The sequence below is a fragment of the Chelonoidis abingdonii genome, chromosome 15, assembly GCF_003597395.2.
Source record: "Chelonoidis abingdonii isolate Lonesome George chromosome 15, CheloAbing_2.0, whole genome shotgun sequence".
Lineage (NCBI taxonomy): Eukaryota > Metazoa > Chordata > Testudines > Testudinidae > Chelonoidis > Chelonoidis abingdonii.
The window spans coordinates 49,222,065-49,294,153 of record NC_133783.1 but is presented as its reverse complement, the minus strand read 5'-3'; the positions used below and the strand labels follow the sequence as shown (position 1 = coordinate 49,294,153).

General features: G+C 44.5%; 1 protein-coding gene across 1 annotated transcript; it reads left to right on the top strand.

The window, feature by feature from the left end:
* The first annotated feature begins 35,696 nt into the window (after positions 1-35,696).
* BAG3 (BAG cochaperone 3) lies at positions 35,697-60,347 on the top strand. Its single transcript, XM_032775593.2, has 4 exons — positions 35,697-35,973; positions 52,359-52,715; positions 54,643-55,029; positions 59,057-60,347. Exons 1-4 carry the CDS (start codon positions 35,797-35,799, stop codon positions 59,813-59,815), a joined length of 1,680 nt encoding a protein of 559 aa, XP_032631484.1. The 5' UTR covers positions 35,697-35,796; the 3' UTR covers positions 59,816-60,347.
* The last annotated feature ends 11,742 nt before the right edge of the window (positions 60,348-72,089 follow it).

Below are 72,089 nucleotides of genomic sequence, written 5' to 3'. Positions count from 1 at the left end.
GCATCCAGGTTGTTGGAAAACAGCAGTCTGTATAGATAGCAGCACCCCTCTGATCTCAAGCATGCTGTGGCCAGGATCAGCTGAAAAAAAAAAAATCCCAGGAAAAAAAGGGAACGACCTCCAGGGGGGAACCACTCTTTTGTCCCAGGGAATGATAGATCCCTAAAGGTCATTCTCTTTGCCCCTCCAGTGTCCACCCACGCCAGCCTCCACATTTCCCCGTCATAGATGGTTCATCATGTCACATGGGTACACCAACAGTTGGAGTCCCCGGTTTGACAGCTCCACCACATACTAGTTTCCTCATTCAGCTTGCTTGAATAACCTTGAAGGGCTCCCAGGCAGCCTGGAGTTTGTTTTTTCCTCACGGGGATGAGAACCATCACCTGATCCCTGGTTGGCCAAGCCCGGCCCGGGCCTTGCGGTCATACCAGGACCTTCTGCTTCCTCTGGGCTTAGGGCAGATTCTCCCTGGCCAGGCCCATGCAGCTTGGGCAGTCTTTCCCAGAAGGCAGGACATACTCACACTGACTGTCTCCCTCGGAGTGGGCTTTCCCCTCCCATTTCATCTCTATCAGGTCCCAGAGGACCCCTTATTTCTCGCCCTTCATACCAACAGTTTGGAAGGCAAAAACCGGTCAATTCCTTGGTACCTTCTGTACTGTGAAACCAGCAGGTTGAGGTAAGTACTGTCCCACATCCGCGGTGCTCGGTTCATAAATGTTTTTAGCATCATCTTCAGTCGTCCGTTGAACCTTTCCACCAGCCCGTTGGACTGGGGTTGATACGCTGAGGCCCAGTTGTGCTGGACCCACCATTTCTGCAATAAGGACCGGAGCAGGGCGACATGAAGTTGGATCCCTTGATCCGTTAAGACCTCCCTTTGGGGAACCCACCCGGCTGAATTGTCAGCAGCGCATTGCACTGTGTCTGCTTCGATAGAGGAAAGGCCCCGCCCGGATGCGAGTGGCAAAATCCACACCCCAGGATGTATTTCTTCCCTGACAGGTTGTCTTTGGCTGAGAGTGTCCACTATGTCCCTGGCCCTTCTGGAAGGTCTTCTTATGATGGGTAGAGGCCTCAAGCCGCTTTCCCCCTTGTCCTGGCCTTCCCCACCCCTCTGCAGGAGGTCACAGGATTGGCAGTACGCTGTCGGACATGGGTAAAGACCCCAGGCCAGTAAAAGTTCTGTAGCAGCTCTGCCTGGCGCGCTTCGGATTCCGTGGTGTCCCTCGATGAGCGGATGTCATGGCAGGGTAACAGCAGCTTGTGGCGAAACTTTCTGGGAACACCAGCTGCCTCCTGAATCCCCCATGGACTACTATCCCCTGCGGGGAAGCCATCTCATACAGAGGAACCCCTCTCCCACAGGAACCTCTCCTTGCAACCTCTCCTCTATGGTTCTGGTATCGCCTAAGGTCAAGCCCGTCCCTGGGCTTCCGCCAGGAGGATCTTCTGCCATACTCGGCTGGAACTCAGCAGCTTGGGGACATGGGATGGGAGACCGGTTTCTCCTCTTGCTTGGCTTGTTCTGAGGGCTGCCGCCTCTTCTGAGCCGTGCCTCTGGGCGTTCCCCCCCCCAGGTTAGGTCCTGCACCTCGGGGCCGAGTACCTTCCCAGTTTGTCGGGGTGGCAAGTGCCCTTTGACGACTCTGACTAACGAGTCACGACCAGGCACTCTGAGTGCCTACTAGGCCAGTCTTCAAAGGTCCCCTCCCCATTAAGCACGTCTGTGGGCAAATGTGGGTTGTATCGCCCACGTTTATTGGGGCCCTTGGCGCTCCCACTTTCCAGATGTACTCTCGCCACAGCGCACCTGAATGCGGTCCTCGCCCACGCCATCAGGGTCTGGTAGGTTGTCGGGGGCACCATCCAATCCTGATGAAGGCCACCACCTCGGGCCGGGCAAGCGTCCACCTCTGCCGCCCGTGTCCCAGTTACCAGTGACCTCCCTCCCATCTACCTCCAGGGCGAAACAAGGCACTCTTCGGAGGGCCAGCCCCGCGCCCCTGGTACAACAAAACCCGAGGCTGGAGCATCCAGCCCCCAGAGGAGCTGACTTGGGGATCTCCTCCCTCCTTCACAGGTGGTATGTTGCCGAAGCCCCCTTCCCCGGAATGTAGCCCTTCTTCCGATTGGTTTTTACCCAGTCCCCTCTGACAGGTTGGGTCTGCTTGGTCTATCCTGAGCTTGGGCACTGTGGCCCGATGTGGCCTCGTTGGCCACATGATAGCAGCCCCAATGTCCTCGGGGTCCCTTGAGTGGGTCGGAGGGACCTGACGCTGGATGGTTCCCCTTTTGGGGGGGTTCTCCATTCAGGCCCGCTGGCGGGTCCCATGATGATCTCTCTCCTGGCGTTGCAGCAGCCTGCTCGCCTTCGAGACTCCTCCTGCCCATCCCTGCCCGCTGTCCACAAATTGGTCGGCAGTTGGCCTGCGTGCTGCTGGGTTCTCCGCTTCTGATCCCTAACCACAGTCCTCAGGGTCAGACGGGCACTGCCTCCACAGGTGTCCAGTATGAATAGGTCAAGCAGGTCTCTTTAGTTTGGGCCCCGCGTCCACTTGGCGGCATACCCCTGCCCCGCCTGGTTGACCAGTTCGTAGAGTATGTGACCTCACGGGTTTTACGCTGACTCCCGAACATTTTCGGTACATCTGAGGATCAAGCCAAAATCGCCGCAGCGGGCCTGTTTTGAACAGTTCGGTAAGTAGCCACCCTTCCCCCCTTTCCGTCCGGCTGTACACACTCCATGGCTGTGGAGTCCAGTAAGGCGCGGTGAGAAATGAGATCCTGTCTGCAGGGCCCAACCCCGTGCAGCTCACAGCATTCCTCAAGGCCGTCAGGAAGGTACTTTGTCCTCCCCCTCCTACGCCGGGGCAGCCAAGTGCCTTATCGAGCTCTTGTCGTAGGCTTGATCCCCCCTCACTCAGCGCAGCCAGGGGCCTCATGGCTTTCTCAGCTTGGGCCAGCCTCCAGCTCATGTTACGCTGTTTCTCCTTTCCTCCAGCTCACGCTGGCGCTGGTTTCTCCCTCGATGTGTTTACGCTGTTTCTCCGTTCTCCTCTCCAACTTCTACCGGCGCTGGTCTCCTCAGTTACGTTGGTTCTCCTTCTTCCTCCCCGCTCATGTTTTACGCCCTGTTTTGCCTTTCTTCTCCAGCTCTTGCGCCTCTTTAACTCGAGCTCTCCCATCTCAGGCTCCCATATTCCAGCTGCCTCCACTCCATGTTATGCCGAGCCGTCGCGGGAGATCCCCTGCTGAGGGGTGAGAGTTCGCTGGCAGGATCCCCTGCTTGGCCGGGGGGTCACGGTGCCCTCGGTTATCGCTGGGCTCTCCTCCCTTCCCCTAGGCTAGGAAGGGGGGGTCTCGGGAAAGCCTCGCCGCGACTGACCACTACCCGAGCGTGTGGACAGAACGGGTGCCTGTGCTTGCTCATGCCCAGGCTGTTTCCCTCAGAGCCAGGGCTCTGTTCATTCATTGGTCTTCCCTGCTCTAGGTGGTCAATCAGCTGGTCCTTGGTCAGTCTCCCCGTGTGCAGCCCCCTCTGCTTGCACACTCAGCAGGTCACACTTGCGCCGTTGTCCGTTTGGCATACATTCTTCCTGCCTGGTCACTCACAGGTCGGGTGTTCGCCGCTCCCCCACGGTTTCCAGGGGGACCCTTAGTGCACCAGCCCATCTTAAAGGTCACCACCTCTCTGCCAGGGTTGAGCTGCAGACTCCTTCCGCCCCTGGGAGCTCACTCCAAGTCCCCCGGGACCCTGTTTACTGCCAAAGTCTTCTTCACTGGCACACACTACCAGGCGGTTACACCCTTCGTTTTTTATGCTCCCCAGTCACTTATGCAGGAAGAAAAAAAAAACGCCGTCCACGGGTGGATCTCTGTGCAGTATCTCCCTCCGCTGCACCAGTTGTCACGGGAGTCTGCGGAGTCCGGCCCTGCATCCTCTGTTGGACCCCACAGTGACTTTTATCCGCCAGTAACCAGAAGGTTTTTATTGGACACACAGGAACCCACGGTTACAGCAGAGCTTGCGGCACAGTTCAGCAACTCCTCATCCAGTCCTTCTGGGCTTTCAGGGTGCTTGGATCTAGCTAGGAGGGGGGGTACCCTGAATTCTGCCCCACACAGCCCCAAAACCCAAACTGACCTGCCCTCCTTCCGCCGGCCGAGGTCCTTTTCTCCCGCTCCCTGGGCCACAGTCCTGACCCCCCTCCCTGCTGCCTGGCTTTCATTTACAGCTTAAAGGATTCCTGTCCCTCACTAAAGACACCCCTGCTCTTCCCCAATTCCCCACACGAACAGCCCTACTCCACCAAAACATCATTGTACAGCCATTAAAGAAAAATGGCTTCAGTTTTTTTAGAGATTTTGAATACTCTTCAAATTGCCAGGCCAAAGATGGCTTTAATCAGTTGCCTTTGCAGCCATATAGAAGGCTGGGAGGGAGGGGGAAGACGATGGAGGCGGCATGCTTGGGGACGGGAAGAGGTTGGGGGTGGGGGAGGAGAAGGGGACAGGAAGATGGCGGGCAGGGGTGGGACCTTGGAGGAAGGGGTGGAGTGGGGGCAGGTCTTGGGCAGAGCTGGGGGTCAAGCTACCCCCGGAACATTGGAAAGTCAGCACTTGTGCCCCTAACCACAGAGGCGGCTCTAGGTATTTTGCCGCCCCAAGCACGGCAGGGAGGCTGCCTTTGGTGGCTTGCCTGCAGGAAGTCCCCGGTCCCGCGGATTCAGCAGCATGCCTGCGGGAGGTCCGCCAAAGCCGTGGGACCAGCGGACCCTCCACAGGCATGCCGCCAAAGGCAACCTGCCTGCTGCCCTTGCAACAACCGGCAGAGCGCCCCCCGTGGCTTGCTGCCCCAGGCACGCGCTTGGCGTTCTGGTGCCTGGAGCTGCCCCTGCCTAACCGACAAAAGTTTCACCAACAAAAGCACAGTGTGACAGTGCTATGCCACTCACCGAGCTGGTTTTATGATGTCGATGGGAGAGCTGGCATAATGGGGCTACATGAGCGCTTTTATAGTGCCACAGCTGTGTCAGTACAGCTGTAAGCTTGTAATTGTAGACATGGACTGGGAAAACTTCCTTTATTTTCACTGAAACATTAGACTTGGGATTTGAGCCAGATGATAGTATCAAATAAGAATAACAGCAGCTTTAGGGGTTGTGAGGATCAGGAGAGAAGATCTCCAATCAGCATTGGTAGGCCTGAATTTAGATGGTATAGCAGTGAATATGAGCTATTCAAAGGGTGTGCAGGCCGTGTTTAGGCAAGATACACTTGAGCATGCTATACAGTATCTCAAAAATGTGACCCCTGTCTTAAATAGTTATACTTCATTAAGTTTTAACACTGAAGAGTGATAAAAATGTTATAATTCAGCTGTTGCCCATTTGAACATAACACAGAAACTCAGTCAGGGCTGTCACAGCCCAAGTTAGGGGCATTCTATTCAGTCAAGACAGGGAAATTTGTGGGGGAAATTGTATTTCATTATGACTGAAGCCTCTTTTATTTTTCAAGGAGAGCATCTCTCGTGTGTGAAGATTCATGATTTTGGCACTTACAACAAGGAAAGACATCCTGGCCCCTTCCTCTGCAAACTTATTCTTGCAGATAGTAAATTTGAAGAGATAAATCTTTCTGGGCCTCTAGAGTATGTCTATGCTGCAATAAAAGACCCGCAGCAGTGAATCTCAGAGCCCAAGTCAACTGTCTTGGGCTGGCAAGGCTTGGGCTGCAGGCCTAAAAATAATACCACGTGGAGTGGAGGGGGGTCTTTTGGAGATAAAACTTCAGGAAAAAAAACAAAACCAGAAGCTGACTTTAAACATATGGGTGTCAGACTTACCAGGATCTAGTAACCACCATTCATCTGATTTCTTTGTGCTGCTGGAGCAGTGCAAACTGGACAGCCCAGGGACCAGGAAATGGCTTGAGGTCACCTTCAGCACTGCACACTGAGCATTTTCACAACTGCATGTCACTATTTAAATTAATTGCATAACACGTAGCATTTTATGGCTTCAAAACACTATTCACTCATTAATAGTGAATTAATAACAAGACTCCTTCCAATTAGGTAAATAAGTAAAATTAACTCTGTTTTACAGATAGGGAAACATACAAAAGGCTTAAGTGAATTACCTGAGCTCATGCAGCAAATCAGTGCCAGAGATGAGACTAGAACACAGAATGTATTCAGCTGTTCTATTTAAATGATTATCAGTTTGTATGGTGTGGTTTCTTTCTTCATTCTCCCCTTTTAGCTGGAACAAGGCTACTGAAAATCAAATGCACAGAATCTTCTGTGTGATTGAGATCCTTATTCAGCAATGTCTCTAATCTCCTAATTAAATGGTGACATCTGTGAGAAAGACTTCTTCCATGGTGGATGTATCATCAATGTATCATGCTGAACCTTCAGCAGCAGAAGGCAAGCTTAGTTTCTAGGATGCTCAGTTGGTGGTCAGCAGACCAGTGCTTCAGCGAATCAGTTACTCTGACTAATCCATGTCAGTTAGTTCTGTTTCTGGGACTAAATAAGTAGTTAACATAGTCTTGGAAATGTATCAGTCATCCAGTCCTACATGCATTGGGCCACACTGTAATATCAGTTGTCCAGCATCATTCCACACTGATTCCAATGGAAAGCTGATAGTTGAGAGTACTGCAGATCCAAAGATATCCCTGTGTGCAGATGTGGTTGTATTGTTTACCATCTTTGCGGATTGGATTCATATCCAAATGTTTGTATCTGTGCAAGGCTCTAACGGTGATATAGAAAGGGTGCTGATGCACATACATATAAAAGGTGGAGTGAGGATCACGGGTCAGACAGAAGTTAATTATTGTGGATGTGGATCCAAATTATTGTATCCAGCAGGGCTCTTCAGATAGTACAATAAGCCCCACTTGGGGGTACCTTCACTGGCTGACTCTACTGGCGGAATCTTATGAAGTAACTTCTTGATTTCTCTCTTTATATGTGCAGTTTAGATTATAAAACTTGTTTGGCTTATACGCCCTCATTTTTAATTATATCCTTACCTATGACAGGCCTGGAAGCTACTTTGCAATTGTGAAACTTTGGGATGAGATGATTTCCCAGCTCTGATATCTTCTTAGTTTTCACCTCATCTCTAAAAGTGAAATGTTTGTTGATGAAACAGACACATTTCTGGTTTATGGAGGAAACTGACCCACTGCGAGGAGTTAATGTCTTGATCAAGACCTCGGGCTGGAGGCTGCCACCCTGACATTGTCCAGTTTTCACTGCTGAGTCAAAGGGGACAGAGAGATGCTCCAAGAGAGAAACCTGGAATTCCCTTTATGTCAGGGGCAGGGGTGAAAGTAACTTAAAGGACTTACCAGTACGCTGGAATCTGGATCGGAAGTGTGGCCTCAACCAGAAGAGGCATGGCCTCAACTGGAAGAGGCAGGGCTGTTCAAGATTTAAAGGCTCTGGGGCTCCAGCTTCAAATTACCCCAGAGCTACCAGCTGCAGAGGCGGCTGGGAGCCCTGGGGCTCAGGGGCAAATTAAAGGGCCCGGGGCTCCAGCCACTGTGGAGCTCCGGGCCCTTTAAATCACTATGGGAGCTGGCTACCGGAGCTCCTGTGGCGCTTTAAAGGGCCTGTGGCTTCCCACAGCGGCTGGAGCTCTGGGCCTTTTAAATCCCCGCCCAAGCCCGGCTACCGGAGCTCCAGTGGCACGTTAAAGGGTCCGTGGCTTCCCGCAGGGCTGGAGCCCTGGGCCCTTTAAATCACCTCTGCAGAATCTGGTCCAGGCCAGCACAGTGTATTGGCTCTTGCTGGTATGCCGTACCAGACCGTACCGGCTTACTTTCTCCTCTGATCAGGGGAATCCTCAGGTGGCGCAAAGCCTCTACACCATCCGCTTCCCCTCAGGCATATTGAGTGAGCTGCAGGTAACGGAGTGGAGTTAGAGTGTAGTGCACTTTTGTGATTCCCAGTCAGGGAAGTGGTCTGTAAGGGTCCGCTCTAGCAGGCATAGTAGTGGAACTACTCTGAGACAAACTGGGGACTAATTCAACACCAGGTTAGTCCAAGAATCCCCTTTCCTTCCACCCCAACCTAAGTCCTGTACCAACTGAAACTAGGCTGGACCTGGGGATCTGGCCCTTTTTCTTAAACCTAATTACTTATGTAGATATTCCCTTCCCAACTGAACTATCCTCTCAAAAGACACCACTTGCAATGAGATATAATAAATCTCTTATAAGCAGCAAAGAGTCCTGTGGCACCTTATAGACTAACAGACATATTGGAGCATGAGCTTTTGTGGGTGAATATCCACTTCGTCGGATGTATTCACCCACGAAAGCTCATGCTCCAATATGTCTGTTAGTCTATAAGGTGCCACAGGACTCTTTGCTGCTTTTACAGATCCATACTAACACGGCTACCCCTCTAAAGCTCTTATAGTCTGTGAGATCTCACAGTAATAAAAAAAAATCTAGTGCCTGAAGTCCTTACATTGGTTTTACTTAGTCCTTATTCACACACACTTCTATGGAAGCTAATGGGATTTTACCAGAGTAACTACGGAGTAACAACAGAAAGGAACTTGGACTTGACCCCTAATTAGGAATTAAACTCTGTACACACTTCCTCTTCCTCCTCTACTGCATACAAAATTATCTCTTTTTCTTGATCACACTAAGAAGTCGGAATGCTTGATTTAAATCAAATATCTTCTGAGATCAAATTTATGCTATATGTCATTCCAGTTAAAGGCTGACATTTCTCTGAAGAGTTGGGGCCGGTAGCCTGTGATATTTCATTTTTGCAGTATGCGCGCAGATACACACACTTTTTCTGAACTAATTGCTTTCCTAAACGCAAGTAGGTAAGAAGTCACAGCTGGGTCAGAACATGGAACTGAATATTCTGAGCTGATTAGCATTAGTGCACAAGAGAGGGGGAAATTAATTTGCAACTGTTTGAAGATTAAAAAATTTAAAAACACAAGAAGGGTCCAAACTGCTGCCTGCAGACACTGTTTTCCTTTTGCCACCAATTACCTTTTGCTTTGAGGAAGAAACTCGTCTATAGAGCAAGGCCAAAACAAGAAGAATCATAACTCTTCTAAGTCATCTGGCCATGATGACAGATAGCAATGAAAGCTGCAACGTGGACAACGATAATTACTTTTGGATCTTATGGTTTAGGTTCATGTTCCTCCAGATGTCCCACAATACATACCAGGAGTCTGTGGAGAAGACACAGGATCTTTGTCTCCTGGTTATATCTTACATCTTGATTTTAGTAAAGCTTATGACACAGTCCCACATGACATTCTTATAAGAAAACGAGGGGGAGTGTGGTCTAGCTAAAATTACTCTAAAGCATGTGCAAAACTGGTTGAAAGACTATAATCAAAGAGTAGTTATCAATGGTTCTCTGTCTATGTCCTGAGTCTGGTACTATTCAATATTTTCATTAACGATTTGGATAAAATGGAGTGGAGCGTATACTTACAAAATCTGTGGATGGCACCAAGCTGGGACGGGTTGCTAGCACTCTTTGAGGACAGGATTAGAATCCAAAACAATCTTGATAAATTGGAAAACTGGTCTAAAATCAACAAGATGAAGTTCAATAAAGACAAATTCAAAGTACTACACTTAGGAAGGAAAAAATTAAATGCACAACTACAAACTGGGGAATAACTGGCTAGGTGGTAGAACTGAAAAGGATCTGGGGGCTTTAGTAGATCACAAATTGACTATTAGTCAATAATGCAATCCAGTTGCAAAAAAGGCTAAAGTTGTTCAAGGGTATATGAAGGCGAGTGTTGTGTATAAGACATGGGTGGTAATTGTCCCACTCTACTTGGCACTGGTGAAGTTTCAGCTGGAGCAGTGTGTCCAGTTCTGATTGCCATGCTTTAGGAAAGATGTGTACAAACTTGGGGAGAGTCCAGAGGAGAGCAACAAAAATTATAAGAGGCTTAGGCCTGGTCTACACTACGCGTTTAAACCAAATTTAGCAGTGTTAAACCGATTTAACCCTGCACCCGTCCACACAATGAGGCCCTTTATATTGATATAAAGGGATCTTTAAACCAATTTCTGTACTCCTCCCCGACGAGAGGAGTAGCACTGAAATCGGTATTGTCATGCTGGATTAGGGTTAGTGTGGCCACAAATCGATGGTATTGGCCTCTGGGCGGTATCCCACAGTGCACCATTGTGACTGCTCTGGAAAGCAATCTGAACTCGGATGCACTGGCCAGGTAGACGGAAAAAGCCCGCAAACTTTTTGGAATTTCATTTCCTGTTTGCCCAGCGTGGAGATCTGATCAGCACGGGTGGTGGAGCAGTCCCAACTCCAAAAAGAGCTCCAGCTGGGAACTGTAACAGGAGGTACTGGAACTGATCGCTATATGGGCAGACAAATCTGTTCTCCGTTACAGAAGAGCGAAATGACAAGCTTTGAAAAAATCTCCAGGCTACGTACAGGGCAAGCACAGTGTGCTGTGACACAGTAGAAGCCAAGAATCACGATGGACGCTCATGGAGGGAGGGGGGGCACTGAGGACTGCCAGCTACCACATGTCCCTTAAGTCTCCGCAGAAAGGTATTGGTTGGCTGAGTCTCCAATCTGCGCTGAAGGGTCAAAATTGATATCCTGGCGCGTTTCAGGGTATTGTCATCATATCTCACCTTCCTTCCCCAAAAAGGAGAGGAAAAATCACATGTTCTCGCCTTATTTTCAAATGTCAACCCGTAGTGTGGTCTTACTGCATGGCTACTGTTAGATGCGGGTAGCGCAGCTGAAGGCCGACGCTCCTACCTCCCGAGGTGGCAATGGTGCTCTTATGATGCATCCTCCTTTGTCTTACATCAGCCATGAGTCTGCTGGCTGGCCTGTGGTGAGAGGGTGCGGAACGGAAGAAGGCACCTGTGATAAAATGGGAATGTCTCCGCAGTCGGCATTCGCGGCAGGATGGCTACGACGGCTGGTAACTGTCTCTTACAATAACAACTTGAAGGCTGAGCTTCATCTAGGCCCCACCGCTTTCCATGTCTAAAGAAAAAATTTGTACACCAGGACTATCATAGCAGCGGGAGGCTGGGCTCCTCTCCCCCTCACCCTTTAATGTCCTGCCTGGACTATCATAGCAGCTGGTGGCTTCCTCTCCCTCATTTTATCTCACTAAAAAGTCAGTGTTTCTTATTCCTGCATTCTTTATTACTTCATCACACGAATGCAACAGTAGCCCAGGAGGGTTGGGGGAGGAGGGAAGCAACGCGTGGGGTTGTTGCAGGGGCACCCCCTAGAATGGCATGCAGCTCAACATTTCTGCGGGAACTCTGGGGCTCTGACATGGAGCGGCTGTGCTCTCTGATTCTCTAGTACACTAGCCCCATATTCTAGGCAGGACTGACTCTATTTTTAGACAAAACATAAAGAAGGGAATGACCCGGGGAGTCATTCCCATTTTTGTCCATCCGCCCCCGGCTGACCTCAGCGAGACCAGCCAGGAGCTCCCATGACAGCAGCAGATGATACAGAACGACTGGTAACCATCATCTCATCGCCAATTTACAATGGCATGGCAGACGGTGCAATAGGGTTGGTAACCGTCTCTGCTACCTTGCAAAGGCAAATGAATGCTGCTGTGTAGCACTGCAGTACCGTGTCTGTCAGCAGCATCCAGTACACATACGATGACAGTGACAAAAGGCAAAATGAGCTCCATAGTTGCCATGCTATGGCATCTGCCAGGGCAATCCAGGGAAAAAGGGCGCGAAATGATTGTCTGCCGTTGCTTTCATGGAGGAAGGATTGAGTGATGACATTTACCCAGAATCACCCGCAACACTGTTTTTGCATTGGGATCTCAACCCAGAATTCCAATGGGCAGGGGAGACTTTGGGAACTATGGGATAGCTACGGGATAGCTACCCACAGTGCAACGCTCCGGAAATCGACGCTAGCCTCGGTACATGGACTCACACCGCTGAATTAATGTGCTTAGTGTGGCCACGTGCACTCGACTTTATACAATCTGTTTTACAAAATTGGTTTATGTAAAACTGGAATAATCCCTTAGTGTAGACATACCCTTAGAAAACCTGACTTATGAGGAAAGGTTAAAAAACTGGGCATGTTTAGTCTTGAGAAAAGAAGACTGATGGGGGATCTGACAGCAGTCTTCAAGTATGTTAAGGGCTGTTATAAAAAGATGGTGATCGATTATTCTCTTTGTCTAGAAGGTAGGACCTGACATAGTTGGCTTAAACTGCAGCAAGGGAGATTTAGATTAGATATTAGGGGGGAAATTCTAATTATAAGGATAGTTAAGTTCTGGAATAGGCTTCCAAGGGAGGTCGTAAGATCCCCATCACTGGGAGTTTTTAAGAACAGGTTAGAGAGACACCTGTCAGGGATGGTCTCGATTTACTTGGTCCTGCCTCATTGTCGGGCGCTGGACTAGGTGGCCTCTTGAGGTCCCTTTCAGCCCTACATTTCTATAATTCCATGACTGTTTCCAATACCAATTTCCTCATCACTGAAAGTGTTATTCAACAGGAAGTATAATTTAATAAGAAAACATCTTCTAGAGCCTTTATGCCTCTAAAGGTCATTCCACCAAAATAAACATCATGATTTTGACAGTGTAAATTAAAGTTGTCTGTGCTTTGGTATCTATTGCCTCCAATAACAATAACCCCTCTCCCCAAGACCCAGATCCCACAAATTACACAATACCTCTTGAGATGCAATGTTGTCTCCATTTGATCACAGCCTAGAATTTGGGAAAAAAATAACTTGGATGCAGAGTTAACAGGACCAAAATGTGATCTGCCAAAATCAGTGAGCTAAGTATATTAATAGACTGATGCACTTTTGCTCTCCTGAACATAAGAAAAAAAAATTGCAGGATCACGTGATAAGTTTCTGCCTTAACAGATTTCAGGCTCCTTCTGTAGCATTAGCCTAGTCTCAAATATTAGCAGGCTCACAGTACTTTAATTAATTGTTTTGTTAAACCCAACTAAAACAGTCTCACAGCACATGATCCCCTGAAAATCTTGGTTCTCAGCAGCACATATGCAGAAATATTACTACAGATCTATTTCCAACGAATGGAATATGGACCAGATCCAAAATAAAATCTCTTATTTCAGTGTACAGCTACTAAAATCCTAATGGAATGGGCCAATTCTAATATGCTCAGAGCTTAGATGTGGACTGCTGTAACCTCATGTTCTTGACTCTAGTTCCAAGTAATTCTTGCCACATGTACCAACATCTGGCATATTATTTCTCCAAGTCTGATCATAAAATGTACATCTGATATAACCCCAATCCCTTTGAAAATCTCCTGACACTTGATCTGGACATTGATCTTCTTAGCCCTTCTCTTCGAAATTTTCCCATATCTTTGGATATATCATTCTACTGATTTTTAAGAACTCCCCATTGAAGTCAATAGTATGATACGGCATTGTAATCAGATATGCTCTTATTTGATTTTATTACACTGTTCAGGACCATTCCCCAAACTCCCAGGTTTACACCAAGCTAAGTTTAAAAGGAGACTTGTATAATATGTAATATTTATCAAACAGATTTGTTTCTATCATGTGTATTTCATATTTGTTCTTGCCATTTTTGTTAGTTATGAGAAATGTTTGTAGCATCCAAAGTGCTGTACTCAGTTCAATTGCCTTAGTTATACTCCTTCCTGATTAATCCTGCAGTTAAAAAGTAACTGGTGATTCCATTATTCCCACAAGGGCAGGTACTGTAATATTGTAAATGCATCATATTGGGCCAGATCCTAAGATGGCATAAATCAGCCATGATTCCCCAAAATCATGCTGAGGTACTGGCCTTGTGATTTCAGTGCTGGATCAGGCAGAAAGAAAAGCTGGGTTGTGAGGGAAAAGGCTTTAAAACGTACACAACCCAATGGCTTACAAAATAGAAATGGGAGTTCAAAACGTTTCTGGTATTGTTCTGTGTACGCTATAAAAGCAGCTGTGTTAAGAAAGCATGCAGGTTTCATAGCTAAGCGTTCGAAAGTCAAGGAAAGCCACAACTTCTAGTTATCCATATGTAGCATCTTTACTACTCCCTGAAGAGGCACGGGGATAAAGTTACACAGAACAGCTTATAGGATTGGGGCCTTAAAGTCTTGATATTGTTACCATTGAAGTCAATGGCAAAACTCTCATGGATTCAGTGGTGCAAAATCAGGGCCTTAATGCGTGGTTTTCAACAATGCAAGCCAATACTTCATTCAGTGCACACCTTTGGAAATGCACAGTTATAGAGCCCATCTTCTTTGAATACTTGTGTATTCAGCTAAATTAGTCACACACACAGAGCACCCTTTCCTTCCTAGTGCTCAGTGACCGTTACCAATATCACTGTCATAAAAAAATTACTGGGCATGCAATTTTCAAAGGCTCATAATTCAGTTGTATTACAACCTGTGTATACTTCACACTGGGTTATTTCTCTGCCAAACTTAATTTCTCTGCCATTTTGGTGCAAGATCTTTTTTTAAAAAAAATCATCGTTTTTATTTATTTATAACAAGGAAGATTATTTTGTAACTTCTTTTATAACAGCTGAATCTTTTTGGCTCCAACTTTAAATAAAAAAATTCACCTTCAGGCAGAGATAAAATTTGGTAAATTTCAATCTTCTGGTCAAAAGTTTTAGAAAATTATGAATGACTGAAAAGATACAATGGATGTATTTAGCAGCTTTAACTATAGCTGTTACTAGGGCTACAACTATAACAAATATTCTCTTTTCTCCCTTAAACTTGCCCTTTTGTGGTAGTTCCTCTTAAATATATTTTGGGTTCCTTTCCTTGTTATTGACTAAGGCCTTGTCTACACTGAAGGGAAAAGTCAATCTAAGCGATGCAATTTGAGTTACATGAATGGCGTATCTCAAATTGATGTAGCTTAGATCTATTACCGCAGCGTCCACACTATGCGACGTTGACGGGAGATGTCAACTCCCCTTACTCTTCTTGATCAGGTGGTGTATAGGAGTTGACAGGAGAACAATCAGTGGGTCTCCCACTAAATCGACCGCCGATGTAACGATCGCCGCAGTGTCAATCCTCCAGTAAGTATAGACAAGCCCCAAGAAACTGAAATTGGTGGGCCAAGTAATGTTTAATATATTCTAGGGCAAATCCTCGCCTGGTGGTAAATCAGTATACTGCCATTTTGTTCAATACAGCAAAGTTAATTTACTCCAACTCTATGAGGACTGGGTTCTCTGTCGGTGAGCTGTGCACTGCTGTACAGAGTTTTTAAACACATTTTTCTGAGAATGGAGCAATTCAAGAGGAGGATGAAACAGTGAAAAAAATGAATGAATGTTTGCATTAGTCAAAATGATCTTGACAAACTGAAGACATCAACTGAAATAAATAGGATGAAATTTCAGTACGGACAAATGAAAAGGATTACACTTAGGAAGAATAATCAATTGCACAATACAAAATGGGAAATAACTGCCTTGAAAAAACATTACTGCAGAAAAGGATCTGGGGGTTATTACTGGATTACAAACTAAATATTAATCAACAATGTAATACTGTTGCAAAAAAAAAAAGTGAAGCCATCGTTTACTGGGATGTATTTAGCCAGGCGCTGCTCCAGCAAGAGCCGGTGCAACCATTTAGGTGATCTTAGGCGGTCGCCTAGGGCGCTGGCATTTAGGGGGCACCATTTCTTCAGCAGCGACAACGGCGGCCCGGATCTTCGGCTGCCCGTTCGCCACAGGCATTTAGGTGGAGGGAGCTGGGGCAGGGGCGCGCGGGGAGGCCTGCCTGCAGCAAATAAGGGGGGAGTGACACACAGGGGAACTCCCCGCCCCAACTCACTCCTGCCCCACGTCCTCCCCGAGCACGTCGTGGCCACTTCATCTTCTCCCATCTCCCAGGCTTGCGGCGCCAATCAGCTTAGATGCTGCAAGCCGTCTGGGAAGGCGGAGAAGAGAAGCAGCCATGGTGTGCTCAGGGTGCCTCATGCATGAGCAGTGGTGAGCTGGGGCTGGGGGAGGTTGCCTCAGGGCGGAGGGTGGGAGGTGAGGAGTTGCCGGCAAGGGGGGTGCCTCAGGGCGAGTGGGAAAGCTGCCGTTGGGGGGGGGGCAACTTAGGGCAGGGGCGTGAGGGGGGGGAGGCACACAATGGTGGAAGTTTTGCTCAGGCGTGAAACATACTTGCGCATGGCCCTGGTCCAGGCACCAGCTTAGCAAGCAGGGCGCGGCCCTTCCAGAGAGGTCAGGTATTTGGGCTGGCAATTCAGCGGAGTTGTCCTCCCTTCCGCTGTGGAGCGAAGGACTCCCATTGAATTGCCACAGATCATGATCGCGGCTTTTTTTTCTTTTTGGCTGCTTGGAGTGGCAAAACTGAAGACATCAAACTGAAATAAAGGATGAAATCAGTCCGGACAAATGAATAAGGATTAACACTTAGGAAAGAATAATCAATTGCACAATACAAAAATGGTGAAATAACTGCCTTGAAAACAATTACTGGAGAAAAGGCATCTGGGGGTTATACTGGATTCAAAACTAAATATTAATCAACAATGATAATACTGTTTGCAAAAAAAAGTGAACCATCGGTTTTACTGGGATGTATTTACGCCAGGGCGGCTCCAGCCAAAGCCGGTGCAACCATTTAGGTTGATCTAGGCGGCCTAGGGCGTGTCATTTAGGGGGCACCATTTCTTCAGCAGCGACAACGGCGGCCCGGAATCTTCGGCTGCCCCGTTCGCCCACAAGGCATTTAGTGGAGGAGCTGGGGCAGGGGGCGCGGGGAGGCCTGCCTGCAGCAAATAAGGGGGGGAGTGACACACGGGGAACTGCGCCGCCCCAACTCACGCCCCACGTCCCCCCGAGCACGTCGTGGCCACTTCCACTTCTCCCAATCTCCCAGGCTTGCGGCGCCAATCAGCTTAGATGCTGCAAGCCCTGGGAGGCGGGAAAGAAGAGAAGCAGCCATGGGTGATGCTCAGGGTGCTCATGCATGGAGCAGTGGTGAGCTGGGCTGGGGAGGTGCCTCAGGGCGAGGTGGGAGGTGAGGAGTTGCCGCAAGGGGGGTGCTCAGGGCGAGTGGGAAAAAGCTGCTGGGGGGGGGGCCTTTAGGCATGGGGCGTGAGGGGCGGGGATGCACAAGGTGGAAGTTTTGCCCGCTCTGGGTCTTCGGCGGCAATTCTGTGGCGGGTCCTTCACTCACTCCGGGACCCGCCGCCAAAATGCCCGAAGACCGGGAGCGCGGAAGGACCCCCCGCCTAGGGAGCCAAAAACCCTGGTGCCGCTCCTGAGGAGAATCAACTCTTCCAATGGGCGCCTCCTGAAGACACCTCAGGCCATGTCTATATATACAGCACTGCAGTGACTCAGCTGTACCAATACAGCTGCACACTGCAGCACACGTGGTGAAGATGCTCTATGCCTACGGGAGAGAGCTTTTCTGTCAGCATAAAAAAATCTCCACCAGTGGCAGAAGCTATGTCAGTGGGAGAAGCTTCTGTGCCAATACAGTGCTGTGCATATGAGCTCTTATGCTGGTATAATTTATGTTGCTCAGGGGAGTTCTTTATTCACCCGAGTGACATAAATTATGCCGTCATAAACTGTAGAGTAGACGTAGCCTCAGAAAGCACAGAGAAAATGGATACTCCATGACTCAGCAAGGTATGCAAGACATGTGACCTATGATGCCATGTTTGAGCCAGTAGTTTTCTGGGACTATAAATTGGGGATGGTGTCATCACCTCCTTGCCTCATTCCTGCTCCACATTTCTGGACTGTGATTTCTAACAAAAGGGAGCTTTGAACAATGGACTGAGGATTCCAATATTTAGGCGGAACTTACTGCAAGTTAGCAAATTTAACATCACTGCTGTTACCCTGAAATCAACTGTAATGTTTATAACTCACTTTAACCTTTTAATAGCTCTCTTCTATGTTTTATATTAATAAACCTTTATTTTTTAGTTTACTAAAGGATTGGCTAACAGCATGGCTTTTGTGTGAGCCACTGAGGATGTGTGGCCAATGGAGCTGTGCCAACAGACTGTGGTAGGAAATAGCTCACGGGAACCAGACATTAGTCCAGCTGTGCTGCTAGGAAGTGAGTCAGTGGCCTTGGCTACACTGGCACTTTACAGCACTGCAACTTTCTCACTCAGGGGTGTGAAAAAACACATCCCTGACCGCAGCAAGTTACAGCGCTGCAAAGTGCCAGTGTAAACAGTGCCCCAGCACTGGGAGTGCGGCTCCCAGCGCTGCAAGCTAATCCCCATGGGGAGGTGGAGTACCTGCAGCGCTGGGAGAGCTGTCTCCCAGCGCTGGCGCCGTGACCACACTTGCACTTCAAAGCGCTGCCGCGGGAGTGCTCCTGCAGCAGCACTGTACGGCTGCAAGTGTAGCCATACCCAGTGTGTTTCGCCCGTCTGACCAGGGGATCTGACCTACTCACCCTAGACCAGAAGGCCTGTGCCTTGTTTGTGGCCTATCCCAGCCAGGAGGCTCTGGGCCCCTAGACTGTGATTGCTGTCTGCTGTAGCCCAAAGGCTGAATCTAAAGACTGCTTGCTGCTATGCTCCACATAGAGGTCAGAGCCCCAAACTATTACTTGCTGTCTGCCCCAGGAAGGAGGCTTTGGGCTGAATACTGTTTCTTGCTCTCCCCCGCCCAGGGGGCCAGAGCTATAGACTGTGTGTTGCTGTCTCCCCCTGCCAGGAGGCTTGGGCTAAAGACTGTGTATTGCTTGTCCCTGCCTAGAGGGCCAAAACCTCTAGACCATTTACTGGCTGTTTGCTTTCTGACACAGTAAGGCAGAGTGGCTGCCCTCCTAGCCTGATAGTGAGGGACCGGTGAAGTCAGTATAGGTGAACATAATTTATTTGGATTGTAAATAGCTGATAAATTCTATCATAACAGACTATTCAGAAAAATAATCACTGTGTAAGGAACAGTCTTGTTGGGGATTAAACGCCAGTTACGCGCTGAAAATAAAGAGAAATTGTACTGTGCACTGGATTGTAGAAAGGACTGGATCATGTTACCACCATTTATAATAACTGTAGCTCTGAAAGCTAAGATAAGGATAACCTACATGTTTAAGGATAACCTACATGTTTCATCGAGTAAGTTAATTACTAGGGTCAGAAAAGAATTCTTCCCCTATGTGCACTAGTGAACAATCAGCCAGGTGAATTAGCAAAGCTTTAGTCTGCCCCTGAAGCACCGGTTATTAGTCACTGCCAGAGATAGGGTATGGGCCTTGGTGGACCATATGCCTGATCCAGTATGGCATGTTATGTTCCATTGGCAAGTAAGTCTAGGGGCAACTGATTAAAGGGCAGGTAAGGAAGACCTTCCCTGGTCAGAGGGCCTTTTGCAAGTGTTAGGTTTGTAGTTCTGCTCAACCAACTTCCACAGCACATCCACTTTGGTTTCTAAAGATTCTGTAGATTGAGGTTTCTTGGGTGGATTCCTTAATTGCTAAAGGATCCTGATTACAAGTCACTGGTAATAATCACTTATTTATGAGCCTGAAAATCTGTTGTTTTTTTTTTTTTTACAGCCTGGTCTACATTTAAAATGTTGATTGACCTACCTGTCTACCAAATGTTCACCCCACAGAGTCAACATAAAGGGGCCAGAATCCGCTCTGGTAAGTTCAATGGGACTACTTATGAAAGTGTAATGTGATGTCCCTTGGTCATTTGTCACTAGTGGCAATTGAACCCTAGATTTGGATCTAAAAACATGCGCTTCTATTCCCTAAGCTTAAAGACCCAGCTCTGTCAGAAACAAGTCAGGAACTGACTCATTTGAACACTATTTCTATTTCCAAACCTCAGCCAAACAACCACCCCATGCCCAAGAAAACCACCATCCTACCTCAGCCAGAGCTTTGACCCTGAAAAGGGTCTCAGAGACTCCAACAAATCAACTAGAGACTTCACTATTGATTTTGTGTGAATGGCACTCACATACTATAGTGATGGGAAGTCGTACAGAACCCTGAGAGTCTTAGGCCACGTCTACACTACGGGATAATATCGAATTAGCTAAAATCGGTCTCATAAAATTGATATTATAAAGTAGAATGTGAGCGTCCACACTAGGCACGTTACTTCGATAGTGTGCGTCCATGGTCCATGGCTAGCGTCGATTTCTGGAGCGGTGCACTGTGGGTAGCCGTTCCGTAGCTATCCCATAGTTCCCAGTCTCCCCCGCCCCTTGGAATTCCGGGTTGAGAGCCCAGTGCCTGATGGGGCAGAAATCATTGTCGCGGGTGGTTCTGGGTACAGCCTCACCCCTCCCTTTCTGAAAGCAGCAGACAACCGTTTCGCGCCTTTTTCCCTGGGTGAACTGAGCAAACGCCATAGCACAGCAATCATGGACCCTGAGATCAGTAACGCTATCGTGACCGTTTGTCAACACCTCGCGCACTCTCGTGCTGTCTATGCTGAACCATGAACTGCAAAGGCAGGAGGAGAGTAGGAGGCAGCTATGGCAGAGCGGCGACGAGAGCGATGAGAGACATGGACGCTGAATTCTCCCTAACCGCGGGCCCCTGCGTTTTGGAGCTACTGCTGGTAATGGGGCAGCTTCTACCCATTGAACGCCGATTTTGGGCCGGGAAACAAGCACAGACTGGTGGGACCGCATTGTTTTGCAGGTGTGGGACGATTCGCAGTGGCTGCGAAACTTTCGCATGCGTAAGAGCACTTTCTTTGAACTTTGTGACTTGCTTTCCCCTGCCCTGAAACGCCATAATACAAACATGAGAGCAGCCCTCACAGTGGAGAAGCGAGTGGCTATAGCCCTCTGGAAGCTTGCAACGCCAGACAGCTACCGGTCAGTCGGGAATCAATTTGGAGTGGGCAAATCTACTGTGGGGCTGCTGTGATGCAAGTAGCCAAAGCAATCGTTAAGCTGCTGCTACGAAAGGTTGTGACTCTGGGAAACGTGCAGGTGATAGTGGATGGCTTTGCTGCAATGGGATTCCCTAACTGTGGGGGGGCCATAGATGGAACCCATATCCCTATCTTGGCCCCGGAGCACCAGGGCACCCAGTACGTAAACCGCAAGGGGTACTTTTCAATGGTGCTGCAAGCACTGGTGGATCACAAGGGACGTTTCACCAACATCCACGTGGGATGGCCAGGAAGGGTTCATGACGCTCGGGTCTTCAGAAGCACTACTCTGTTTAAACGGCTGCAGCAAGGGAATTACTTCCCAGACCAGAAAATAACCGTTGGGGATGTTGAAATGCCTGTAGTTATCCTGGGTGACCCAGCCTACCCCTTGATGCCATGGCTCATGAAGCCATACACAGGCAGCCTGGACAGTAGTCAGGAGCTGTTCAACTACAGGCTGAGCAAGTGCAGGATGGTGGTAGAATGTGCATTTGGGCGTTTAAAAGGGCGCTGGCGATCATTACTTACTCGCTCAGACCTCAGCCAAACCAATGTCCCGTTTGTTATTGCTGCTTGCTGTGTGCTCCACAATCTCTGTGAGAGTAAGGGGGAGACATTTTTGGCGGGGTGGGAGGCTGAGGCAAATCACCTGGCCGCTGAGTACGAGCAGCCAGAGACCAGGGCGATTAGAAGAGCACACCTGGAGGCGGTGCGCATCAGAGAAGCCTTGAAAACGAGTTTCAGCACGGGCCAGGGTACGGTGTGACTGCTGTGTTTGCTTCCCCTTAATGAACCCTCCCCCTTGATTGACTCATTCCCTGTAAGCAACCCACCCTTCCCTTTGATTACAGCTTGCTGAAGGAAATAAAGTCAGTATCGTTTAAAAATCATGTATTCTTTATTAAAAGTCATTCTGTATCATTTAAAAAATCATGTATTCTTTCTTAAAAGTCATTCCCTGTAAGCAACCCACCCTCCCCCTTTGGATGTATTCTTTATTAAAAAATATTATAAAAAGAGGCAGAGAATTATCAAGGTATCCCTGGCTGCTGTGCTTTTGGAAGGAGGGGGAAGGGAAAGGCCATTAAAGCACATTTCAACGTAATTACAGCCTTTTGCTTGCACTCTCCAGGGGGGTGGAGTAGGCGGGTGCAGAAAGCCTTCCCCCACGCGTTCTTACACGTCTGGGTGAGGGAGATATGGGACGTGGGGAGCTTTGAGGGTGGTTACCCAGGGGCTGCAGCGGCACTCTGTAACCCCGCTGCTCTTCCTGAAGATCCACCATGCGTCTGAGGATATCAGTTTGATCACGCAGCAGCTCCAGCGTTGCATCACGCCACCGCTGATCTTCCTGCCTACACCGCTGATCTTCCTGCCTACACCGCTGATCTTCTCCCGCCACCTCTCAGCTCGAGCGTCTCTCCTATCCTCCCGTTCACTGCCATCTTTCCTGTATTTTGCTAGCACATCCTTCCACTCATTCTGATGAGCTCTGTCACTGCGGGTTACTTCCATGATTTCTGAGAACATTTCATCTCGAGTTCTCTTCCTCCTCCGCCTTATCTGAGCTAGCCTTCGGGATGGCGTAGGATGCCGGACAACTGTGCAGCTGCATGGGGGAGTGAAAACAGGGAGAGAAGTATGTAAAAAGATACATTTTACAGAACAATGCTAGTAAGAGTGCCCTTTTAACAGTGACTTAAACTAGCACCTTACTAGCACAGTGACATTTCCTACAATGTCCTTTTGCATCGTTTAATATTGAGGCCTGTGGCTCATGGTGTTGCAGATCCAGACAGGTCCAGGCACCAACTTCCATGACGGCGATACTGGTAATGTATTTTAAAAGTTGACTTCTCCAGCGTTCATATACACGTGATCTAATGTGCCTTGTGCTGTTAGAGGAACCAGCACCCAACCCCCCTCTTCCCCTTCCTCCCCACCGCATGGCTCTATCATGTAAGATCGCTGCTATGATCACCCCCCCGCCCCCCGCACCGCAGTGGCTGGAGCTGGAAAATTCCTGCTCGGCAAACGCTGAAATCAGCGCTATCCTTCCTCCCCTATCCCCGTGCTCTGCCAAGTAGAAAATCGCCATGTCTGGCCCCCTAATATCCTGAATTTCAACCAGGTAACAATGGTGATATAATCTCCTGAGCACATACCACCGCAAGGAATGCGAACGTATGTTTCTGGAAGCAGCAGATCCCCGGCATACGCAGCACGTTCTTGATTAAAGCAATTAACTAAATTACTTGCTAAATGCATGCGTGGCCAAAGTGTCTACACTAGATTCACGAATAGGACTGCTTGCCCGAAAGTCTCTTAAGGCTTATCTTGGGTACCTCACAGAATCGAATCATGGAGATATTCTTTGGAAGATTTTACGCATCCAAATCCAGACCATTTACCACTTTCTGAACTTTAACTTTAACTGGCTGCGAAAATGCTCACCAAGCAACCTGAGGGCAAACTACAATCATAAACCGCTGTTTTAACCATGTTTTGATATTTACAAAGTATACACTCACCAGAGGTCCACTTCCATTCTTCCACTGTCTGGGCTCGTGGAGCTTGGAGGGCTGGAGACAGTAATTCTTGGATCACAAGCGTCCTGCTGTTGAGAGCACGGGCAGTCCTGCTGTCCTATCCAAGCCAAGCTCTTTCTCATCATCCCTCTTCCTCCTCATCTTCCCTCCGCAGAATCCTCAGCAGCACACGAGATATATTACAACCCCGACATCTGAATCACGGCCACCATGTGGGTACTGGAGCATTGCGCAGCCACCCAAATTGACATGCAGAAACTCCAGCAGAATTAGAGCGGCATTGTTTCCAGCCTGACCCAGACACTTCTGTCTTGCTCTCTCTGGTTTTATGTTGCCATCTCCTGATCCTTAACTTTTACTCTGCACGCACGAGTCCCTAGCTATGGCCTCTTCATACAACACGCGTATAGACTTTGAATATACTATTCAATGATGATGTTTACATTTCGTCTGTATCGAACGAGTTCTGTAACTGATCCTCTCCCATATCGCATCGATCGAGTACCGTCTTATGCAAACGTCAGGTAAGATAATTTTCATTCTCAGGGATGCATTTGTCTACTGTTTGGGGCTTATTTGATTAGAAGGCCCTCTGCGTGGTCACCTGTACGCTTGGCTAGCTCCACGGGCCAACAGGAAATGGAATTCAAAAGTTCGCGGGGCTTCGGGACTTTTCCTGTTACCTGCAGTGCCTCAGTTCTGATTGCTGTCCAGACGTCAGTGTGCACTGCTGGATACTCGGGGCCATAATAAGTCAATTTCTGTTCCACACTAACCTAATCCCGATATATTAATATCGCTTTAGCGCTACTCCTCCTTCGGGACGAGTGGAGTACAGAAATCGATTTAAAGAGCCCTTTATATCGATATAAAGGGCGTTGTAGTGTGGACGGGTACAGCGTTAAATCGATTTAACGCTCTTTAAATCGATTTAAACGCGTAGTGTAGACCAGGCCTTAGTGTAGTCAACATGCCTCTGGTGGCCGCCAGCTGAGGAGGTGCCCAGCACGCAACTTGTGGTAGGTAGTGACCCAGGGAAGGTAGTAGAAGCTTATGCCTGAACTGCTAACAGGGAGTTCCCTGACTTCATAGGGCCCTGGGTTGGAACCCAGTGGAGAGGGCTGGGTTGGGTTTCCCCTACCACCTCCACGGGCCACCAGGTGTGACTGCTGTCTGCTCTATGTCCCAGCTCTGAGGCATAGGGGCTATAGACTGTTTGTTTTGCCCTGCCCAGGGGCTACAGACTGAGTGCTGGTGTGTTCTGCCCCAAAAGGTCCAATTTCCCCAATTACTACTATCCACCCCACCCAGGAGGCTTAGGGGCTATAGACAGCTTGTTCATTTTGCCCTGTCCAGGGGCTACAGATGGATCATTGTTCTGCCCCATCCAAGTTGTGAGTGTCGGTCCCAGCCCAGAGGCTCAGGGGCCCTGGATTATTTGTTTACGCAGCCTCACAATGGGGCCAGAACCCACCTTGCTGTAACTCCCTGTAGTAGCAGGAATACCTGATGATAGTGTGTACCAACCCTGCACTGGGCCAACGGGGGTGGCCTGGCTTGGCACACAGAGCTCTTGTCACATGCTGGTCTGCATTTTTCTGGATCAGCCTTTCTAGAGGCACCAGTTTTTATCCATTCACAAAAAGAAGTCACTGTTTACAACTGTGCCAAAGTAGCAAAGCACAGGCCAGAGCAATAGCAGTGACACTGGCAGCTTCCAAAAAAAGATTTTTAAAATTTACTTCCGTAACAGGTAGATCAGGATTTTGAACTTGGTGGAAAAGTTGAGAGAAAGACACATACATTACTGTTGGGTCTTGTGCTTCTACATGTGGCCTCCTGCTGTCACTACTTTTAATGATGCTGAAAGAAACCTCTCACTTTCCCTTTTCAACTGGTTTTCATTATTGGACCTGCGTCTTTCTTAAGGCAGTGATATCACCACTATTGGGCATGTTGAGTTCCTACAATAGTTCTTTTGCTTTGGCTGGGACAATCCAAATGTGCAGTAGTCTCCTGGGATGGAAAAAACAATTCTGAATTATTTTACCCAGTTGCAGTATGAGTATAGAATATCAATCTATCCACTAGGTGGAGGCCTGTAACACTAACCTAATGCTGGGAATCTGCTACCTACATCTAATTTCTTATGAAAGATGGCAGATTTTCCTGATCTCTGTGTAGGCACAAATACCTCCTCCTAAGTCAATAGTTGACTGAGAGAGTGCAATGCAAATTATCCAGGATGAAAGGGACACAGTCAACCTAAAATTAATATATTGTAAACAAACACATTAATTGACCTCTGTTATTAACAACATCTTACATTAGTAAAATGAAAGAATTTCAAAAATCCAGAGTACTTTTCACTGCCAGTGCTGTTTGTTTACTTTTTCAATTTCTCTGAGTTTAAACTGTCAGTTTCACTTTGACTTCATAAATCAGTCAGTTTTACTTTGTTTGCAGGCTCACTTTCACTATCTGAGTGCTATAGTGAGTGGGCTGCAAATGCTGCAATACCATGTTTGTTTGTTTTTTAAATTGCAGTGGAAACAAACATAGGAAATATTTTGTATAGCTCTTGGGATATTTTCTACTGGAAAAGCTTGATTATACAAAAAAAATCTGAAATTTGGGGCTAAATTTGAGCTGTGTCCCTTGTGAATCCCCATACGCTTTTATTAGGGGAAGCTGTGTACATGCGCTGTGATTACAACATGCAGCCTGAACAGCTTTGTTCCTGTGCAGTATGTATACTTGGGTGTCTAGTCCCCCTTTAGTGTTTGTGCAGTTCCCATTAAAGTTAATAGGAGTTCTGTTCAGGCATTAATTCTTCACAGCTTTACTCTTGTGAACTGGGAGCATGATTAGAAGGAGTAGTATTTCAAATGAGGGGCACCATATACATGTTGCAACAGAACACTATGGTGACAACAGACCCCCTAAAGGTAGTGATCTGCATTCATAATTATTCAGCATTACAGTAGGTGTTTGTAAAAATAAACAGTGAAAGTCAAATTGTGCTGCTTTTAGGAACACTACTGAGAACAATGGGGTTACCTGGGGTGCAAATGGGGCAAAATGTGGCCTTTATTGTAGACCAGGAAGACATTTAGAACAGTTGTGCATCTTTTATGCTATTTAAAATGCAGGGACAAATCAGCTTGATGTCCCTTTAAAAAGAAATGTAAGAATAATCTTTATATTGTAGAGCTGGATTCTCCCTTAAAACCCCATAGAAGGAGATTAAAGGGGTTTGAAATCTCCAGGAAGACCCACGTGTTTCATTCTCAAATACTGTGTTGGAAAGTAGGGTTTTCCCCCATGGAATAAACCACAGAGCCAGCCCTTAAATCAGCAAGGACCAGGGCTGTTCATGCAAATGCCCCATCTTTCTGCACTGGCTTTGCACTACCGCACTCCCTGACAATGTGACTCTAATAGACCCATGTGTCTACAGTATCCCTTTGTCAATAGTTGCCACTTGGACCCTCTTAAAGTGACCATATGTCTTGATTTATCATATGTAGTTCCTAATGTCTAGGAACGTTTTTTCAGGACAGAATTTGTCATGTCTGTACAAGGAACAAGCTGTCCAGAAGAATGAGTGTTCAGTGTGATGAAAAGTGTTCGAAGTGATGGAGACTGCCCAGGGAACAGGTTACAAGAATTGAAGCAATACAGATTAGCAATGGAATAAAACTTTTTTGACCTTTTCTGCATATGTTTTATGAAGCTATTTTTAAAGAGATTTAATTTTCTCAGTGGCCTGCTTATAAGCCACACCAAGTAAAGTGTTATCTTTAGAACCCTATGTTTCAAATCGTGCTCCAAATGGGACTGATGGGGCACAGCCTTAAGTCTATTCTCTCCATGATGAGTGTGTAACTCTTACTAGCATTGATATATGGTATTCCTGGGGCTGGAAAATATGCCTAGATGTAGACAATGCAGCAGTATCCTGATTAGCTAATGATTTCAGGGGACAATCAAAACCATCAGATAACTGTGGTTCAGTTAATCCAGGAAGCCTACCTGGAGTTCCCCTCAGTTCCAGGAAGCACAACAACTCCTCTTTAGCTGTCCATCCTTGGGGCTAGGAGCACTGTCCCTTTTCCTCTTCAGCTGGCCAGCACAGTAAGCCTCTGGGGACATAACTGGATCATCAGACTGATACCAGATTCAGAACAATCTTTCAAACTTGATTCTAAGTTTTATTTAGTTAGCAAAGGACAAAACCCATCAATGTAGTGAATATGGCTTCATCTTCCCCTTCCATCTGTTCTGTTTTCTCTCTCTCTTTTCCTGTTCTCAATAGAGATTAGTAATGTAATAAAACTAGATGCCTGGATACATGTAGAAGCAGAAGGAAAGAAGGGGAAGCCAACACCATGTGATCTGGCCTGCCTACAATGAGCGACCAAAAGGCTTGGCATATTGACTTTACTCCTTCTTGAATCATCTTCCTGTGGCAGTATTGCCAAACCCAAGCATGGGGCCACATTTTACTTTCCGTTACACTAGCATAACAGCCTGGTTCTGCAAATACTTTAAAAGAAGATTATTTACTTTACAGTAAATGGAGTTTTTCCATATGCCTTAGCCCTCACAAATTCCACTGTATATGTGTGCACCTCACGAGAACAAGCTGGAAATCTTTTAGCCAATAGTGTCCACTGGGGCTACCCTCACAGAGACGGTATAAAAAGCATCTAGAAGAACTTGTTACTGTAAGGTGAGTAACCTATTTTTCTTCTTCAAGCTTTTGTCCACACGAACCCACTCTAGGTAAGTGGCTAGCAACTACCTTCCAAGAAGGTAGCTCATTGAATCCCTATTAAAATACTGACTATACAACAGCTCTGCAAAAGTGAGCATCTGATCTACAAGCTGTGACAATGGAGCAGTGACAGGAAAACATAGGTACCTAACTCCAGGAAGCTGCTCTACAGATTTCAGGAATAGTAACCTCTCTTAAACAAGCCACAGCTGTTGACTGGTACTTGTAGAATGAGCCCTAACTTGGAATAGGAAGTTTGTGCAGAAAGTAGGCAATCTTTAATGCAGTCTGTAATTCATTTAGAAAGTATTTTGAGAGGAAACAGCTTGCCCTTTAGACTTATTAGTAAAAGTCACAAAAAGTCTAGGTGATTTATGAAAATACTTCATCCTAGAAAGATAAAAGGACATAGCCATGTATACATCTGGTCTGTGGAGTTTAATCTCCTCAGGAGAATTGTGAGATTTAAAAGAAATCACTAGAAGGTATATAAACTGGTTCATGTGAAAGTCCAAGACTATTTTTGCCAAAAAGCACTGTTTATGGTTTGAGTGTGACTCTGCCTTTATGAAAGACAATATATGGTGGCCCTGCCATTAATGCTTGAATTTCTCCCACCCTGTGGGCCAATAGCTACTAGAAACACTGTCTTAACAGAAGGATGAAATAAAGAACATGTTGCCATTGTCTCAAAAGGAGGGTCCATCAATGATGTGAGTATTACATTCAATGATGAGTATTACATTCAATCATTGCCAATGGTGCAATGATTCTTTAATTGGTGGAAACACATGAATCAAACCTTTTATAAATCTAGATACTTCAGGATGAGAAAAAATTGAATGACTGTCTGCAAGTGGATGATATGCTGATATAACAGCTAAGTGGACCCAGCTGAAAATCTAAAGACAATAACACAAGAGAAAGTTTAAAGACAATAAATAGTCCAAGCAGGGCCGGCTTTGGGCCGATTCCCCCGATTCCCTGGAATCGGGACCCATGCTTAAGAAGGCCCCGTGCCCGCACCTAAGAGGGCCAGGCACCTTTTTAACATTTTTACTCACCTGGCAGCGGTCCAGGTCTTCGGCAGCATTTCAGCGGTGGGGGTCCTTCAGTGCCACGGAAGACCCGGAGTGACTGAAGGACCCCCCGCCATCGAAGTGCCACCGAAGACCCGGACCACTGCCAGGTATTGGAATTGGGCCCCAGAGTTCGTAAATCCGGCCCCGGTCCAAGATGGGTGACATAGAAGAGTCCAAGGGTTCTTGGGTGATTCTGAATAGACCATGACGAGAAATGTTTCCACTTCAAAAAATACATCTTTCTAGTAGAGGGGCCTTTCTCATGGGCAGTGCATAATGGAGGCTGGGGAGGCCTCCCCAAACCTTGCGCCACCGGAGGAGGGGGACAGTGGCAGATTTGGGGCCTCTGGAAAAATATCCCCCCCACCACAGCCCTGAGGCTGGAGGAGCTCTTGGGGTCAGGGCGCGGGCACCGAGCTTTTCCAGTCTTGGGGCTACAACAGGGGAGAGGCGCAGGAGTGAGTGGGGGTGGAGCCTCGGGGGGAAGAGGCAGAGTGGGGGCATGGATGCGGGGAATGGGCAGAATGGGAGTGGAGCCACAAGGGAAGGTGCAGAATGGAGTGGGGCATGAGTGGGGCCCGGGGCGGAAGGGGCAGAATAGGGGAGGGGTTCTGGGCTCAGAGCTCCAGCCAAGCCCAAAGCTGAGAGCTCAATCCCGGCCAGGGCTGCGCTCTTAGCCATCACCATGGCCCTGACCAAGCTCTCAGTCCACCCCCACCCCTGCCCCCAGGCTCCAACTGAGCCACGGGGGGGGGGGGTTAAAAACAGCAAGTAGAGGCGTGGCCTCAACCTGAAGAGACAGGGCCTCGGCCAGAAGAGGCAAGGCAGAAGGTTAGCCTCCCCAAAGGGAAGCTTCATCCGCCACCCGTGGTCTTTCTACTTTGTATCAAAATATCTTCGTACAGCTGCTGAGCATGATCTTTCCACAGAATTCAGCCAGCCAGATTCCATGCTATTAAGTGTTGAGATTCTGGATCAGTTGAAGCACCAGGCCTTGTTTCTGGGAAATTACGTCCAGTAGATTTTTAAAGTGGAACTGACTGACTGCTGCCTCAGATTGGAGTACCAGAACTAGCACCCAGACTGAGGCTGTCATTACCACCTGAGCTTTGTCTTAGCAAATCTTCTTAAAAATTCTGGGGACTAAAGGAACAGGAGGAAAGGCATAAAGCAGATCACTGTCCCTTTGGAACAGAAATGCATCTGCAATAGAACATGGGGTTACTTCCTCTCAGGATAAGAACACTGGATATTTCATATCCATGTTGGCAGTGAACAGTTGTCTCAAATGAAGACCCCAGTTTTGAATACCTGATCCAGTTCTTGATTGTCAGAGCTTTTTCTGCTGAGGTGATCTACTGAATTGTTTTTGGTACCTGGCCGATGGAGAGCTACTAGGTTGAACAGATGTCGGATACACCAATCCCAGGGGTATATTTCTTTGTGACATAACAGGGATGATTTTGCTTGCTCCTCTCTGTTTATATAGAGCATACCAGTCATATTGTCCATCAGAATATGAATGGTGAGCCCCTCAAAGAGGGGAAGGAATGCCCAGCTGGCTAAATGAATGGCCCTGAGCTCTAGTATATCTATGTACAATTGAGACTGTGCTCAGGACCACATTCCTTAAATTCAGAGAGAGTCCAAATGAGCATCCCAACCTATCTTGGACACATCTGTCACCAGAGTACTTGAGGTGTGTGATGAAGTGGGACTGTTCTTAATGTTTCCTCTGAATACTGTAGGGATGTCTCAGTTTCCCCTATGCATTTCTTAAGTCTCTAGGTGGTGGGATAAGAAGGTGTAATTGTTGCAGAGCAAAGGGCCAGTATACATAAATGGCTGACCCTCTGTCACCTGGCAACTAATGGCCTGGACCCTCCCCGCCCCCCCGCAAGGTGATAGTTAAAGGTGTTGGAGAATAAAGGAATCAGGTGACCTCCTGGCCCGGGAAAGGGACAAGGCCCAGAGGAGGAGAGGCTGGAGGATGAGTCAGTTTGGGGCTGGCTGGGGACGTGGAGCGAGGCGCAGACTTGGTTGTCTGGCTCACTGCCCCCCAAAATGGATCTGGCTGAGGAGTCCTGTTCTCTGTACCTACAAGCTCTGCTTTAGACCGTGTTCCTGTCATCTAATAAACCTCTGTTTTACTGGCTGGCTAAGAGTCACATCTGACTGTGAAGTTGGGGTGCAGGACCCTCTGGCTTCCCCAGGACCCCGCCTGGGCAGACTTGCTGTGGGAAGTGCATGGAGGGGCAGAGGATGCTGAATGCTCCAAAGGTCAGACCCAGGAGGATGGAAGCCATGTGAGCTTCTTGCCCTGAAGACAGTCTGCTCACAGAGAGGAGACTTCACCAGAATCCTGAGTGGCTTTATAAGGAGCAGTTCCAGAGCATCGCCTGGGGACTCTGTGACAAGGAGCCTGTGCATGAAGCCAGGGTTGTGAGTTCAATCCTTGAGGGGGCCATTTAGGGATCTGGGGCAAAAATCTGTCTGGGGATTGGTCCTGCTTTGAGCAGGGTGTTGGACTAGATGACCTCCTGCGGTCCCTGCCAACCCTGAGATTCTATGAAACAGAACATGTTGGCAGACATTTAAAAGATCTGTCTACCAAACAAGAGGTGATAGGATGTGGTAAGAAACTTCCATAGTTGCTTATGTTTGGCTGACGACTGTCATCAAACAGTCCAGAAGATCCAGTCTGGCAGGTTTTTTTATTGCAGTATAGACATACCCTAAGGCTTCCTGAGCCCAGCCTACAGCTCTTCCATTTTCTCTCTCTCCTTTTGCACTTCCTTCCTGTACCTTTGTACCCTCTGAGTTCATGAGGTAATTAGGTTTTAACTTTCTCCAGTTTATCTTCAATCAATCAATTTGGCACAGTTCCCATATTCAGGTGTGAGTGCTGGATCACCTGCTGTTGCCCAACGCCCTGTCACAATATTGATATGAGAAAGATGGAGGCCTCGACCTATAAAATGAATAAATCTTGCTTGCTTCCTCTTATGGACAAAGAGACCAGAGCATTGCCCTGGAATCCTTCAGACCACAGAGTGCCTCATCAATTTGAGAATTAAACAGATCATAACTATAAAAGGTAAGTGTCCAAATAGTGGCCCAAACCTCTTTAGGAATTCCTGATGACTGCAACAAAGATGTTCTTCTCATAGAGACTGCAGTGGCCATTGATCTGGCTGCAGTGTCAGAAGCATCCAATGAGGTCTTCAAAGCATTTTTTGTTACAAGTTGGTCTTCTGAAGCCTCTTCTCTCAGTTCATCTCTGGTCTCCTAAGGAAGTGCGTCAGATACTCGCAGAACTTTGTCCTCATTTGGTGCCAAGCCCCAGCCCATCAACACAGCTCTGTCCCTTCCTGTCTTGGGTAGCAGGAGCAACTGACTCACTTGAGAAGGGCTGAGTAGGGATAAGCAGGCTCTGAGTGTTTGTCAGCAGAAGGTGCTCTCTTAAAAGCAGATCTCATGTCCTGTAGTGACACCTCTTGAAGTCAAGGCACTTGAAGAAACTGGCTTCACAGGAAGAATTGGTTGCTCTTGAGGAGGGTACTGTGGAGTCAGACCTATTTCACATAGACTTCTATATACAAAATAACTGTAGAAAGGCATCACAAGTACACTGTGTGCACTCAGAAAAAGAGCAAAAACTGGCTCGCTTATTAGGTATGTCTGATTCTCCCAAACAATAAGCACTTTCTTAAAGTGTGCATCATTAACAGGCACAGCAATCTCAGAGGCAGGTCAGATTTTGAAGTCCAGAGACCTGCTCTGCACCTCAGACCTATTTCTTGGTGCCAAGGCAAGACTAAAAGAGTTTTTTTGTTCTTAGCCAATGGGCTTAAGTAAAACTTATCAAACTCTATACTAAGGCCTGGGCTACACTAGCGGGGTGGAGTGGGGGGTTTGACTTATCCGGCCGTCCTCACGGCAGCAAGTCAACTGCCACGGCTCCCCAGTTGACTCCACTTACTCCTCCTGCCGAGGTGGAGTACAGGCGTTGATTTGGGGATCCATCTATCACAGGGGTCGGCAACCTACGGCATGTGTACCAAAGGTGGCACACGAGCCGATTTTTCATGGCACGCAGGGCTGGCTGACCTTTTCAGCCTGCCGCCGCTCTGGGGTTCCCGCTGCTGGCCCCTTGCCAGCCGGGGTCCCACTCAGCCCAGCTGCTGGCCGGGGGAAGGAACCCCAGGCTGGCAGAGGGCTGAGAGCGCAGCTGGCAAGGAGCCAGCAGCCGAAACCCCAGAGCGGAAGCGAGCTGAGCTGTTCAGCCAGCCCCGACTCTGGGGTTTCCACCGCTGGCTCCTGCCAGCCGGGGTCCTACCGCCGGTCCCACTCAGCCCAGCTGCTGGCCTGGGAGAAGGAACCCCAGACTGGCAGCGGACTGATACCCAGCTGGCAGGAGCCGGTGGTGGAAATCCCAGAGCTCTGGCGGTCAGCCCCCTGCTGCTCTGGTTTCTGGCTGCTGCCCCTTTGCCAGCAGGGGTCCCCTCAGCCCCACTCACCTTGCTTCCAGTTGGAGTTCCAGCACAGGCCCCCTGCCAGACAGTGTCCAGGCTTCCGGCCCTGCTCAGCCCTATCAGCCACCAGCTCCACTCACCTCAGCTGCGGATCAGGGGTTCCAGCCACTGACCTTCTGCCAGCCAGTTATCAACTTATATCTCAGAAGCCTGTTTGCAGCTTAAAGTATCTAAATAGGCGCCACCAGACATTGGAAAACTCAGCAAGGAAAAGCAAGGGCAAGGATCACACTAAACTAATAAGATCTGAATTTTAATTTAATTTTAAATAAAGCTTCTGAAACATTTTGAAAACCTTGTTTACTTTACATATAACAGTAGTTTGGTTATATATTATAGACTTAGAGAGAGACTTCTAAAAAATGTTAAAATGTATTACCTGCATTCGAAGCCTTAAATTAGAGTGTATACGTGAAGACTCGGCACACCGCTGCTGAAAGGTTGCCGACCCCTGATTTATCACATCCAGACAAGACACGATAAATCAGACCCCAATGCATTGAACACTACCCGCTGATCCGGCAGGTAGTATAGACGTACCCTAGGCTATCTTACTAACTATAGTCCTAAACTACCTAAGAGCTACAAGGAAGCAGGACACTGTGGGATCCCACTTGCTACCATGGTTGGTGAGAAGGAACTGAGTGGGGGTTAGGGCTGCGCCACAATTTATACCTTTGCTACAGCAGGTGCAGGAGTGTGCAGGGTGTATGTATGCACAGCCCCAATGGACGCAGCTGGCTAACACATTTGCTTGCAGCATCATGCATGAGATGCATACACGTATAGCGGAATCTGCATGGACAAAGGCAGCTCAAAGAGTAAACTTAAGCATGCACATATGCATTTCCAGGATAAGGGGTCCAGTAGCTCCTCTGAAGTGAATGAAGTTACACCTTGTAAATGAGAGAACAATCAGGCCAAGTACCATGATCCCATATGCACTGGCCACAATGAAGTTACTCCTAGGCTGCAGTTGGTCCACTGGGGTTGCATGGGTGTGATTCAGAGGAGAATATGGCTGTTTTAGATGTGTAACATCTGATCTATCAGAAACAGCCCCTTCCATTAAAAAAGGAAGGGGCCCCTTCCATTAAAAAAAAGTTACAATACTATAGAATAAAATATTCTTGTGGAGGCCCCTGCAGGGCCCGGTGCAAATTGCCCCACTTGCCCCTCTGGGCAGCCCTGGCTCAATTAGGGGTCCCTCTACTTGCTTTTTATTAAGTCTAGGAGTTGATCACAGCAGTCATGGACTCTGCAATTTTTACATAACCTATTTGATTTCAGCCCCAGCTGCCAATGTTGGGGGGGAGGGGGGGGGGGAAGGCGGCAAAATATTCCTGTTTATGGCCCCCTGTAGGCTAGCGCCACCTCCGCCAAAGCCCCTGCTCCGGCCTGTGCTGGGCACTGTGCAATCACAGGCTTGAAGAGGCAGCCCCCAGAGGAAAGGATGGGCTGGGATGTAAATATTTGTTACCCTGACCCCATGACTAAGAAGTTACAAGTGTGGGAAAGGCGTTCAGCCCTTCCCCCCGGCTCTGGCAGCAGGCAGCCTGGGGAGAACAGCGCTGCGGGCTGGCTTGCGCTAATTAGCCATGACGGTTCCCCACGATGACTCAAGCAGCCTCTCTCCGCCTAGCCGCCGCAACCAAGTTCTGCTCGACGCAACCAGAAGTTTCCAGCCGAGCCGGCCAGTTGCTCCATCTCTCCACTTCCTTCTCCTCCCCCTTGAGCTCCTCCTCCGCCTGGCCCCTTTGCGGCTATTTCCAGACACTTCCACCCCCTTCGCTGCCCCCTCCCTCCGCCCATTGATTGATAAAGGTGCCGGCCTGGCCGGCCTCCTCGCCTGATTCCCCAGTGCATGGCAGAGCGGCCGCCGCTGGAGCCGCAGCATGAGCGCCGCCGCTCACTCCCCTGTGGTGCAGATGGAGGGCAGCGCCGAGCGAGAGCCCCTGCCGCCGGGCTGGGAGGTTAAGATCGACCCGCAGACCGGCTGGCCCTTCTTTGTGGATCACAACAGCCGCACCACCACCTGGAGCGACCCGCGGCTGCTGGCGGAGCCACACAAGGTGCCCGCTGGGGAGCCCCCGGTGGGGCGGCGGTGGGAACTTGGTAGTGAAGGGCCCGGAGCTTGCTCCCTGCGCAGCGCCGAGCACGGCAGAGGGCAGAGCAGGGCCGCGGGCGGGGGGGAGCGAAGGGATGGGCTGTGGAGCCTCCTCATGGTATGTGGCCATAGCGGGGAGGGCGGGCACCCTTCCCCTCTGGGTACAATTGCGGGGGGAGGCGCGTGCTACATGGTAAAGGGGGAGGGGGAAACAGACCTTCCCCTCAGTACCAAAAGCGTGTGGGGAGCTCGGCCAGCTGACCTTCCCCTTGGTACGTGTTAATTTCGGGGGAGATCGAGGGGCAGGGGCAGAGCCGCCTGTCCTCTCCTCAGTACTTGGTAGTGCAGTGGGGGTGAGGGGCAGTGGCAGGGCCATCTGCCCTCTTCTCTCCTCAGTACATGGCAATGCAGTGAGGCCAGGAGCTGCCTTTTGTCTCTGACGCACTGCAGTCCTTTTTTTGTGCATTAAATCATTTGATACCTTAGCCTTGTAATGTTTATTTAAAGTTGGTTAAGTCTACCCAGCCTGCCTGGGGAGACACAAACTCTGATTTATTTTTCAGACGTGTATAGCTTAAACAGTGGACATCACTGAAAAAAACCCTTCCTTGTCAAGGAGTTTTTTTCCTTACTAACTGGCTCAGTAATTTTGCGCTCTGGTTTGGTTTTGTTTTAAAGCATGCTTACAGGAAACCCATCTCTCACTCCAAATATGTCCATGTAAAGAGAAGTAGCTGAGAGTTGAAGAGCAGTCATGATTTTTCTAGGTGCCCTCATAAGTGGATCTTTAAAGGAAACCTGTCTTAGTTTAAAGAAATGCTGAATTTATAGTGTCCCTACATTTAATCAAAATTAGTGTTTTTTGTTAGATTTCGGCAGTAACCAGGAGAGATGGAGCTGGAAACCCCCTAGATGAACTAAGAAGTTTTTAAGAGCCTGATGGAAAATAGAGTTTGCCAGATGTTTGGTTACTTTGTTTTAAGTTCTGATATGCTAAACTTTGTCCCTGCCTTCATTTTTGACACCATATTACTGATGATCATAAAACATTACTATCATAGGACTAAGATACGGCCCAATTCTGCTATCCTTAGACACTGAGTTCCAGAATTAGGCCTACATAGACCAGGGCTGTACAGAATTCTGCAGCACATCAGAGGAAAGAAAGCTCCCAGTAAAATAGGGAAGGTGCTGTTCAGGCCAGTGCTGAAAGAAATTTGGTTGGGCTCTATGTTACTGTATATTGGACTGAATCTGAACACATGATTGCTTCAGCTGCAAGCGAAGGTTCCTGACACTTCAGAAATCAGCGAAAACTTTCAACTGTTGCCTTAAAAATGGTGCAGTGCTGGTGGTCTGAAGCTTTAAAGGTAGCAAGTTATTGTAGAGCACCAAAGCAGTTAGATCATCAGGACAACCTTCAGTTCAAACTAATCCTGCAGGTAACTATTGTTTCACCATTTTATCAGCACACTGGGAAGACGTAGGGCCTTGTTAGTGACAGTATTGTTGTCTGTGTTGATATATAAGCAGAAGCTCACTGTAACAACATTTATTTGTTTTTGAATTATAATTGAAATACATGTAAAATAGACAATTCTGTAGAGGTCTGGAATGCATTTTTATAAACCAGCCCATGGAAAGTGATTGATTGATTGATTGATTTTTTTGGACTAACAACCATTTTGTGTGCAATTTGACACTTGTAACATTATTCATTAATGTAAATATTGGAGTGTCAAACACTAAATGTAACAGGGAATACTTTTTTAAATTCCTCAGTTTTAGAATGATGATTGAATAGAATTTGTTATTACTCAGTTTGTGAATGCAGGTCACAACTGAGAACTGGAGTACAAACAATACAGTACTTAAGGGAAGCCAGAGGGACTGATTTTTCCTCTTACACTAGTGTGAATCAGGAGTAACTCCACAGAAGTCAATGCAATTACATGGGTATAGAACCAGTGTGAAAGGACATTGTGTGTATTTAATCCAGATCTTACAAAACAATTTTTTCATTTGTTTTCATTTTTGTAAATGTTCTTCTCAAATTCTTTGATGGGCACTGTTTAACCTAATGACAAAGTAAATTTTCAGGAGGTAGCTGTGTTAGTCTGTGTCCATATGGTGCCACCTTAAAGACTAATGGATTTATTTGGGCATAAGCTTTTGTGGTTAAAAAATCTTACTTCTTCAGATGCAGTAAATTATGTAATTTTGGTACTGTTGTGAAAATCTCAGAAAAATATAAATCAGTCAGTATTAAACAAATACTATATAAAAAACTTTAGTTCATCTTCAGACAGACTGTCTGCATACAGTAGTGGGGTCCCAGTCAGCATTGACACTACTGTAAATAAATGATATTGATAGATGTTTTGTGTAACCATAACACTTTCTTGAAGAGTAAAAAGTGCAGTTTTTGAATGACCTCTGTTATAAATTTGCCATCTCTTGGGAAATTAACAAATGTCCCCTCTTACTTGTTTAAGATAAAAAAAAAGTCAGGTTTAAGCTGCTTTTGATAATCCTCTGAAAACCGGAAGATTTTGCATGATAGTGGATCAGAGTTCTTCCTTTGTGATTGAAACAAAATAAATTCCAGCCTTATCTGATGTGAAATCTGTGGTAATGGAAGGTAACTCCCTAAAACCTGTCAGGAAAGGATTATCTTACAAATCAGTTTGGAAGTAGTTTTGGAGAAAAATGTACAAGCTTCTATATAAAAAGAAGAAACAATTGCACCTACCTTTGAAGAGATATTATTATTAAATAAATTTTCCTAATAGGAAAACTTGGAAAATACTCACAAACCATGCATTTACATGCTTTAGAACTTCTTATCAAGGTCAAGGTTAATGCTTCCTGAGAAGGAAAGAAAAATTGTTGATTTAGTGCTCTATTCTGCTCCTGACAACAGACACAAACTCCAATTGATTTCAATACAAATTTTGGATGAATGGCCTGATAAGGCCCTTGGAGTTTGGGCCTGAATTTAGAATTACCTATTCAAATTAGGGGGCAGATTCTGGCACCTTCACTCTGGTTTAAGTAGGAGCATGTTTCACTAGTAGTCCTATTGACTTCATTGGAACTATTTGTGGAGTAAGGTCATAAAGGTTTTAAATTCTGGCCCTCAAGAGATATTGTGTGTCTCTAAATAAGAATTCTGAGCTGTCAGATTTGCTACTTAGTTGGCATAATTTAAGAAAGAGAACAAATAATCTCTGGCTTTCACATTCAACTGGAAATACAAAACTATTTCTGGAGGGGCATTAGTAATGATTCTTGTGTTCATGAATGACTAAGATCAGGTTTTTGTATGCAGGCAGGAGGAGGAATACTTTCAAACAGCTTCCTTGTTTTCTCCCTCATTTACCTAGTACAATTCAAAAAGAACAAGTTTTGTTTTGTTCTCAGGGATGAGTTGAGGAGGTTAAGAGCTGAAATGTTCATTCTTTAGCCTGCTACACTTGGATAATTCAAAAGAGACAAAATGTTTTCTGAGATTTCAGTGATGCCCTGTTCTTTTGGAAAGCTCATAAAAGCAGACAGTGAAACCGCTGACTGTGGATCACCCTGGTATTGGTGCTAAAACATCAGTTTAAAATTATCCTCATCCTCTTGATAATTCATCCCTTTGAATGACCTGTGCAGTGAAATTAATTTAAAGGATTACAGCAGTGAAATGGAACACAGTTTCCTAGCTAACAGAACAATAACTTTTGTGAGACCATTAGTGATAATGAAGCTCCCTTATTTCTGTCATGTTGGGCATGATTCTCCTTTCATTTATTCTGGTTTTACACTGGTGTTACTTCATTGATTTCACCTTTAAACCCCTAATCCGAGCCCCATTTAAGTCATCTGAATCAGGCCCTCAATTACCAGTTAACTGTGGAGTACAATACACGACAGCAACCACGTGAAGATGTTCTGGTTATTTTCATTATGTACTGTTGCTCTTTCCCCACATATATGAAGAACAGACAAAATGTTTATGCAGTTTATTAGGTTTTGTGGGAGGAGTGGTGGTTGTAGGTAAGTTTCTCAACTTTAACAGTTTATGGCCCAGTTATTTGTATGGAATCATGGAATTTGTATGGAATGGAAAGTCAGAATGGATTCGGGACATTGTCCGGAGATCAAGGAATATAAAATCTCCAACTAGACTGAAGTGAACAGAAGTTATGTTTTTGGTAATGACTGAAGAGCATTTAGAGAATTAAGGCAAGTTCTTTAATAGTTATTTTCTCCCAGGATACTAACTACTAATTTATTGAATGACTTGCTGGAACTTTCAATAGTGTGGACCACATAACTTATTACATTTCTACTAGAGAAGTGTTTTCCAACAAATGCCATTGGTTTTCCTTTAGTTTCTTTGTTATAACCATCTTCCCTTGGGCATGTATGCCATTTGTTTTTCTGAGTAATTAATGCCAACTCAGCATGGCTTTTGTCAAGATTATTTGAAATGGTGGGTCAGTTTACTAAATTGTTCAGTGGGAGTCCCTGAACTTTTGAAAATGGAAATGGACCAGATTTAGCTGGGGAGGATGGTTTCAGGGAAAGGCTTGAATCCTTTCAGGAAAGGGAACACATAGACAAGGCTTAATTAAGTGTTAACTAATGCCTCCACTCCTATGTATTCTTTTTACATGGACTACTCCTCTTTTATGTTTATTTTAACTAAAGATGGGTCTTACGTGTTAACAGGAGAGAGACATTCACTGAACAGATGTGAGGGTCATCAGTGGCTCAGAGGCATAGTAGGTTGGGGATTGCGGCTACCTTTCACAGCTAGACGTCTCTCAATCCCTAGACGCTTGTCACTTTTATGGCAGATGCCATTCAGTGCAACACTTCTGAAAGCGACCCTTCTAGCAAAGATCTCACATAGTTGGACAATGCTGAGTGCCTTGAAATGATGCAAACAAACTGCATTGCTTAGAAAGACCGACAGGTATATGCAGCTATCCCCCAGGTGCTCGAATTACCAAAGTCTCCTACCCCACCACTATAATTAATTTCTGATTGTATTTACCTTTCTCCCGTCAATTCCTCATCAAACTCCAATCTTGGTTCACTATACCCACACATGGGTGGTGTGTTCAAAAATGCTCAGCATTATACTAAGAGTATGGCTACACTCGGAATTTCAAAGCGCTGCGGCAGCGCTTTGAAATGTGAGTGTGATTGGAGCGGCAGTGCTGGGAGAGAGCTCTCCCAGCGCTGCACGTAAACCACATCCTTTACGGGTGTAGCGTGCAGCGCTGGGAGCCGCGCTCCCAGCGCTGCCGCCCTGATTACACTGGCGCTTTACAGCGCTGTATCTTGCAGTGCTCAGGGGGGTGTTTTTTCACACCCCTGAGTGCGAAAGTTGCAGCGCTGTAAAGTGTGAGTGTAGCCATACCCAGCACTTTTCCCATTCAAGTCAATGGTAAAATTCCCACTGACGAAAATAAGAAAAAAATTTGGCCGGTAGTAAACAGTTTTGAAAATCCCACCCACTGGTTCTGCTTCTCTGTTACCTTGCACCTCTTACCATCTCTTACTCCAGTCAAGGTAAGTGCACAGTGGTTGTAAAATGCTACTAAATTTTATTTTGCAAGTGTTTTACTCTAAGTTTGCACTGGTGTGAATGACTACACAAGGCAAAGGAGAATTAGGGCAGTGAGGATACACAGATTCACACCTCTAAGGGTATAGAAGCTATATTTTTTTGAAATCCCTAAATTATACATTTTGGAACTGGAATAGTAGTGATATACTCTCTTACCTACAGATGTAGGAAAGATCTGCGCCAGTGTTCTTCCTAGTGAGGAGTCTTGTCCTTAACACCTACAACTGATACACAAACGTCACTGTTCATTATGCCTATGTGATAAACAGCATTGTATTTGATTAGACAATAGTAAACCAGATGTAGAAAAGTTTGGGCTGGAAGGGACCTTGTGAGAATAATTAGTCTATCGCCTCACACTGAGGCAGGACCGAGTATACTTAGACTGTCCTTGACATTCCTATGTTTCTTACAAACATAGATACCTATCAAAAATGGGTTTTGATGGACTAACAGTACCATTCTTCTATGTTATGAACCCCCTCTTCAGTCCTCTTCTGTGGCATCAGTACTACATTCTTGCCCTGTTTTTACCCCAAATTACACCACCTGATTCTGCTTCCAAAGAAAATATAAAAATAAAAGGGGCTGCAAGCCCAAGAGGTGTCTAAAGAGAGGCTTTTTTTGCAACTGGTGCTAGGGAAATCTTATCAGTAAATAGGGTGCGGTATAACAAGTGTTTTTACAGTGAGGAAAAATAATCTATGTGGATGAAATGCTATTTTAGGAAGTGATACTAGAGGACTACCCTATGCGCAATTAAATCAAGATGAAAATTCAGGCAGTAGAGATGGCCTGTGACGTGAATGACTGACTGGTCACTAGTTCGCTATTTGCTTTGCTTTCATGAGTGGCAGCATGTTGCTGCTTCGTGAGATTCATACTGTCACTTGTGCTCTGAGTTCATGGGACACAGCCAGTGTTTGGGGCACAGAAAACAGACTGGCCACCTGCTTCTTAGGGAAAATCACGTAATGAACAGAAGTAGCTTGGTAGAGCACTTTGTCATTCTTATGATCTTTGGCAAGAAAACTCCTGTTGGCAGAGTCTTAGTCGGCTTTACTTCAAATTTATCCCTCTCTCTCTCTTTGTGGATGTCATTGTTTTCTCAGAACATGTTCAATTCAGCCCAACTGACGCAGTCTTCATGCGGGCCAACTTCTACTTATGGACATAAAGGGCAAGTGTCTACATGTTCTGTGGAAGGCCAGGATGTGATAGCCTAAGAGGAATCTGCTTGGTGAGCAAGAAAATTATAGCTATAATTCCTAAAACAAGATTAGGTGATACTACAGCCAAGCTGTGACTTTACAGCTAGAAGCCTGGATCTCTACTTTTGAACTACATAGCACTTACTCATGGTTAAATTGTTCCTCGCTTTTTTTGATCCACATCAGCATATTGTCACTATCCATCAGATAGACTATACATAAATGGAATACTTACAAGGTATATATTAACTATTTTGGTTAACAGAAAAACAAACCATAAGCCTTATTTGCCTGCACATGTGAAAGGCATGAAATAAAACCTCAGCATTAAACAAATAAAGCATCAGAAGCAAGCAGCCTGTTCTATAAATAATTATGTGACTGATTTGATGCCTTATTAAGACAAATTCATGAGACTAAACGCGTTTATGAGTTATCCTATCTTTCTTTAGTCATTAGCTAATGATGCCTCACTCAGTATATAAGAACACCGACTATGAGTGAGAGAATATCAAAATCCTGAGTAGGTAAACTTCTAAATTACAGCAGTAGAAGCAGTATGCTCCAGTGGATTGAGCATTGGACTGGGACCTAGGAGATGGTAATTCTGCCCTTAAGTGGCTATATGACCTTGGTGAAGTCAACTAACCTCACTGCCCCTCTTACCCACCTTTGTAAAATTCTCTGAGAACTATGAATAAAAAGCACTCTGTAAATACTTATTATTAATAATCCATGGAAACATAGCATCGCTGAGGAAACTAGTTACATTAAAGCTTTTAATTAATATTTTAAGTAAATTACTGTTGACCAGTAGTGCCTAAACTTTTGATTCAAGGGGGCTGGCCCATGCTCCGCTGCACCCCCTATGGTGGCACATCCCACAGTTTGGGAAACATTGGGGTAGATAGTCTGGGGTGGATTTCTACTTTTAATAAAGACTCACACTGATGAGTTAGCTAGCTAGATCAATTGTTATACAATTTTTTTTGGAGGGGTGGGGGAATATTGGTTTGGCTATTGCAGCCACTACCTATAAGGTAAAAATAGTCTCATGTAAATAGAACTGGTGCATCCTCCTTAGCTCAGAATATGAGCTACTATTTTCATCATATAATGACACTTCTGTTTGAAAGTGGAATAGATATATGTACAAAGAATACTAGGTTACTAAAATGTCACAATCAATTTTGGCAGGCACTTTTCAGTTTATTTTATGTTGTTCTCCTGACCTGTGGGACTCCTTGCTCCCTGAAAACGTGGGACCAGATCCTGCAACTCTCACTCAATTGAAATATAGCTTAATCCTGCGTTCATGGACTTCAGTGGGTGCAGAGTCAAATCCATAGTCTCCCTGAAGCCAGTGGCGAGGGTTACCAGAGTGGATTCAAGGTCTGCAACATTACTTAAAACTTTCTCCTTTGGTGACCCTATAAGAGAAATTCCAATGGTTTCTGTGAACGTTCGTATAACACAGACACATATAGTACATACATTTCCCCTTAGTGCCTATCTGTTTCAGCCTCTGTGTAAGAGGAAAAGCTAAGTATTATAATAAATATGTAAGTCTTAGAGGACCTCTCTTCTTTAGAACACAGCTTAAGAAAATGTTACTGGCCACGTGTTCTGCAAGAAGCAAAAATGTTGCTTTTCAACCTTTTTCCTGTATATCCTTGTAGCATTGTACATTTTGGAGTTCAGTCTTACTCTTCTTACTCATGCGAATCGTCTCTGATTTAAGAGACCTGCAATAATGACATGCGTTATAGTTTGCATCCAGCATATTCTGGAAAATTTCAACATCTGTTGATAGAAGAATATGGAAGAGTAAGGAGTGTCTGAAAGCTCAGGCAAGACCTCAGGATTTGACTAATTATGATAATTTTGGCCTCTGAGGAATGCTCTGAGGAATCAGCTTGATGTGTTGGCCTTACCTCATCCTCCACGCCAGGAAGAGGGTGCTAGTGTGTAGAGACTGTCGTCATAAGGATTCTTTCCCTTCCGTCATGCCCTGCTTGCTGAGGGAACTCATTTAAAAGCTGGGAGTAAGGTTGAGAATCTTGATGTCACTTCTGACCATACCCTCGGCATCGGAAGCCAAGAGTAGGATGTGGTGGCATGAAGCATTTGTGCTGGCTGCACTTTTATTTATCCTGGTGATGACCTCACAACAGCAGCATATGCCCTCTTCACCAAGAGATGTGATAATTGTAATTGCCCTTTAGCAGAGCTACCAGCACTATGCATCTCTTTCACTTGCAGCTTGTTTGAAATGTGGCAGCACATTTTCCTTGCTGGTTAGTGCAAGCATAATATGATCATGATTGCTCAATGTTCTTTAATGTGGTTGCCTATAAAGTGGTGGATTGACTCTAAATTGCCACTGTTGATTTTAAAGCCATTTATGATGTAGGCTAGATTTAAAATCTCTGAACCACTTTCTGAAGGATTTCTGCATTCACATTTCACCTGCTTTTCAGGTCCCTCCCATCACATGTAAGACAACAGATGGTCAGGTTTATCCTATCCCTTTAAGACCACTGTTGGACCTTACGTTTTAACCTTCCTTTTATTCATTTATCTTGAACGCCTCTCTTTAGTTTTGAGATGATTTTTTTGAAATTATAATATTCATTTTTTTAAAGTACAAAATGTTAATCTGCCCATCCACTACTGGGGATGGGGACTCTTAATAATAATAATATTGATAAAATAGTTGCATACTCTGTGGCACATTTTACCTTTGTAGCAGGGAGATGAGAGAGCGATTCCTTTTAGTCCATTATGCAGCATTGGTGCATAGGACTTGGATTTCTGCTTGCTTTATTTGAACCAGGATCGTGGACTAAGTTTTTTATCTCACTGTATTTTGTTTTATCATTTCTTTTAATACATGTATCTTGAATATGGAGTGTGGCATGTGTAAACGTCCGTGTTCAGACATTGTTTATTGTGAGGCAAATAGCACATAAGAACTGAATATAAAAAGTACTGACAAGCATGACTTCTTCCTAAGCTGAACCCTGAGACTGAATGTCCTTTAGGGGGTTCCCATGCTCTCACCTTCATGGTAGTCCAGTGGAAATTCTGTGGTTGCTAATTCCCCTTCTCTTCCCCCATCCCAGTATCCTAGCTGGGATGATGTTCTTTTTATATGCTAGAAGATTCCTGTGTGTGAGATGAGAAACTTCAGCCTTTTGTGCATAGCACTGTGAACTGCAATTTCAGAAGATCCTTTTTGACCTAAAAACCCAGTTATTGAAATTTTAATCACTTATTATGATTTTGAACAATAATTAAAGATACGATTCTGTCACGGATTCCATGACTTTCTGGGACTGCTTTTGAGGCAGCCCCGGGGCCAGAACCGTTGACCAGCAGTCAGCCCCCAGGCCTGCTGGAGCAGTGAACCCAGAGTGGTTGGGATTTGGTCAGCTCCCCTGGGGCAGGAGCAGCTGCAAGCTCCAGCAGTGCTCTGTTCATCTCCTCTCCCCTCCCACCCCCCGGGTATTTTTAGTAAAAGTCAGGGACAGGTCATGGGCTTCTGTGAATTTTTGTTTATTGTCTGCTACCTGTCCCTGACTTACTAAAAATACCCATGACAGAATCTAACCTTAACCATAATAAAAGGCCAGCTGTGCAATGGAACCAAAATCAGTTTGCAATGATTTAATTTGAAAAAGCCTGCGCTCTTTCTGGGATAGTGTTTTGACTCCCTCCGGATAGATTTTAAAGATTTTTTTTACATACTTACAGATTTATTTTTATGTTTAAGGACTTCTCTTTTTACTGAGAACCTTTTTTTTTCTAGAGATTCTGAATTAGAGGAATAATCAAGGATCTGATGATTATCATTTAGATCTCATCTAATTTACTATGCTAAGGCCCAAACATCAATGAGAGAACAGAATTGGACCTAAAAGTAAGTAGTTCAGGGAAGATCATTCTATCAGCAGACTGAGGTCATGAAAATTCGGAGTTCTGTGTTGAGTGACTAGTCAAGAGAGGACTGATGCGTCTGGCATCATTGTTCTCTTCCCTATACTGCACAAAAGCTTTCTGCTGAGATGACATAGAGATTCAGGTCATCAGGTGTAGAGGGACAGATGTCAGCAAATCATTTCACCACTCACCCTCCCCTCTCCCAACCCTGCAGTAAATCCCCCTTTCAGTTAATATTACTAAAGGCTATGGAATTGTCACTTAGCATGAATTCTGGGGGCATCAGAGAGAGGACATAGTAGAATGAAGCTTTGCTACTACCGGGCCATTACAGGCAGAAAGCCAGGACAGAGGTTGAAACTTCAACATTGATGGTCCTTAAATTCATTCTCCACAAATGTAAAAGAGAGCAGCTGTGAAAGGAATAAATGCAAACAGATTTTGGGTCCATTCTACATCTGGGGTGAAATCCAGTCTTTGCTGAAGTCAATGACAGACCTGTTGCTACAGCAGTGCCATGATGTCACTATTGGACTTCATGGTTCAAAGTGACAGGAGATGCTCATCTCAACAAAATAAATATTTAAATAAATGAGTTTTTAAGTGGAAGAATCCTTTCAAATTGAAATAAATGAGAGTTGGTACTTAGCACCTTCCAGGAGTGCTCAGACTCTTGTAGGATTGGGCCTTTAAACTGGTACCTATACCTATTATTAGATCACTGAAAATCTAGAGGAGGTATCTCATCCTTCTCTTCAAGGATCTACGCTAGGTTTTTTTCCATTTTAATAATGCTACAACTTAAGCATAGACAAGGCCTTATTAACACAAGGCCATGCTAAGATAGTGAATTAGCTGGTTGCTGATACCACAGACCATGCAAAGAGATTTCGGAAGACCACAGGGAAAAGGGAGGTTGTGTTTTTGTTTTTGTTTTTGTTTTTTTAATGTAAATCCATGTTTATTTTTATATGAAAAGAAAGTTAACTGTTTGCATCAGGAACAATAGCTTCAGACCAAAATCAGCTACTTGTATTGTAAATGATCTTCCAGTATTTCTAGTTAGTTCAAGAAAAGACATCATTTACAGTTTGCTTGTACTTTACTTATTAAAAAAAATTGTAGTGGTTTAATTATTTACATGCTGCTGCTATTTGTTGACAATGCTAGTTTAACGTTTTATAGCAATATGTGTGTCCTTTTTTTGAGGGCTGAGAATTACTACCATTTCAAAATCACAAATCAGTAATAACAAGGTTTTTTAAAGCTTTCTGTAATCAGTTTTTTTAAAAAACAGAAATTAAGGCACTCAATTTGATGATTTCTAGATGTTATACTAATGTTAAGCATCCTAACACCCCAGAGACAGGAAATTGTTTCATAGACAGGGAAACTTATAAAGGATAAAGGGAAGTGACTTTGTGACACACAAGTCAGTGGCAGTTGGAAAACAAGTTACATCAGTAAGATTGTGATTGCAGCTAGTTGCAATGACTTCTTGGCGATGTATCATACATCGCATTTTACTTTATTATTATCTGAGGTGCAGTTGCAAGGGCAAGTCAGAAGCATAAGGAGAGATGAAGAGTGGGGAGGTAATGAAATGATAGGGATAAAATGAGGGAGGGGGAAGAGAAGCTGGACTGAAGAGAAGATGCTGCCGCTGTGCCACTGTAGCACTTCAGTGTAGACCAGGGGTTGGCAACTTTTCAGAAGTGCTGTGCCGAGTCTTTATTTATTCACTCTAATTTAAGGTTTTGCATGCCGGTAATACATTTTAACATTTTTAGAAGGTCTCTTTCTATAAGTCTATAATATATAACTAACCTATTGTTGTATGTAAAGTAAATAAGGTTTTTAAAACATTTAAGAAGCTTCATTTAAAATTAAATTAAAATGCAGAGCCCCCTGGACCGGTGGCCAGGTCCCGGGCAGTGTGAGTGTCACTGAAAATCAGCTCGCATGCCACCTTCGGCATGTGTGCCATAGGTTGCCTACGCTTGGTGTAGACACACTCCCTATGCTGACCGGAGAGTCGTTTCTCACATCAGTGTAGGTAATCCAGCTCCCTAAGAGGTGGTACCTAGCTTAACAGAAGAATTCTTCCATTGACCAATCACTGTCAAAACTGGGGGTAGGTCAGCATAGTTACATGTCTCAGGCATGTGGATTTTTCATAAATCCTGCGAGATGTAACTATGCAATGGAAGTTTCCAGTGTGGACCAGCCAGGTGTCCCTGACTAGTAAACTTAAATTAGTATAAATTAAATCCAAAAAAGAATAATCAGGCTTATAAAAAATAGTTGTAATTGGATGACCTTCCTTATGTTTGTTGTGATCTATGTAATTCACAATTCATGCTACTTCTGGAGGCAGACGGGAACAGAGAATTTTGTTGCTTTTGTGGGAGGTGCTCAGATACTAGTGTTGAAGGCCATATAAATACCTTCATAGATAGATATATACATACATACATATATCTAGCTACAGTTTTTGTAATTAACCATGAAGAGAATTTGAGTACAGGGACTAACTACATTTGTAATTTTCCACAGGATGTACTTATATTTATTTACAGCTGTAAATATAATGACAGATTACAGAGGTACAGTTCATGCTGTTCTATTTAAGGTGGTGTCAATGTTTTCATTATAAACCTTATTTTCAGGGTTTATAAGCGTGCTATAAAATTTCACTCCAGGCAAATCTTGGCATTTTAAAAAAAAACTACACAAACACTCCTCTCAGCCTCTTTGTTGTTAGGCTAGTTGTTTTGCATTTCCAACCAAGGTCTGAGCTATGGAGGCAGGATTTGTCAGATAGCTGAGATGGTTCACAAATTTAGGCAGTCTAAAGGGCCTGAAAATAAAATTTATAGGGCCCTAACATGATCATCTAGGATGAGATAAATCCTATGGAGGGTGATAGTGATAGAGGAAACCTTTACAAGGATTCACCTCATTCCAGATTGCTCTGCTGGGGGTTGGAATTGAGGTTGCAAGGCTCACCCCCAAACCTAGCAGACTTCTGAGATTCCAAGGAAGATTTTGCCTCTGTACAGGCCCCTATCAGCTTCCTGATAAAATGTCTCAATTGGAGCCTTGCCAACAGGGACTGCCCTGCTATAGATATTCCATGGGAAAGATCCAGTGCAGCTTAAGAAAGCTTCTTGTTTGGGGTCCTCCTGGCCTACCCAAGCTCTAACCTCTCCATAGCAGTGATCTCATACCCTGTGGGTCATCTTCTACAAGGTTCACAGGAGGAGAGGACAATACCACAGAGGTGGACAAACCTCCCTTCCACGCTAGAGTGGGGAGTCATCCCAGCTGGGTAGTATAATTCAGGCAGACGTATCTAGCTACCTGTAGATCTCTCTATGGCAGCGATTCCCAAACTGGGTCAGGACCTCATTAAAATGGGGTTGCCAGGGCTGGTTTAGACTTACTGGGGCCCAGGGCTGAAGCTGAAGCCCGAGACCTACTTGTGGAGCCAAAGCTGAAGCCCAGGATTGAAGCCAAAGCCCAAGGGCCTCAGCCCTGGGCAGTGGAGCTCAGGTTACAGGCTCCCTGCCTGGGGCTGAAGCCCATGGGCTTTGCCCCTGCCCCTTCCCCTCCCCCACCGCCCTGTGCAGTGGGGCTCAGGCTTCAGTTCCCCCTCCCAGGATCATGTAGTAATTTTTGTTGTCAGAAGGGGGTCACAGTCCAGTGGGGTTCTCAAACTTCAGCTCTATGGTAAGGGAATTTTCTTCAGAAGGATTATGTGGAGCAGCTGCTGTAAACTAGGCTGAGTCATTAGATTCCATGCCTGATCAGCAGGGTGTTTCTTCTGAGCACTGAATCATCTATTTTCCTGACTACTAGGCAGCATGGTTGGCTTCACTCACTTGGCAGAAATTCTGCTTTGCACGTGGCTTCAGTTGCCACTTGATGACTGTTCTTGATTTTTTAGGTAAATCAGTTTGCTGACATAAGCGTATGTCCCTCCAGTGCCTAGAGGAATTGCTGCCAGTAGCACTAGGAACGTACTGTGTTGATCTAGATTTATATTTGCAGGGTAAATACATTGATACAGCAGGGAGGGTGAATTGTTGAAGAGGACTTTGTTGTTTGTACTAAGAGTCCAACAGCCCCAAGACCATCCATATGCAGGTGCTGATTCTGTTCTTGCGTCTGTTTAATTCTGAAATAATAGTTACACTAATATAAAACCATTGTGAGATCAGAATCAGACCCATAGTCTTTAATTGTATGCAGAAGCTAACTTAAAATTATTTTTCTCTGAAAAATTTCTGGGCCTGGTTTTCCTTTCTGATTTCAGTGGAGTTTGTCTTAATTTACACCAGTGAAAGACAATTCAGGCTCTCTGACTCGAGCCATTCCCTTCTGGAAGCACTTCATATATGTGGTCTCATTAACTTTGTTAAAATAATAGAATTTATTCTCTGCAATTTTAGAGCTTGCTGAGTTTCTCAGTACTCTTTGTTTTAAGGAGACACTGGTATACGGGAGGTTCACTCAGTATCTGATTGTAAAATAATTAATTTTCATTACTGAATTGGTCTGCTTACATATGACTCTGCTACATAACCGAGTAATTTTTCTGGCTACAACACTTAATACTACGATAGCAGTCCTATTATGTCCTCTTATTAAACTCTCCCTTTACTGAATAACGACAGTACCCTCTCTGTGGTAGAGTGCTTGTTATATGATCTTACTCAAATACATCTGGAACTTGGCCCTTAGGAGGGCCTCAAAATAGAATGACAGTTGCAGGAAGAGCTTTATTAGAGGACTTATGAGGGAGCTTGGTACAAACCACTTCCATCTTATGCAGAGGATTAGTATAAGCATAACCCAGCACCATGTAGACTTATCTTCATTCCCTTTGTTAGATTTCCTTTTGGTATCCTCCCTTTATTACCCTGTTCTTTTGTTATTCTCCCATTAGCAGCTATTGTAACTGAATCACATTTAGATGAAAGCAGATACAGTATCCAGCATCAGGAACACTCTTTTAATAGCGAGTGGAAAGAACAATACTGACGAACATTGCTTTTCTGATAATCTCGTGTTTCTTGAGAATTTCTTTGTCTATAAATGGGCTTGATTCGAAAAGTTGCTGAGGGATTTCTTTCTGAACTCGCACTGCTGTAAATCAGACATGTCTCCACTAAAGTCAGTGGAGTTACACTAGTATAAAGCTTCTTCTGTGTGTCAGATCAGAACTGCAATTATGAAATGGAAAAAAATTGGATATGTTTAAGCTTAAAGTTGCTGTCTATCAGAAGTGAAAACTTAAAAATATCCCTAGACAAATAATTTGTTCATCTTTTTTTCCCTACTGCACACAATTTTGAATGATTAGCAGCTGTAGTTAACCTCTGCATTAGAATGTGATACTAGTTGCTCATGCAAAGGAATTTACTTAGAAATAAAGGAAGTTTTAAAGTTCTGACATACAGTTCCTTCATTGCTTTGAAGATGGAGGTTTAAGATTACTTTTTCTTATGAGTTGCATTGGTTCTAACTTCTAAACTTTTCCCATGTGGTGGTGTTAATTTTTAGGAGTGCCAGTCATCAGCAAATGGTCCTTCTCGGGATACTCCAAGGCAGTCACAAGTAAGAGAAGGAAGCATGGGATACCCTCAACTTCGTGCTGGCTACATCGCTATTCCAGTTATGCATGAAGGTGCTGAGAACAGACAGCAGCACCCGTATTACTCTGTTCACCAGCCTGACATGCAGCGATACAAAGCAGAAACTGTTCCCACCACAAAGCGGGCACAGTCACCTTTAAGGGGGCCCTATGCCCACTCAGAATCCCCTGCTAGAGGACCAGCTGAAGCTGCTCAGACAGATAAACAATGTGGACAGACAACAGCAGCTGCAACAGCCGAAACTCCAGCCTCACATGGGCCTGAGGTAACTTGTCAGTAGTGCTGGGGTGTGTTTTGCATTACTCTCCAACATTTGTGACCCAGAATGGCATTACAGCTGCCAAAGTCCAAAATTACCATAGAATTACATTTGCCCCTCCTCCCCAATACTTTCAAAGTATTAATACAAACTCAAAAATGCACTTTTTAATGGTTCTGCAGACAGTCACTTCACTGTAAATGCTTTACATTTTATCTAGCATCACAGTGTCTCACTCACAAATGACTGTGCAGAAAGAATTGCACATAGATTGATTCTGTCTCTTGTCTCAGAAACAAAGGCACATAAAGCCCGATTCTCCTCTCACACTGGTTGACTTAATGGAGTTATTCCTGATTTGCACCAATGTAAATGAGAGCAGAACTGAGCCTACGGTGTCCTGTGTCATAACTGTGAAACAATGTAAGTGAAAACACTAAAAACAAACCAAACCAGATAAAAAATAAAGGCTGCTATTGTTTCATTGTTAATAAAGAGACCATTTTACAATCCACCAAACTGCACTAATTGCAGCTGAATGTTTTTAAAGTGCATATTTTTAAATGTGTATATATCACTTGAATATTTTTTCTGTCCATGCCCTTACTAATTTGTTACTATATATTCATAATCAAAGCTTGTTCATAAAAAAGATTCTGTTTGCTTTGTATCTCCGAAGTACCAGGCCTTGGTTTCCTGTTTTCTCTGGAGAGCTAGAGTTGAGATAATAGCCTCACAACAGACTGAAATCTGAGCTTGTGTTTTCCCAGTCCTGAGTTGATTGGGGAGTGAATGCTGAATTTGAGCCATATGACAGCTTTTAACTGAGTTTTTATGCAAATAATGGCAGGATTCACTCTTAATATGATTGGCCCATATGCCACATGATTTTAAAATTCTGTGTTTTGTCCTTGAAGCCCAGGGTGGCACATGATAGAATAATGAACCAGCTACTGGGTTTGGGGTTTTTTGTTTTTTATTTTTTGTTCAGTGTGGCCAGGACCCCTAAGCCATATTTGTGTAACCACTTTGGCCAGTCCTCTTTCCTCTAAGTACTTTGTGCAAAAGAACTTCCAAAAGTATATTGCCCCGTGTAATGCTGATGCCACTCAATGTGCATGTCTTCCAAGCAGTATCTCTTATTAAAGAACTTTGGGTCAGCTGTCCAGATTCTCAGAATTCCTTGATACAAACAGTAGTTGTTCGGGATACACAAAAACATTGTGGCCACAAACTAAAGTGTGTTACCTGTAACAAGATAATGCAACTGTGCCTTTAAGTATGATGTCGCCAAGGCCTTATTTTTCTAAAATATCCAGCTGGTGCAGCTCTACCGATAGTACCAATGGTGAAAGCGCTGGTACACAAGATGCCACCAGCATTTTAACTGTCATGTTATTTAGACTCATTCTGAGCAGTGTTCAGACAACAGTGCGTTAAAATGCTAAGAGCACATTAGTATTGCTGCCACCAGTGGAGCTTCATTCTAGCATTCACACCTTATCCTAACAAGATACAAAACCACAGGAAGAAGTCCTAGTGTGACAAAGGGAACATTGTCTATGTGATTGTGGGTTTTTTTTTCCCCTTTCCTTTGCTTAACTTTTTGCCCCACATCTAACCAGTTTTAATCAGACTATCTGAAACTTTGTTCTTGTTTAATGTCCCTTCCCTCCTCAGGGAATGCTGCAGCTCAGGTTTCACATATTACAGTGATGCTTTCTCACTAGTTCTGCAGCTGTTCAGCAGGTCCCCTAGCAAAAACCAGGGAAACCAAATCCTGATGTTCAAACAGATTCCACCACTACTCTCCACTGTCTCCCCCCCTTTTTGGGGGGTGGGGGAGAAACAAATGTTGAGGTTGCCTTTCAACATATTAATAAAATAAAAATGGGACACAATTAACAGTAATTAATAATCTTGTTTTTTACAGCAACCTCCGTCTCCTACAACTTCTGACTCTCAGTCAGTTTCCCCTCAGTCATCAGGTAGACCCAGTGCAGGAAGCCATCAGGTCCGTCGAGGTTATATTCCAATTCCTGTGATCCATGAGGAGAAAGGCCTCAAGCAACCATCACAAGTATATCATCAAGCACAGAAGACACACTACCCTGCCCAGCAAAGTGATTACCATGTCCACCAACCAGTGTATCACAAAATTCAAACTGATGAACGGGAACCCAAGCCAGCACGAGAGCAGTCCCCATTCAGAATGTCTCAGAAGGGTTCGTCAAGTCGTGAAAGTTCACCAGCCAGAGTTACCACTCAGATACAGTCCCCAGTTCCCATCAGAGTACAGACAGTTGTGGACAGACCCCAGGTATGTGAGATGATCCATAAAAATCTGGTTTTTCTATAGTAATTGTACTTTGTGTAATATTTAAATTAAAGATCTGGATTATGCTAATAAGCACATAGAATTTCACAAATGTAATTCCAGCATCAGATCCTCCGCCCATGTAAATCCAGTTTACATCAGCAGTGAGGCTCTGGCCTTCAATATTGTTGTTGACAGTGCCACCATGTTACTGAGGCACTATATTCTCATCAACGCTAGCATTTCACACAATAGGGCGCTAAAATCATCATTCTCACATGTGAAACTGTCAAGATTAGAGATTAAATGAGAAAGAAAAGTTCAGGGATACTCTAAATCAATTCTGATAGAACCCCAGAACCAAATTCTCTTTTCACTTGCACCCTATGTAAATCTCAGTCAGTGGTGTAAAGGAAGTATATGTTAGAAGAGAATCAGGCCCATGGGCTTTATAGTAACAATGCAACTTTGTCTCATTCATCGATTACAGCAGCAAATCCAGAAAGTAATGATTATTTATCATGATGAAAGGGGATTGGTAAAATCTACTCTACAATCGGTTTCTGCATACAGTACTTTGTCACTAAACTTGATTCATTCAGGGACAAATTGTCCAATTCTGCAATTTGTTCAAGATAGTGAAATTCTACCATACAGACAGAATTTTCTATAAGGTAGTATCAGTGTATAGTATCCTAGACAAACTCTCTAAAATATAATACTATTTAGTGCTTATCATCCAAAAGATTTTACAACACGTTACGTTCACTAATTAAGAAAGTCAAGTAGGTATTATAATATCCATTTTACAGATGGGTAAACTCGCATAGCAAGACAGCACTAGAAACTAGGAGTGCTGACCAAGATTAGCGCTTACTAGACTACAGTGCTTTTCACATGCCTTTTCTGAAGCATAGTAACATGTCAGTCAGAGTGGTATCTGATTTAGTGAAGGGAAGGACTACATTTTGATTAGATGCATTTCCTGAAAAGAGTTTCAGTTGTTTGATTTACAGTCAGTCATTCTGGAACAATACCTGGGGTCAAACTCTGCCCTCAAGATACAGTTGCTCACAATATCTGAAGATAGAATTAGGCCACTTGTACTGAATATAATTAACATGCAAAATGTAAAATAATATTAAGCTTCCTACTGAGGCCACAAAGCAAGGACATTTTGAGTCGATATGACTTCAGCATTAAACACGGGTTGACTTATTCTAGGATTTCCATCACTTAAATCTGTAAGATAACCCTAAACCTATCAAAGGTGGACTTTTCCCAGTGAAGTCAAAGGTAACAGAATTAGGTCAATGCTGAGCCCTTTTGAAAATCACACCTAGAACATGAACAAAATAGTGAAGGGGGTTGGGAGAATCAAAACCCAGAATTAATGACATGTACTGAGTTTCACTGCTTCCTTTTTTTTTCTTTCTTTCTTTTTTTTAGGGCCAAACCTTAAGGCACTTAATTAGATTTTATCCAGTCTTTACTCAGGCAAAAATATTGTCCTCAGTGTATCTGAGCTCTGAAAATTGGCCCATTTACTTAGGGACTCTACATCAGTATTTAAGCACCTAACTTTAGGTACCTATATCCGAAATAATTGGTCTGAGACTTTCCCAGTGCCACACCATGAATCAGTGAAGGAAAGGAGAAAAGAACTCTGGCTCTCATGACTCCCAATCCTGTGTCCAGACCACAAAGCCTTGCTACCTTTGGTTTTTATGGCAATATATTGTAATTTGTTTTGATGCCCTTTTGTCTCATTCTGACAATTCTACCTTTGTAGTGCTGTCTCCCTTATAGATACATTGTAACAGGTTTTGCATCTTAATCTCCTCTTGTAAGCACTCCACAGCAGAAACGCTGTCAATAAAATAAGTGTTACCACTTAGGAAGGTTATTTTTAAGTCAAATTAACAGAAACAAGAAAGGGCATAGACTGTTAAAACCTGAAGACAACTGCACTTCCAGAAAATACTATCTTAAGCCGTGGCAACAGTACACACCTTACAGCGGAGTAGCTGCACCAGTGCAGCTGCGCCACTGTAGCACTGCTAGCACAGACACTCTAAGCCAATGAGAGGGAGTTCTCCTGTTGAATTGCTACTCCAGCCCCTGCAAGGGATGGTAGCTATTTTGCTGTCCACGCTAGCACTTAGGTCAGTGTAACTTACGTCACTTAGGGGGGTGGCTTATTCACACCTTGAGTGACACAGCTTATTCCGAAGTAAGTGGTAGTGTGCACTTAACATCAGTTTGTTAGAAATTAAGAGTGACATTTTGAGTATATTGAAGTCAATGGCAAAACTCCCACTGATTTCAGTGGGGTCAGGATTTTACTCTAAGAGCCCAATCCTGCAACCCTACCTTGCTAGGGCCTCTCATTGAAATCTGTTGTTTCAGCGTGAGTTCAGCATGAGGAAAGCTTGTAGGACTGGGCCTTAATATCTTTGAACTGGTTCCTATAATAATCTCTAACAACTTTACTTTGAAAGGCAGTCCTTTGAATAGTATTTTTCAAACAGCAAAATGCAGCAGTCCTCTGAAAGGATAAACTGCATTCAAAGTGTTTTTAAAAGTACAGGAAACTAGATTTTAGGTAAAATTTGACTAAAACATCTAAAAGCAGGGCACAAGAGAATGGAAGAATTTCAACTTTGCAGATAAGTTTTAATATTGAGACTACAGAGAATAAGTCACTGATTCCTCTTGTAAAAATGACTGTATTCTACAGTAGTGTTCTAAATAAAATAGTCAGCACTAATCTATGGTCAGGGATTGTAACTTCAGTGTTGTAACTATTAAGGGTTTTCCATCATAACTTGATAGAAGCTAGGCGGAGGCATGGCCAGGCAGCTCTGACTGCTGCCTCCACCCAGAGCACTGGCTTCGCAGCTCTCCTTGGCTTGGAACCACAGCCAATGGGAGCTGCAGGGGCGGTGCCTGCAGGTGGAGGCAGTGTGCAGAACTGCCTGGCTATGTCTCTGCCTAGGAGCTAAGTCAGGGGGATGTTGCTGTTTTTGGGGAGCCCCCCAGGTAAGCACCACCCAGAGCTGCCTCACCCCATCCTGTGCCACAACCGTCTGCCCCCTCCCACACTCAAACTCTGGTGGGGTGGGCACATGAGGAGGCAGGTAAGGAGCCTGCCGGCCCCGCCAACCCACCTCTCCTCCAGCACCAGTGGGGATCCTGGAGCACCCCTCCCCCGCAGCACCCGGGCTGCCCACCCCCAATACCCGCAGGGCCCCCGGATAGCGCCCCCCCAGGTCACAGTCCATGAATTTTTGTTTACTGCCCGTCACCTGTCCATGACTTTTACCAAAAATACCCATGACTAAAATGTAGCCTTAACTATAGAATATAAGCTTACTTATTTCTTGCAGTGGATATCCACCATATTCCTTCCTGCCCTTGGTGCATCCCCCCCAGGCCCTATGTTGAGTTGAGATTAGGGGGTAGATGCATGGCCCAGATCTTGCAGAATGGATAGGGGGACTTTGTGCTGGCCCATTGCAGTCCATGTCTGGGCCCACTGCATCTCCTGAATGATGCAAAGGGGCTGGATCTGAGTAGGAGAACAAATCTCCCAATGAAAAGACCAAGTTAAAGCTAATGACCTTTGGAAATAGTCTTAGGTTAGTAATGGCAATGTTTGCAAATCTGGATTTTACCAGTGCTAGTTGTCTATTAAGAAGTTGGTGTTAATACTAATATTTTAAGCAGCATCTTTCAGTTAAGCCTCAGTATGATGGAAAAGATTTGAGACCTAGATTTTTCACGAGGGACTAGGTGCCTGAGTTTTTTTGGATACCTGACCTGAGACACCTTAAAAAGGCCTGATTTTTTCAGAACATTGGTGCTCTTCACATTCTGAAAATCAGGCCTGTTTAAGGTGTCTCAAATTGGGCAGCCAAATCACTAGTCACCTCTGAAAATCTTTTGGCCTGAAAATTGTAATTTTTGTTTACAAATGAAGTAGGATTGTTTTCATGTCTCACAATAATAAACTTTCCTCCTTCTTCAGGCTTCTCAGCAACAAATCCCACCCCAAGAAACACTACTTGAAAACATACCTGAAAACAAGGTAAGCCCATCAGGAACTGAGATGCCTTTATCTTATATCCCAATTCAAGTCATTCACAAAGAACCAGATTCTAAACCACCACCACAGAAACCTCCACCCACTGCAGAAAAGGTTGATGAAAAGATTCCCTGTCCTGCTAAGAGTGCACCTCCAGAGGAGAGGCTTTCTTCTGAAGAAACTTCACCACAGAAGATGATGGAAGTGGAAGAGACACAGAAGCATCCTGGGGTCTTGAAAGTAGAAGCAATTCTAGAGAATGTTCAGATGCTTGAACAGGCAGTTGATTCTTTCATAGGCAAGAAAAATGACAAAAAATACTTGATGATTGAAGAGTATTTGACCAAAGAGTTGCTAGCCCTAGATTCAGTGGACCCAGATGGTCGTGTAGATGTGCGCCAGGCCAGGAGAGATGGTGTAAGGAAGGTCCAGAATATTTTGGAAAGACTTGAACAGAAAGCAGAAGATGTCCCAGAGGTAGTTCAAGTTTATGGACTTCAGTCAACCTTGATGGAGAATAATAAGCCACCACAGGAAATCATGGAGATTGATCCTGAGGCAGACAAAACCAGGAAAGATACAAGTAACGAAGATGCCAAAGAGCAAACCAAAATGGAAACGCATCAGCCTGAAATGAAGGAAGAAGTATTTACCAGTCTTGCCAGCAGAACAAACACAGTTAATAACCCAACTGAACCATAGCCTCATGCTGAACTTTAAAGCTCTCAGACTTTATAACTTGAAGTGTGTTTTAAGTGAATTTTAAGTTGCATGCATTTCAGAAACTTTTCATCAATTGGTTTTTAAATCAACATAGCAGCTTGGGACACACACACTTGTGGGGCAGGGGGAGAGGCTATACAGAAATTGATGCATTTATCCTATATTCTTACACTTTATAAAGAGACATGTTTCAAGAACGAGTCTTGTTCTTAAGATACTTTTGTGCAAGTTGGATGCAAAAAATGCCTCTGGGTTAACATTGATATGTGTTGTATTTTAATGTTTCTTCTGCAGGTAATTTTTGTAAAATCAAAGCTCTGCCTCACCAGAGTACAAAACCCTTCTACAAGTCTAGCCACTCTAGCAGGAATATTTTATTTTTAATGTTCATATATGGGCACTTTAAGTAAAGATGCATAGAAAGTGTGTAAGAAATTGTAGAGCTATTTATACGTGTGAAGGACTTCAGTGCTATATTTTAAAAGGGAAATAAAATAATATAGAAATCTGACTTAGTCTTTTGGTTTATAAACTAGAAAGCTGAGTATTTGGAAACAATTACTGCCTTCTAAAAATAGATTTATTTTTTTTAATATCCTATTCTGGTTTAGGTAATGTCTGCTTACACCTGCTTTCTGATGAGGGCAATGATTTGCCTTTGCCTAACTCCCTCTTTCCGCTATTTATCAGCTGTCTGCACTTTGTTGTATGGAGACTTTAGATTTGTTGCTAGACCTGCTGGTATTAATAAAGTTAGTGCTTTTAGAGTATATTTATATGAAACCTTGCCAAAGCAAATCATGTCACTAATTATACAGTCATCTCCGCTACTGAAGTTCACTATCACTTCACACACTGTATTCACATCCAGTTTCTGTAACAGCAAATCAATGGGATCAACAAAAATCCATCTTCTGTTCGTGAGTTTATTTCAGGGCCAGGTGCACACATTGTGTCTGGCAAAACAATACAAACGCTTCTCCAAGCAATCAGCTTTCCTGTATAATTTAACAAGGGGCCTAATTATTATTTCAGATACAACCATGTAAATTGGAAGCAAATCCACTAAAGGCAGCAGAGTCCAGCCACTGCAAGTCAGAAGAGATTCAGGCCCAATGAGTTTTCAGATGTCTGTTCTCAAACTGTCTATGACTTGTTCTTTCAAATTATAAAATGGACAAGAAAAAAATATTTTTATAAGCTAACATTTTGTATTTACCGTGTGAGATCCTCATCTAGTGTAAATGATTAGTGTGAAATCCATTGATCAAAGTTGGAAGGCGGTTAGATTGGCAATTAAGATTGTGGCATAAATTAAATCGGTTTCAAATCTTGGTTATAAAAGGCTTGTAGCCATTAAGAATTTGGAGTTGTCATTACATAATTTATTCCAACGAAATTATATAGCCTGTAAATTGCAGTAAACAAGTCTCTTAAAAAATCAAAGCTAAAGTCTATGATCTGTCTCCCGACTATTTAATCTATAGGCAGATTGTTGATGTTTGTTTTAGTTTCATTTTGATGATCAACCCCACCACATAAATATGCACAACAATTTGTAACCAGTAGCTATTCTCAGCTTTATGACCAGCACTGTAGTCATTCCGGTAAAAGAGGTGCAAATTAAATTAATCTGCCTGCATAATTCTTGCAGGAACTCACTTCAGTGGCACATCCTCCTGCCGGATTACATCTCTGAGGAGACATACCTCTGACATCATAAAACACACATTTAAATTAGGGATGCTTCTAGAAAAGCAACTATAAACAAGAGTCTTTCGAGTTAGACTCCCCTTTTTTTCTTTCCCTTCAGTGGGACATTAAAAAGATCTTAATATTAAATATCATTGATTAGCCAGCTGAGAAGGTAATCTGAGAATTTAGGCTGTTGTCATTACTGAAGCATATTATTTCTTCCCTGGAAGTTAGATACATTAAGGTTATAATTACCTTTGAAATAGAGGCATTACACTGCCTATCAAGCATGTAATGAGTCATGTAATGCTATTTAAGATTATTCAGAGTATGCAGAGTCAAAACTTCATGACAAATATATTGACAAGTGGAGCAGGAGCCAGACTTGAATTCCCCGATTGACAATGACTAGCACTCTATTCCACACACAATTCCATTAATGTCAATAATGTTATTCATAGAGAATGGTATTGGTCATCTGGCTGTACTCAGGGGTTCTTACGCTTTTTTAGTGGTGACCCCTTTCACACAGCAAGCCTCTTGAGTGTGACCCCCCCTGTATAAATTAAATACACTTTTAAATATATATTTAACACCATTATAAATGCTGAGGCAAAGTGGGGTTTGGGGTGAAGGCTGACGGAACCCCTGGGCTAGATCATGAGAGAAGGATCTGTCCTGAATGAGGGGCAGGGCATTGTGTTGTCCATGTGTAGTCATCTCCCTGCCAGTTCCCCTGCTGCTTAAAGAGGGAGTAAACTGCACCCAGCATGAGCATATGCAGCCTGACATACCAGCTACCTGGCATATGGGAGGAGGTGGGTAGGAAGCCAAGCCACTCATTCCATGTCAAACTCTGTTCCTCTTGCTCACTTGCAGCTCTGCAGAGCCTGCTTCAGTTCCTGGGTTAATAGCCAGGATGTTGGTAGCCAGCACAGGAGAGTAAGGGAGTGCCTTACATCCATTTATGACTGTGCTATCATACTAAGGCCAGAGTGTGACCCTGCTAAGTGATTAGTTATGGAAGTTTGCTATTGACTTCCACAAGCCTGCAGTATCACATACACATGCCCTCGCCACTCAATCCACAGTACACTCCAAGTAGTGCTATGCTCAACAAACTGGGAATGTGCTTTGGAATGCGGAGTGTATGCGGTTATTTATGTTAAAGAGTTACTCTGCATGTGCAGTAGTTATTTTCAAAAATGAAAATATCCAGAGGTTTTACAGTAACAAATACAAAGTTGCTTAGTATTTACTATCAACTACTGGCCACTACATTTAATTTTGTTAAAAAACAAAACCAAACTCTCCAAAACAGACCCCAAAATCTGAGAAGTTCCAGTNTGATAGTTTCTCTAGGCTTCTCTTTCCTACCTTAATGAGCTTTTGTGTTTGGGTCCTGATATGCTGGCAATTCCAGTGGGCACTGGGTAGAAAAACAGAGCTACTGCTTTATAATCTTATACACATGTCCAATTCCCCACCACCCCCCCCGCAAAGAGTAGTGATAAGAATATAGAAGCCTGTAGACAGAATCACAGTCAAGGCTTGGGCTATTTTCTGATTGCACTATCTTGTCCAGCCAGTGATATTTTAAATGCCAGTAGTGGCCTGTTCTCTATATTTAAACCACCACCACAGACAGGTATTGTGTTTCTCATAAACATAGCCTTTAGACTATTTACATATGGCTACACCGTATACTCCCAATCTACCCTGAACCAGGGGCCACCTGCAGTTAATGCTACCCAGGAGCAGACGAGGGAGCATATTGTGAGACAATTCATCGCCTAGTTCCCCCTTACTCCCGAGCCCTTTCTTAGTGCCGATTATTTCCCTGCCTCCATGTGTGTTTAGTTGTGCTTGGAAACTATTCCCCTCCTTGTGGGTGAGGAGTGGAAAGTCTCATAGCTGCATGGCAGTCTACTACAGAAAGTGCACTGTCTCCCCCACGCTATACCCCAGGATGTGGGCAACCTTTATAGGGGACCAAGGGGAGCACTTTACATCTTCTTACTTCCCTGCCTGAGGACATAACATGGGTCACGATTTAGTATTTTTTAATGTGACAACTCAAGTAGAAGTCACGTGGATTTTTTTAAAAAAAGTTGAATGTAACTGGCATTTAAAACTATATTTAAAAATAGTTTTAGCCACAAATAAAATCATCCTGTTAACACTTTTCCCTCCAATTTGTATTGACAGAGAGATCTCAGCATGTCCATATGAAACAAAAAGTCTGTGCAAAAGACTTTCCTCTTAAAAAGGGGTTCCTATGCACAAAGAACACATGAACACCATAAAACATGTTATTTGTGCTGCCTCGGAAAGCTGTGCCTCTTTAAATCAGATTATTTTTAGAATTTCTTGGCAGTTAAGTCTACAGAAGCAACATATTCTTAATACTGTATTCATGTATCATCCCATAGGCCACTATGCAAACTGAATGGTTTGTCCACTGTTCTGTAACACTAGATACAAATGTAGTCATATGCCAACTAATGGAATCCCAAGTGGGAGTTATTTTAGGAAAGGCAGGAGCCTAGTGGGAAAACAGCGAACATGTACTGACTCCCTTTGTCGAACACTTTTCTTCCTTTCTTCTAGAATGTTTCAAAGTAATCAGTGATTTCAAAGACTCAAAAAAGAGTATTTGGGAGCTAGTCCTGCATTTCTTGCACGCTTAAACTAACACTGTGGCCATTGGTAATCTGGACATGTGCAAAATGTTGGAGCAGGCCTGATCTTCTGGAGCCCAGTATTGCTAGGTGCTGAATACCCACAGTCCTTTGCAGAACTGGAACCACTTTTTTTTTTCAAATAATGTTACTATTATGATATTACCAGTTTTCAGAAAAACAAAGGATGGACACTCTCAAACAGAGTTCAGAACAAGTTTCTACACATCAACTCTACATTTTGAACAAAAGCACAGGATCCTAATATTCCATTTATTTACATCTGAGAACAAAAACCACTTATTTCCATGCTCACTCCACATCCTATTTATAAAGGGGTACTGCGTGATTTGGGATTGATTTGGACTATGGAGTTTTTCAACATTTGATCAGGAGTCCAAATCCTGCCTGGGATGAGAGTCTCCTACCATCACCACTATGCAGTGGTTGTACAGTGTTCTGTGAAAGGAGTCAGTGGTCCAATTCTAACTGCACATCACAAAAAAAAAAAAAAAAAAAAGGTCAGAATTTGCATTAATTGATACCTTCGTTGACAGGCTCAGCTGAGAGACCATCGAATGAACAGACCTGAAAATGAAATAGCCACTCACCCTTAGAAATGGTGTCTCCACTCAGGGTTGAAGTGCATGGGCAGGGCAGTATGAAGAATCTTGTAGTATTGTATCTGTTCAGTGGCTAAATAAAGGATCACAGTCTCCAGGGCTTCACAAAAGTCATTTTTAAAAGTTCATGAGTATTTATCTCAGTCTTAAATCGAGGAGGAGAAACTCATATTTAGTAACTAAAAGACTTAGAACTGTATGCCTGGTTGGTATTTTCCAGCAGCACTCAACAACCAATAGATCTTATTTGCATAAGAGCCCTGATTTATTGCTTGTAATTAATTGGCAGACTCCAGGTTCCCAACATTTCCATCTTGTCAAGATAGCTCAGCTGCATTAACTCTCTTGGAAAAATTTTCCCACAGGGATGGTAAGCAAACAACATACATCCCCCTCCACCATGTTCCCTCCATGCCTGCAGATCTAGGACAAGATATATGAAGAGGGGCTGGACACCCCCTTCTACCTGGAAAACAGGGAGATCTCACTTGCCAAGGGTCATCTCCACACACAGATCTGGGGGGAAGAGATCTGGCGAGTAGTAAGGACCACAGGATTTGGACCAGTGAGAGTTTTGAATTTTATCCCAGTAAGCACTGAGCATAAACAGTGGTATCAACTGCCAGACATACTGTAACTGTTGCTCCCTGTGGATTACTGGAGAGCTGTCATGCGACAACTTAAGTAGTCTGTTAGGCGTACCACTACTCAGACAAATGTTTCCTCAGGCACTAACACTAGGTGGTCTCCAGGAAGCACTACATCAACTTCCATTGGTGCCACGTTCTGCCCCAAGACATCCTGCCTCTTTTACCTATTCTTCCCAACTGTCTTCTCAACTGCTGTGGAATCTTTCGCTCCCTCCCGGATCACCAGCCTCCAGTCAGAAGCGAGAAGACCAACAGCTAGGGTGATCAGACAGTAAATGTGAAAAATCAGGATGGGGATAAGGGGTAATAGGCGCCTATATAAGAAAAAGACCCAAAAAATCGGGCCTGTCCGTATAAAATTGGGACACCTCATCAACTCATAGACTTTAAGGTCAGAAGGGACCATTATGATCTTCTAGTCTGACCTCCTGCACAACGCAGACCACAAAACCACACCCACCCACTCCTGTAACAAACCTCTGAGCTATGTCTGAGCTATTGAAGTCCTTAACTTGTGGTTTAAAGACTTCAAGGTGCACAGAATCCTGCAGCAAGTGACCCTTTGTCACCCTACCCACAGCAGACTCATGGAGTGGCCCTTTGTGTTGAGAGCAAAAGCATATTTAGGCCTGACAGAAGCTTGCTCTGGATTTTAAGAGTCTGTTCTGAACACAATTAACAGCGTAAAGCATGAGCAGAACTGTGTATTTGTAAGAAATTGCAGGATAATCATGTTTAGTGTTGTGCATGTGTAAGAAACTGCTGAGTAATCATGTTTGTGAGACTAAGAAAAGACAAAGTAGCTAAAAAGCTAGAAAACACAGGTTTGAACTAACATTAAACCTGTACTGACAGGGGAGGAGAGTTAACATGGAAATGAGAGACTAATACATAAGCATAAGAAAAGATGAAAAAAGGGTAAGTAAGTTTGTGCAACAAAGGGAAGCTGAAGCTGTATTGTCCGATGCTGGTGGGGACTGTAATGAGATTCCCACTTGTGAGTAAGTGATCACTACTCACCGAGTGTTTTCCCTTAATAAATATTTGTTAGACACATCTGCTGAGTAAGTGAACCCTTAATCCAACACTTTGTTGACCCATTACTGCTCAGCAGATTTATCACAATATTATTTCAAAAAGGTTAAGGGATCCACGATCAGTGCTTCAGTCCTGTGCTGTTCAGGCATGCAAAGGGAGAAGAGGCTATCTGTGTACAGTTCCTTTGCTGGGAGCTCCCTATCAGCAGTGTTCACTTCTGTGCCTCGCTCCCTGCAGGAGAACATGTAGGGGACAGGAAGGGAGAGTGGCCATAGACACCTGTGCAAGTTACCTCAGCTCCCAGGCTGCTTTAACCTGCAACATAGCGGAGACAGACGATCTGGGAATTGTAATTGGTTGTGGGTTCTCAGTTTCTACACCCCACCCCAGCCCACCCTCCCAATTTCCCCCTGGTTGCTCTGGGTGACCATGTTGGGGAGGAACACCACCTTTTGCTAGGCACTCCTTGTGGCTTAGGCAGAGCCAGCTGAGTTCCTATCCTGCTCTCTATGGGGCTCTCACAGCCCAGCAAGGCAGCTGCAATGGAGCAGCTAGAGCTATTCTCTATTTCCTCTTCTGCGATGTAGCAGGCAGCCAGCAAAGCAGCTGCAACAGAAAAGGGGCAACAGAGCTGCTCCTGGGGCTTGAAGTGAGGTGGTTGGAGACAACGGAGGAAGCAACAGAGGGGTTTCAGAATCAGGATTCTGGTTTCGGCCCTTATTCTCAGCTGAATTACTCGAAGACACCAGAATTTCGTACTCTGCATTCTGCACACACACCCCCACAGCCCACATACACATACTAAATGTCCCAAAAGGGAGAGAGAAAAACGTTGGCAATAGATAGTGGAGAGGCACATGTACCTGATCAATTTTAACGAGTCCTGATTCTGGTTCCTGATTCTGGTTCCTGTAAACATCCCCCAGCCCTAAGGTTTCACCAGAATTGGCTATTGAGATAGCATCCCAAAAGAAAGCACACAATAGTCTGAGTCTCAAACATTCCATTGCACCATGCAAAGCAGCACAACATGTCTGACCATAGAGTAAATCCTCAACCTGAAGCATATATTTTATGATGATTATCATTACACGGCATTAGTCACCCTACACTATGGAAATATGAAAGTAATCTCTATATTTTAAAATACCAGGTCTGGAAATTAAAAATCCATAGCGCTCAGAATGTCCTCTCTATTAGGCTGGGCAACGGATTTCAGTTTTGCGTTAATTTACAGGGCAGAAAGGATTATATAATAATAACAAACAAATACTGCTGCCTAGATACTGCAGTTATAGGTATATTAAAATATTTACTGTACCTTAGAAACGAGCCATGTAATCACAAGTTCCCAGTCATTTGGAAGGGAGTGTATGGTATTTACTTGAAGGCAGATGTAACAACAATCATTATTGTTAGGGCTGCAGGTTTGTCATTATGGGAAAGACGTCATGGATAGCTCATGCATTTCTTGTCCTGGGGATCTGGACCCAAAGCCTGTTCTGTTCTGGGTATTGAGACCTGGAATATGAGGTCACAGCAGCACTCAGGTTTGGCCCAGTCACCCCGTTATGATCCCTCCATCATGCACCAGGTCACAACACCCAGAGTGGGGCACCAGGCCCAGACCCACGGACAGGAGCCACCACTGCCAAGGCTTGCTCTCCCATCCCCACCTAAAACCAGCATTCGGGTTGCAGTGCCAGGAAAGGGTGCTGCTGCGGGTGGTCAGTGCCCGATCTGCCAGGCGAGGAGGAGGGCACTTTTTAAAGAAGTCACAGTATATTTACTCACCCATGATTTTTGCCAAGGTGGCTTTTCTGTGATTTTTGATACAAATAATGCCGTGGCATGTCTGCAACCCTAATTATCATTATATAATATTTTCAGTACAGTAGCACCCAATCAGGCTCAGGGCCTCATTGTGCTAGGCACTGTACAAACATATCTGGAGCCACAGTCCCTGCCTTGGAGAGTTTACAGTCTCATACAGAAACCAACAAGTGCTGACTACGACATTAAATATTTGAGTGGGAGCATGACTAATGGTTAAAACAGGAAAATGCTGTCAGAGTCACTGAATTTACATTCTGGCTCTACCACTGAATTACTGTGTGTTCTCAGGCAATTCACTGAAGTCTAAATTGTCATGCCAACAATTAGGTAACAGAATCCCTATTCCTGGTTTTCAGTAGTGCAGATCACCTACGCACTAAAAAGCAGGCTGCTTTTGTTTAGGTGCCTAAACATAAATTTACAGTACGTGCCTAACTTTAAACATCCAAGTTTAAAAATTCTGGCCTTACCCTATTTGTAAAATGGGGCTAATACAGCTACATCACAGATATGTTGAAAGTTTTAATTAGTGTTTGTAAAGTGCTTTGAGAGTCATTGATGAAAGGCAACATAAGACCAAATGTCATTATCATACCTTCCAAACCCACACCTGTCCCTGAGATCTAAAACTACAAGGTCTTTGGTGATGCATCTTTGAGCTTCTTGGAACATCAAGTATAATTACTAAGAAATGAGGTAGAAGATTCCATTGTGAAGCAACTCCACAGAGCTGGAGCCTGCTGTAGGCTGTGCTATGACACAAGGATTTAAAGGGCGTAGGCAGTTCCCAAATCCTTTGTAGTCAGCATAACACTTTTGTTCTATATGTACAATGCTTACCACAATGAAGTCCTGGGCCATAACTAGGGCTCCTATGTGGTACAGTGATCTAAATAATATTAACCACCTGGCAAAATTATTATTTTGTTCTGTAATAGCAACTAGGATCCCCAGCACTGGACCAGGATCCCACAATGTCAAGTGCTGTACAAATAGAAAGAAGGTTCCACCTCTATCTACACTTACAGATGAAGTAAATACCTTCTGGGGTGCATGTCTGTACTAGGAACTGGAAGTATGTTCAACAAACATGCCTGGCTGAGTACCTTCATCTGATGCAAGCACCAGTGCCTGGGGCAGTATTGTTTGTGGGCTACATGAATATGGTTTGCCCAACAAGCCAGTGAACAATATTTACCAGGCACCATTATAATCATAATACAAGCTAGATATCTAGCTACCTGTACATTTGGGGACAAGTCTCAGAGGTATTAAACTTACAAAGCACCCGCAATTCCTGATGACTCCAGTGGAAGACACAGATACTCAGCACCTCTCAGATTTAGCCCATAGTTAGACGGCAATCAGTTTGAAACGACTATTGATATTAGAGGCCAAATTGAGGTCTCCTTAGACATTTGTCTCTAAATGCATATTTGGAACCAAGATATCTGGCACTGGTGAATTAAGGCTGGAATTTTCAAATCCCAGCTTAAAATTGCCACAGAAACTTCCAAAGCGCCTAGGGCTAATTTACCAGAAGAAGAATCACAATTAAGTGGCAAATGTAGTTCTGATGCAACATTGCATTATTAGTAACTGAATGAAATCATGGCATTCATAAGTATCAAGGAGCCTTCCGGGAAGCCTATAGCAGCAATTAAAAGGCACTTTTCAGAATGATGAGGTGAAAAATGGCAAATATAAATTGAAAAATATTGAGCAAGGTTCTAGTTTCAGTTTCCTCATTATTATTAAATGGATAATAATGCCTGCTTACAACCCTTACAAAAGTGTTGTGAGGACTAGTTAACATCTACATGGTGCTTTGGAAAAGTAAAGCACAGTGGGCCTAATGTTTAGAAATGCTGAGCCCCTGTACCTCCTATGGAAATAAATAGAAGGGGAAGGTGATCAATACTTTTGAAAATCAGGCCCTATATAAATGCTTACTGGGCCAAAGCCTATAGTCCTTACTCAGTCACTTGAATTAGAAATTTTACAGAATAAGTTCTGTAGGATTTGGACCATTAGTAAACATAAGGACATTCCACCAGATAGGAGCTAAACAGAGAAAGTTTGTCTGGTATATGTAACAGAATAATATATTGGATTGGCAATTTCCATGGAGCAAGTGAGGCAACACCCACACACCCTCCCCTCCCTTCCCCCCCACCCCCCATGAGTTTGGTCAGAACCTGCTGTGAGCATTGTGCTACCTGCTTCTTTTAGAGGGGCTTGGAAGGAATTTTTCCCTCACCACCAGATTGGCCTAGGTGGATTGGGGGTGGGGGGTTCGCCTTCTCCACAGCAGGTTCTGGCCGGGCTTTGTTGTGGTGAGGAGTGAAGGGAGTTAGGCTATACATAGCAACTCATGATGTAAGTGTGCGGTGGATGTGCAGTGCAGATTCTCCTTAGAGAAGGCATACAGTGACCAGATAAATGGCTTAGTAAAGGACTTTAAAAGGAGCTGATGGTTAAAGGAAAGGGGGTGTTTCAGGGCTTCAATGAATGGTATGGCAGGGATCCTACCCCTCTTTCTTACAGCCCACTTTAACCTTTGTACGAGGTGGGGATGGATGGTACGGTCCCAGCAGTGGGTTGGCTGGGGCATGTGGATAGAAAAAAAGGGGGGCGTGGCAGAAACCACTAAGATAGTTATTGAATGAACATAGAGTTACCTGCACTGTACACTTTTATCTGCTGGGTAGTCGCAGATATCTAATAATAAAGTTCTGGCCTGATTAAAACCATATCAAGTGTCTCCTGTCCTTTCAGTATGGCTAGACAAAATACTGGGTTGGCAACCAGTATTATAAAGGGCTAGTGTGTTTTGACTGCCTGATGTCAATTCATCCATAAGGATGGAGATTGCACCTAAGACTTATACAGAAAAGCATTCACTATTATCAAAATGCCCTATGACTAATTACTCTCTAGTGCTGATGTGCCCCTATGTTTGCAGATGTTATCCTGTAACAGTGATAACTATCTACTCACTCCCTGTAAGCAAATGTCTACTGACTGAACATATTACTAAATGAATTCAGCTCCAGCATTTCCCATTGCCACAGTGTGTCATTTCAAAGGATCCACAAGAGTAAGCCTCTTAAACATGCTGAGTGGGATTATGTTGTTACCACTCTGTGATGTCCCATAAATCAACAGGGTCAGTCCCCAGGATTTTATTGGATTCCATTACTACTCTTGTGGTGTGGTTCCTAGGGTGGAAGCACTGCCGTACACATACCAAGAGACAGGCCTCAATTTGATGTGCAAAAGGTGTAAGACAAAGATATTATAATAGACTCAGAATAAAACATAATTTTATATGGGGGCCATCTCACGATAAGGCAACAATGTATTTATTTACCATGAATAATGTGCTTTCTCAATAAGTCAGTTTCCATTCATTTAAGTGATTCTTCCCTAAAATATATGATATTCACGAAGAATAATCTATGGTTTTTATGAGCAGTGCCCTTCTCCAAAGCACTTTACAAACATTAAAAATTGTTATATAATTCCCAAACTGCACTTGAACTTCGGTGGTTCTGATAAAATAGGACCTGGATCCAAACCACTGCTGGTTCTGATTCTCCTTTTGCTTATTCCTAATATATGCATAAAATATGGAAGAAAACATCACATTTATTGGCTTGTTCTCCAGCTCTTTTCTCTCTTCTCCAATGCTGCCTCCTCACTTGTTTCAGGTTAACATAAAAATAAA

Excerpts from the sequence above, each read along its gene's own strand:
- BAG3 (XM_032775593.2), top strand. The coding sequence starts at position 35,797 with ATGAGCGCCGCCGCTCACTCCCCTGTGGTGCAGATGGAGGGCAGCGCC. Across the intron at positions 52,716-54,642 it reads CAGCCTCACATGGGCCTGAG|CAACCTCCGTCTCCTACAAC; the intron begins GTAACTTGTCAG and ends TGTTTTTTACAG. Across the intron at positions 55,030-59,056 it reads CAGTTGTGGACAGACCCCAG|GCTTCTCAGCAACAAATCCC; the intron begins GTATGTGAGATG and ends CTCCTTCTTCAG.